Genomic DNA, 72,089 nt, shown 5'->3' with positions numbered 1-72,089 from the left:
GTTCACAACCCGAACTGTAAATATAAATGATATGTAATTTTGCATACAAGTAAGATGCTTCTCAAATAAGCTGATTTTTACAAATAAAATTCTTAATGCACTCTAAAATGATTTTCAAATGAAACTTGGTAGAGTATTATAAAACCTCTCAAAAATATTTTGCAATTAATTGAGTGAAAGAATGGAAAATAATTTTCTTTTCAAATGACCTTTGATAAATCAAGAAGTATGACAAGAAATTAATATATGAGTTAAAATATGCTCAAGGCTTTTTGTAATACTCAACAAGAATTTTCTCCAAAAATTATATTTCAAAGAAAGAGTAGAAGAGTGAATTTCTTCAAGATTGACCTTTGAAAAGCATCAAATGGCAAGAAGGTTTTCAAGCAATATATATTGGTATAAATATATGCTCAAGCTCAAACCTTGCTTGTAAACCCGAAAAATAATTCCCCCAAAAAGATTTTCAAGAAGAAGAGTAGGAGAAATAAGCTTTGATCTTCAAAAATGGTGTATAAAATATGTTTTGGAAAGAGAGAATATGCAAGAATGCTCCCAAATGGTTTTTCTAACATTTTTCAAGTGGTTTAGGCTTGTATTTATAGGGGAAACCCATTACTAGCCGTTATGGCCGTTGGGGCTATTAAAATATAATTTAGTTTGAAAACTAGCTGTTTTTCGGCCGTTGGGGTGCTTTCTACGCGGACACCCTTCTAGTTTTCAGACATAACTTTTTTCTATAGAATTCCAAATTGGATGTGCTTGGTATCAACAGAAATCTAAGATAAAATCCCACAACTTTCATGGTGAACACCACTTAAGATAAGGAGTTGTTGATAGATAAAATTTCTCATCAATGAGACGAAAGAAACATGAAGGGAATTTTTCTATTGTAGACACCCTTCAGTAAGTTGAACATAACTTTTTATATATAACTCCAAATTGAACGTGCTTGGTATCAACAGAAAGCTAAGAGAAAATACCACAACTTTATTGTTGAAGACTCTTTAATATAAGGAGTTATTGATAAAGAAAGTTCTCATGAATGAGATGGAAGAAACATGAAAGGGGTTTTTTTAAACAAAAAAAAACTTGTTTTGGAAAAATATTTTCATGAGAAGTTTATGCCCCTAAGGTCAATCTAAGATCTTGGTCATTTTGTGAAAGCTTCAATTCAAATCATATGATTATGCATGTACAAATTGAAACCTAATTACTATTACAACTTAAAGAATAAATAAAATCTTTATGCTTCTGCTCCTTAAGACTCTATGGAATACGCCATAATTTGTGCTCGATTAGATACTCCTTGGCTTCCATTTTGCATCCCTCACATGCGCCTTCTACCTCATAAATTTGTTCAAAGAATAAATGCACAAATGAGATGTTGTTTGTCATAATCAAAATAGGGATCAGACTCAAAAAGTCAACATAATGTAAGACTCACAAGCCCTAGAGAGTTTTCCCAAAGAAGACTTATGAATAAAATCACAAAGGAAAACTCAAAGCTTACTCTCATTAAAAATCAATCTCAATCAAATAATATGATAGTGTAAGCTTATATGAATAATCTCTAGAAACACACACAAAGGATATCTTGCAATAAGAATAAGTAAGAGTAGGTTTTTGAAGCTTGTATAAGAGAAATAGGTTTTGGAAATTTTAAAGAATGTTTTGCTAATAATGTTTGCTAATCAGTACTAATCAAACCAAATGAGGGAGTATATACAAACACTCCAAAAATATAACCGTTCAGGACTCATTCGGTGTTATTTCTCTTTACTTGCTTTTTTGTGCATGCATAATTAGTTTACTTGTGTAATTTAATTTCAGTTGAATATATTGTTTTTTTTATATCTGCACTAGATTGACCCTAGGGTTGTGTAATACTGCTGCTGGAAAATTGACCTAGGGGAGAAATTTTTAAAATACCAGTTCACTCCTCCCCCTTTTGGGATTACAGTAAAGTTAACATTTGGTATTTTTTGAAAAAGTTTAAGTATGGTTAATAAAAAATAACCCCGGTTTTACCTTGGTAAAAATTAGGCAACCTGAGAGTTTTGATTGACCGTACTGAGGCTTCGGTTGACCACTTTAGGAGCTTTGGTTGACCGTGGAGTTTTTCAACTAAGAATATGGTCAATTGTATTCGGGCGATTTTGAACCGTTCGAAATCGGTCAACCAACAAATAGGATGGTCGGCTACTCATACAGTTCAGTCTATCGTGGCCGAAGAAAACTAAAAATTTGGTTGACTGAGTGTACAGGGTGTCAAGCAATTGGCTCATTCACTTGAAAAAATGAGTAGCTCGGAAGCTATCCCAAGTATAGGAGTTATGTTGTGTAATACTCAGCCCAAGGGCTAGATCATCTTCTTAGGGAATGCGTTTAATTTCAAATTTCACGTTTTTCCAATCGAAAATAAAAAGGGTACTGAACTCAGTTCAGATTCGGGATTTTCAAGGTTGTTCAATTTTACTTTTGACAAATTAAATAACACGCAAATTAAACCCTAAAAACTAACACGCATTGAATTAAAAAGAACTAATGGAAACCTTAACCTACTCAAGGAAATATTGAAACACGCGTTAACTAAAGACGGTAATTTTGAATGCGGAATGAAAATACGCAACACTGAAAATTCAATCAGACACATATGCGGACAAAAAGAAACCAATATTTAACAAAACTACGAAATTAAAGCAAGCATCATAATTTAAACATGAACTCAATGAGAATTTAAAACACACAAACAATAACGGAACATGATAAAAACATAAGCTTTAATCAAACCGAGAATTTAAATTAAGAGAAAGATAAAAAAAAAAATTTTAAATTTTTAGATCTACTAACAGCAAGATAAGAAAAATTAAACTTTAGTAAAAAATTAAAATAAAAAAACCGTCTTCTAAACGTAGCAATAAGCTTAAATAAATAAATCAAAACAAGTATTATTTTGCAACTAAAAGAAAAGGAAAAGAAAGAAAGAAAATAGAGAGCAAATGAGAAACAGAGGGGCTAGTCGGAGCAGAAGATGCTGCAGAGGGTGGCTTCGGTTGCAGAGAGTGGTCGTGCTGTCGAGGCTGCTGTGGAGGCTTGGGTTGGAAGCTGTGGCAGCGCTAGAGCTAGTGCTCGGGCATTGTGGAATTGCAGAGCTACTGGAGTAGAGGAGGGTGGTCTGGGGTTGTGCTGGTGTGGTGAGGATGTGGAGCAGATGGCTGGCTACTGCAGAGGGTTGGTGGTTAAACGGAGTTGAAAACAGAGAGGGGGAGTAGAGGGAAGATGCAGGGAGGGAGTAAAAGGGAAAGAAGAGGAACTAGGGAAGAAGGAGGAGCTGGGGAAGATAGGGAACAACGTAGGCTCGAGAGAGTGAGAGATAGAAGAAAAGTAAAACAAAGGAAGGGAGAGAAGGGAAAGTAGGGAGGAGAGCCCGCGGGGGCTGCCTGCGCAGGGGGAAGAGAACAGGGGAATAAAAAGGGGGAGGTCTGGAGCCTTACGACCCGAAACCATTTGTTTATTTATTTATTTATTTATTTCATTTTTTTTCACTATGAATATAGCCTGTTTTAACCCTTTTAGAACCCATTTCTCACAAAACTTAGAACACAGAAGTTGTAGATAATCCTTTCCTCTTTCTCTAAAAATTTTAATCGTCTCTATTAGAGTTCAGACGGAAAAGTTATGTGTGAATTACAAGCAAGTGCCAATTTTGGTCCCCGGGAATTTTCCTGCGATAAAAAAAATGTCAAAAATTCATAAATTGTTCAATAAAATTTAGAAATAATAAATTTGGCACTTTATTAAAATATTGAACGTAATTGGACATTTAATTAAAAATACAAACCGTAAAACCCAAGTTAAGATGCCCAATTACGCAGTTTTGACGCATAATCACACCCCCCAACTAACGTTTTGCTAGTCTTTAGCAAATGACGTGAATGAATTTCAGGGTAGTACCCATAACTACGAACTCTAGTGAACATGAAATTAATGCACATGCGATACAACCATACCATTTCACATACAAGAATATAACTGAATTTCACATAGGCTCGTTCATATTCAATGCACACAACTCCGAAGCACATCACTCATGCAAGTTTCATCGTTTATATGTCAATTAAGAACAGTATACTCACACGAAGTTAATCAACGGCACAATTCAGAGTTAATGCAGTTATATAAGTTTGAGTATAAACAGGTAAACTTTCAAGGTGTGTGTGATGTGTGTGACTCAACACACCTAGGATACCAGTAGACACCTACAGAACGGTCGCTTTGACTCGGCCTAACTAGTATACCCTCAAGAACATTCAAAAGGAATGGGTTCACTCATCATATGTGAGGAGTGTCGCAATCAAACATCCCACATATTGAAAGGAACAAACGCTAAGTATATGGAGTGGACTAGTCTGGAAAGGATCTAACCTATTTGTGAGGTGTCGGGTCCTTCACCCTAGCATCTTCTCACCTACTCGCCATATCCAATCGAGACCACCCTAGATCATCTTATTCACAAACTTGTCGTAAATACATTTGAGGCATTAACCGGTTGAAGAATATTCATACGTGGAGAACATGTGTCATGTCCTTGACTTTTTTTGTGGTATTTCCATGGATCAGGCATTAAATTTCATTTCATGCGCATGTTTATTTCTTATTCTTTCTTCTGCTCATTTTTCATTTTCTGTCTTTTCTTGATTAATTAGAACAATTTTTACACTTCTTTTGTAATCTTCAAACAATCAACAGGAATTGGGCTCGAATAGTGGTCCATGAATTAAGTCTATCTCTAGAGGTGGCTTAGCCTTCACATCTTGAGTAGTCTACAATACCTAGGTTTTTATCTCCCCACTAGGTGTCACCTCTAGGCTAGCAAATCAAAACATAGACTAGTGTACAAAGGATATCCAGAAAAAAAAAAAAAAGGAAAGTTGAGTTTCATGAACTCTGAGCTAACGTCAAAAACCCAAAGGAACGATAATTGGCTCAACAATACCTCACAAGGTATCATAGTTGTCACGGGTGTTCTCTCAGTGCTTATAGGAAACCCTAAGTGCAATGAATCGCATGAATGTTTTTATTCAGCCTCGTGAGGTGCCATGTAAATACATGAAATTATATAGCCAGATTAACACGAATGTACGACCAATCAATTCTTCATGGAGTCATAAAGTCATATAAAGAGAAACTACACATGGTTGACTCAAATGTGTAATTCAGAAGTTGTACGCAAGTATGTGAAGGGTATAAGTCAGTGCTAAGCATGGCATAATGCAGTGTGATTCCTCAGTGCTCTTTCTTTCTTTCTTTCTTTCTTTTTGATTTTTTTTATTTCAAATTTTTTTTTTGTAATAAAATAAAACCTGGTATGTATATGTGCACGGTGTCAAATGCGAATGCTCACCCCCCCCCCCCCCCTTAACTAAAGTGGAACATTGTTCTCAATGTGAAAGCATAGGGGAAATAGAAAAGACTGTGCACGGGAAAAGTAGGGCATACCTGAGTGGCATATAATGGAAAACAAAAATCGAACTACGAGAAAATGGACCTGAAAACTAACTAAAAATAAAATAAGATAAAATAAAAGGAAAAGAAGGGAAAGAAAAAACATCACAATTGTCTGGAAGAGGCTCAAGGGGAATTTCTTCTGGTGGCCGTAGGTCTATAAATTGCACCGACAGTTCTCCAAATTTGAGCCGCCACAGTGGATCAGTCTTCATACCTGCACAAAAATCAACCTCAAATGAATTAATACTCATTAAAATACCAAACAATATGTGTGCAAATCGACCCTCTTGTGTTAACAAGAAAGGGTCTTTATTCAACATTGTGTCTAGGAAATTTGCTTATTTACGAACTAACGTGTGATGGGAAGTTATTGGAGCAATTACCTGTAGTTCTTCAAAAGCATTAACATTAAAGGGTTTACCTAGTTCCTTAAAAATTAGATTCTCACAAGACTGGTCACCCTCTTTATCAAGTGTACATATCATCTTACCACTGCACGGGTCTGCTTCCACATTAGGTTCCTTAACCTCTGATTCAAGCGGGAGTGACGGTTGCACGGATTTTGAGCTCTAAGTATGAGGTACTGCAGGTTGGTACGTTGTATTGGTATCAGTCTCCTCATTAACTAATTGCTCCACTTCTAGGCCCGTTTCCTTTGATGTTTCTTTGAATTCATCTGTTTCAGCCGTAACTTCTGGTGCTAGGAGTACTGGTTGACTGGCGATGAGCGTTTCAAGTTGGGAAACTTCTTTCTCACTTCTCGAAGTAGTGGCGGTCTCTGCTGCCTCAAGAGAAAAATCATGTATTTGTTGGTGTGGCTGCTGGTACTCTTGAGGACTAGGTTGAGGTTCCACGGGCAATTCCTCTCCTTCTAAGATGTCCAATTGCGTGCTCATTGCATTGATGGTGTCTCGCAATTCATTTTGATGATCAACTTGAGTTTGCATGAACTTCTGGAGCATGTTCGCCATCTGTTTCATGCTTTCCTCAAGAAATTCTAACGACGTACAACTCTGAGGGATCTATTGTGGCTGATATTGAGGTGGAGGATCATCTGGATAATATGTTAGCTCATATGCTTCTCTACCATTAATTGTGCTGATAGGGTGTGCAGTCATAGGTGCTTGAGTGTATTGTGTGTTCCACTGTGGGACATTTTCAGCTAGGTAATCGAAGAATGATAATACCTAATCTGGATCCTTGTTGAAGAGTTCTCCATTGCACATGGTCTGGAAAAAATACTTGCAATCAGGGGTAAGAGTTGTATAAAAACAATCAGCTAACCTGCATGAGTCAAACCCGTGATGTGGACAAGTACTTAGCAACTCCTTGAATCGCTCCCAGCAAGCTCGAAATGTCTCATCATCCTGTTGTACAAAATTATGAATCTGTTCCAGAAAAAATTGAGTTTTCTTTGAGGGACAAAATGCATGCAGAAATTCACACTCCATATCAGACCAATTAGTGATAGAGTGAGGTCTCAAGGACTGAAACCACATCTGTGCCCTATCCTGCAAAGAAGCACTAAATAAGTGCAATCTAAGAGATTCATCAGTTCTAGCATGAGAGAAAAACATGTTGCAGGTTAACTCAAACTTTGTTAGGTGCTGATAGGGGCACTCAGATTCCGTCCCGTAGAACTCGGGTAGAAATGACGTCCTCCCGCACTGCATCATGAAGTTAAGCTCGTCATTAGGCAAAACAGTGGAAGAGGATGCAGTGGCATATTCAAGCTACAAAAAGTCGATTATCCTGCGCAGTGCAGGTGCAGCCATATTTTTGTGTTTTATTTTTTCTCAAAACTCAATTTTATCTGTTTTTGTTTTTTTTTTTTTCATAAAACTAATAAAAATGACGAGAAAAACGCTAATTTCAGACTAAGACAGACATTCCCTCGCAACGGAGCCAAAAACTTGACTCACTCGAAAAAATGAGTAGCTCGGAAGTTATCCCAGGTATAGGAGTTATGTCGTGTAATACTTAGCCCAAGGGCTAGATCGTATCCTCAGGAAATGCGTTTAATTTCAAATTTCACATTTTTCCAATCGAAAATAAAAAGGGTACTGAACTTAGTTCAGATTCAGGATTTTCAAGGTTGTTCAATTTTACTTTTGACAAATTAAATAACACACAAATTAAACCGTAAAAACTAACACGTATGGAATTAAAAAGCACTAATGGAAACCTTAACCTACTTAAGGAAATATTAAAACACACGTTAACTAAAGACGGTAATTTTGAATACGGAATGAAAATATGCAACACTGAAAATTCAATCAGACGCATACGCGGACAAAAAGAAATGAATGTTTAACAAAACTATGAAATTAAAGCAAGCATCATAGTGTAAACACAAACACGAACTCAACGAGAATTTAAAACACGCAAACAATAACAGAACATGATAAAAACATAAGCTTTAATCAAACCGAGAATTTAAATTAAGAGAAAGATAAAAACAAACAATTTAAAATTTTTAAATCTACTAACAGCAAGTTAAGAAAAATTAAACTTCAATAAAAAAATTAAAAAAAAAAAAAACAATCTTCTAATCATATCAATAAACTTAAATAAATAAATAAAAACAAGTATTATTTTGCAACTAAAAGAAAAGGAGAAGAAAGAAAGAAAAGAGAGAGCAAAAGAGAAACAGAGGGACTAGTTGGAGCAGAAGATGCTAAATAGGGTGGCTTCAATTGTAGAGAGTGGTGGTGCTATCGAGGTTGCTATGGAGGCTAGGGTTGGAAGCTGTGGCAGTGCTGGAGCTGGTGCCCGGGCATTATGGAATTGCAGAGCTGCTGGAGTAGAGGAGGGTGATCTGGGGCTGTGCTGTTGTGGTGAGCTCGTGGAGCAGATGGCTGGTTGCTACGGAGGTTTTGGTGGCTGAACAAAGTTGAAAACAGAGAGGGGGAGTAGAGGGAAGAAGCAAGGAGAGAGTAAAAGAGAAAGAGGAGGAACTAGGGAAGAAGGAGGAGTAGGGGAAGATAGGGAAAGAAGCAGGCTCGAGAGAATGAGAGATAGAATAAAAGTAAAACAAAGGAAGGGAGAGAAGGGAAAGCAGGGAGGAGAGCCCGCGGGGGCTACCTGCGCCAGGGGAAGAGAACAGGGGAATAAAAAGGGGGAGGTCTGGAGCCTTACGACTCGGAACCATTTGTTTATTTATTTATTTATTTTTTCATTTTTATTCACTGCAAACATGGCCTGTTTTGATCCTCTTGGAGCCCGTTTCTCGCAAAATGTAGAACATAGAAGTTGTAGATAATCCTTTCCTCTTTCTCCATAAATTTGAATCGTGTTGGTCAGAGCTTGTATAGAAAAATTATGTGCAAATTACGAACAAGTGCCGGTTTTGGTTCCTGAGAATTTTCCTGCAATAAAAAAATTTCAAAAATTCGTAAATTGTTCAATAAAAATCAGAAATCATAAATTCAGCACTTTATTAAAATATTGGATGTAATTGGATATTTAATTAAAAATATAAGGAGTAAAGCCCGGGTTAAGATGCCCAATTACATAGTTTTGTCGCGTAATCAGTGGCGGTTTGATTGACCGAGGACACTATGTTCAAAAACTGGACGGTCGACTGTATGAAGTCAAAATGTTGACTTTCGTACGGTTTGGTCGACTGTGCATTCATACTGCACAGCTTCGATCGACTGAGACTTAATCTCCTCAGCCAACAATGGTTCGGTCAACCCAGCATAGTATAACTAGATTGGTTCGGTCGACCGAGGCCCTTTTAATGGTCATTTTAGGTGCTGATTTTTATTGGAAGTCACCCTTGTTCACATAAGTATAACTTCTGAGTTATGGGGGACTTTTCATGTGATGTTTAGGGACCTAAAGTCAATATATGGTCATTGATCTTATCTGTCCTATCATGCATGCAATGCATTAATTATTACAGATCATGATTAATATTACAGACCCAAAATAAAATGAGCGATAAATATAATTGAAATTATTTGGTCTTCATTTCATTTGCTTCTTCAAATGGCACCATATGATGTGAATGTTGTGGTCTTTATGGCTTCCTTGCATCCTTACCATCCATGCATGCTAAGGGTTAATTCCTGTTAATAAGCTCAGTGCACAAGAAAAAACTATTGGATTTGTCATAATCAAAACGGGAAGGACTCATAGAGTCAATAGTTTTGGCACGCATATTTCTCTGAGTCTTGGCGGGTTAGAACCTAGCATTTCTTTGACTTTCCACACTTGTTTAGATTTCTCACCTTTTTAAAAAAAATAAATGGGCAATCAAACTTGGTATGACCATCATTTTTGCACAAGAAATGTGCGGAGTGAGCATATGGTCCTGAGGAGGTACTAACATAATGTTTGGACGCTCTTACAAAATACCCCCCCATGTATAGGTTTTTTCTTTTTCTATTTTCAATTCCATTATAACATATTCCCTCCTTATCTAAGGTCATTTGCTGTGAGCCTATGAGCTTATCGAAATTTTCTTTGCCCCTAGTAAATGTATAGATGATCTTAACTTGGTCTTCTACTCTCTTTTTTCTAGGCTTTGAACTTTTATATCTTTTAAGCCTTTGTAAACTAATTGTAATTTCACAAACTCTTTAGTAATCTTGTTTTTTTTTACACTCAAGTTTAGAAATATGAAGATCCTTTTCATTTTCAGTAGAAATATGGGATCTTAAGAATTTTAGCTCTTTTTCCAGCATTTCATTCTTATTTTCTAATATCATGATTTTCAAATCCTTTTCTTTTGCAACAAGAATTTTAGATTCTAAATCTTTCAATGATGCCTCATTCTTGTTTTTCAAAATAGTATATCATTTATGTGTTTTAACAAGAAACTTATGAGTCTTAGTATATTATTTTTGTAATTCCTTATAAGTTGCCATGCTTTCACTACTAGATTCATCACATAATTCATTATCGGATTTATCACAAGATATGCTACACGAATCGATACATGAATCATTGCATGAATTAATAAATGAAGTAGAATTAGAGGAGTGTACCTCTTCATTGGTTAAGCTATAAAGCACCTATATACTCCTTCCTGGTCATTTGAGGTCAAAGCATTAGGAGTGGTGGCCTTTTCTTTTTCGGTCTCTCCATACCTTTTTTCGAGTTCTTCCTAAATAGCCTTAGCATTCTGACATGCCATGATCTCTTTAAAAATGTTAGCATCTAAAGAACAATAGAGCATGTTCATAGTAGTAGAATTTATTTGCAATAAATTAAAATCATGCTTATTTATTTCATTTTCTATCTTGGGAAACTCTACATTTTGAATAATTTTCATTGGGATATAGTTCCCATCAATTACTTTCCAAGCCCTCCAATCAATAGTTTGAATGAAGATAATCATTTTTTGTTTCCAAACATTGTAATTTTTACCACAAAACAATGGAGGCCTTGAAAAGGAACGACTCTCACAAAATTAAGATACACCATTGTGAGCCATTGCAATCTTTATGCAAATGCGGTTAAACTTATTACAACCAAGCTCTGATACCAATTGAGGGGAGTGGTGTAATCCCAAGAAGAGGGGTGACTTGGATTTTTAAAAACTTTTGCGGAAATAATCTAACCAATTCACCAAACAATATCCCAATCAAAATTAATGCGTGAATGTAAAAATGATCACAACAATATAAGCAATCATACTCGTGCAAAAATTTAAATAAGATAAGAGAGAGAGAGAGAGAGAGAGAGAGAGAGAGAGAGAGAGAGAGAGAGAGAGAGATTTTAACGAGGTTAAGCTATACCCACCTACGTCCTCACCTTGGGAAAATCCCCTAAAGATTCCACTAACTTGCTCCCTTAACATGGCAGAGTAAAACCATTACACACTCTTTCAAATAGGATGAAGTTTTCCTCTTTAAGCAATACCCCACGTTTTGTATGATTCACAATCCGAACCGTATACCACTTCTTCAATAGGGTAGAGCCCCCATCTTTGAGTGATGTACCCTCACTTAGTACAAATCACACCGTATACCACTCCTTCTAGGTGGAGCCACCTCTCTAAGTGATGTACCCTCACTTAGCATGATTCACAACCCAAACTGCCAAGGGCTTGTTTTCAAAAACAATTTTTTGTACAACAAAATACTCCTTCAAGAGTTAATTTTTAGAATTTGAAACTATATGCATTTTCAAATGATTTATAAAATGAAGCTTAGTAGAGTATATGATTTTCTTCTCAAAAATATTTTTCAAGTAAAGATGAGAGTATGGAAAATGATTTTCATTAAGATTGACCTTTTATAAAATCAAGTACGAGAAGCTTTTCAAGCAAGTATATATGAATTGAATATATGCTCAAAGCTCCCTTAATTTATTCAAAGATTTTCTCTAAAAACAATTTTCTAAATGAAGTGTATATGAGAGTTTGATCTTTGAGAATAACACAAGAAAGAAAAAGGCTCTCAAGCAATATATATGAACTTGGATATGCGCTCAAGCCTTTTTCAAGAAATTCTTAAAAAATTCTTGACTCACTCTAAAAATGAGCAACTTGAAAGTCATCCAAAGTATAAGAGTTTAGTTGTGTAATAATTAGCCCAAGGGTCAGATCGTCTCCTCAGAGAATGTGGTTTAGTTGCAAAATTTGTGTAATTTCAAAAGACATTAAGAAAAGAAAAGTTTTACTGAACACATTTCAGATTCGGTTTCCTGGGATTTTTTAGATTTTGGTGACGAAATTAAACACCAACTAAAAACATAACACACATAAAATAACTGAATAAAAGGTAGACTCAATACTAGAATAACGAAAGAAATAAACCCCGCAATTATTCAACTTAATAAAAACCAACTACGCAAAATAATAAAATTTAACTAAGTAAAAATACCAGATTTAATGTTGAGATCGAGCAAAATTAAACTCTTGCAAACAATACTAAATTAAAATGCTAACTTTATTAATAGAATGTCCAAAGAAGTTGTTTGAATCCTAAAACAAGGTATTTAAATCAGATGAAGAGAAGCTAAATTAAACAGTCCCAAACAATCTTAAAGCAACAATAATTAATTAAGGAAAAAAAAACAAATTAAAACTTGTTGCTACTAAAAAAAATTAAACTTTAACAATATTTCAAGAGAAAAATAAAAATAAAGCAAAGTAATGAGAGAGAGAGAGAGAGAGAGAGAGAGAGAAATTGCAAGTCATGGAGAGCTTCTATGGTGCAACACTGCCTCCTCCCAGAAAGAAAAGAAGACATCCCGCCCCTTCCAAAAGCTCCCAATTCCAATCCCCCTCAAAATTAAAACTCTAAAAGCTACTTTATAAAAGTGAAAACAACCTTCTCCCCAAAATGCCCCCATATCCCTCCTTTTTACTTTACATTAAATACCCTTTTCAATTCATCCTCCCCCGAGGCCGGCTGCCACTTCCCAATGCATTGGCTTTGTGCATGCCCCCCTTGTAGTCACTTCATGGGTGACACATGGGCTTTTACTTTTAATTCAAAAGCACACGACCTAGCTGCACTTTTAAGCTCAATTTTGACCTAATAAACGTATGGATTAGCAAAAATCTATTTCACAATGAATTGTAGATATTTTTGAAAGCTTTCCAATGCCACTTGAATCACACTAATCCAATATCAGATGAGAGAGTTACAAGTAAAATACCAAAATACATTTAGGTTGTCTCCTAGCGAATTTGGGACTTGGATTGTGACTCACTTTTCATTGCATGACACGAATTCATGTGTATGAAGCCCACATAGTCTTCTCACACACAAGCTTACACGACTTCTAATTTGCATTAGCTCCACAAGAAGTGCATGGCCTATTCACGGGCTCAAGCTCATGCATGCATGGCTCGATTTCTCTCACGCACGACCCACGCACATTTTAATTTCGAATTTAATTTCTAAAAATTATCCTACAATAAAAAAAAATGCTCATAAATTTTTAACAAAAATAAGATATTTATCTAAAAATTATTAAATTAGCTCATTGATTAAAATAATGGACTTAATCAAGCATTTAATTAAAAATATAATCTTAAATGCATGAATTTAAATGCTTAGCTAAGCGTATTTGATGCATAATCACACCCCCCCAACTAACATTTTGTTAGTCTCTAGCAAATAACGTGAATGCAATTTAGGACGATACTCACAAATACCAATTCCAACAAACATTAAATGAATGCATATGTCACACCACCATACCATTTTATATATAGGAATATAACCAGATTACACACAAGTTCATTTATACACAATTCACGTAACTCCGAAACAAGTCATTCATGCAAGTTTCATCATTATATAGCCATTAAGAACAGTACACTTACCTATATTCAACAAGCAATTACAATTTAGAGTTAATGTAGCCATATAAGTTCGAATATAAATAGGTGAAATCTCGAAGCATATACAATGTGTATGATTTGTTACCCCCATAATATCCATGGACACCTACAGAACCGTCGTTTTGACTCGGCCTCACTGGTATACCCTTAAAAACACTTAAAAAGGAGGGGTTCACTCATTATATGTGAGGAGGAGTGTCTTGATCAAACATCCCTCATATTGTAAGGAACAAACGCTAAATGTATGGATTTGATTAGTCTAGAAAGGATCTAACCTATTTGTGAGGTGTCGGGTCCTTTCCCTAGCATCTTTTCACCCACTCGCCATATCCAACCAAGACTACCCTAAATTAACTTATTTACAAACTAGACATGAATACATCTGAGCCATTAGACAGTTGAAGAGTCTTCATATGTGGAGAACGCGCGTCGTGTCCCTGACTTTTTATTATAGTTGTGTGGAGCAGGTATTAATTTTTCACCTCATGCTTGTGCATTTTTATTTCTCTTTTTTTTTTGCTTATTCCTCAATTTCTTTATTTTCATAGTCAATTAGGAAAATCATTACACTTCTTTTGTTATCTTCATATCCTATGGAAATTAAGCTCGAACAGGAGTCCATAAAATAAGTCTATCCCTAGTGGTGGCTCAGCCTTTACATCTTGAGTACGCTACAAGACTTAAGTTTTTATCTCCCCACTGGATGTCACCTTTAGGCTAGCAAGTCAAAAACCGAGACTAGTGTACAAAGAGTATCTTGAAAAATTGAGTTTCATGAACTCTGAGCCGACGTCAAAAACTCAAAAGAACGATAAATGGCTCAAAAGTAACCTCATAAGGCGTCAAAGTTGCCTTGGGTGCTCTCTTAGTGCTCATAAGGAACCCTAAGTGCTACAAGTCACGTGAACATGTATTTTCAGCCTCATGAGATACCATGTAAGTACAAAAGTTTATATAGCAAGGTTAACACAAATGAACTACTAGTCAACCTACATAGAGTTACGATTCGTAGATTAGCCATATAAAGAGAAACTACGCATAAATATTCAAGTGTGTAACTCCCAGGTTATATGCAAGTATGTAAAGGGTATAATTCAGTGTTAATCATGGCCTAATCATCCATATTTAAATTTTTTATATTTTTTTATCAATGTATTTTCTCATCCCCCCCCCCCCTCCGAAAAAAAATAAAATTAAAGTGAAACATTGTACTCAATGTGAAAGCATAAGGGAGATAGGAGAGATGATAAAAAAGGAAGTGGAGACATACTTGGGTGGAGAAGCAAGGGAAAAGAAAAACTGAAACTAAGGAAAAATGTACATGAAAATTAACTAAAAATAAAACAAGGTAAAACAAAATGAAAATAAAGGAAAGAAAAACATCACAGTTTGTTTGGTGGAGGCTCTAGAGGAATTTCATTTTGTGGGTGCAGTTTTATAAATTGAACTGGTGGGTCTCCAAATTTGAGCCACCACAATGAATCAGTCTTATAACCTGCATGAAAGTTAGCCTCAAATAAATTAATGCTCTTCAAAATACCAGACGATACATGTGCAGATTGACTATCTTGTTTTAACAAGAAAGGAACTTATTCAATATTTTCTCCAGGAAATTTACTTCTTTAAAAATTGGTTTTTGAGGAAAAGTTGTTGGAACAATTACCTTTAGTTCTTCAAAAGCATCAACATTAAAATTTTTACCTAGTTCCTTGAAAGTTGAACTCTCACCATTCTACTCAACTTCTTCATCTGGTGTACTAATTACCTTACCATTATACAGATTTGCTTCAGCATTGCAATCCCTGACATTCACTACTGTCGGTAATGACGGTTCCATTGTTGTCACTTGCACTTGAATATCTAGCTAGGATGACAACTCCTTCAATTCCAGGCTCGCTTCCCCCAACGTTTCTTTAGCTTCATCTATCTCAGTTGCAACATTAGGTGTCAGGGCAACTGTTTGTCTGTCGATGGGTATCTCAGGTCAGGGAACTTCTTCTTCACTTCTCAGAGTACTAACGACCTTCTCTATCTCAAGAGAATCCCCTAAGACATCATGTACTTGTTGATGTTGTTGTTGGTATACTTGAAGATCAAACTTAGGTTGTGCCAGAAATTCCTCTTTTTTCAGGGTATTCAATGTTGTGTTCATCTTAGTCAAATCGGTGTTTAACTCGTTGATGGTGCTCCGCAATTTATCTATGGTCTGAGTGTCAAACTGCGTAAATTCCAGAAGTGTATTAGCCATCTGTGCGATGTTATCCTCAAAAGATGTCGTCAATGAAACAGAAGCTTCATTGGATTGAAATCCTAGAAGTGCGTAACTTTGATAGATATGGTGTGGCTAATACCGATGCGAAGGAGCTTCTGGATAATATATTGGCCCATATTTACCTCCACCTCTGATTGCATTGAGAGGTTGTACTACCATTGGTGCTTGATCGTATTGTGTATTCCATTATTGGACACCTTCAGCTAAGTAATCAAAGAATGATAGTGCCAGATCTGGTTCCTTGCTGAAGAGTTCTCCAGTACACATAGTCTGTACAAATTGTTTGCAATCAAGAGTGACTCACTCGAAAAATGAGCAGCTTGGAAGTTATCCCAAGTATAGGAGTTTAGTCGTGTAATAATTAGCCCAATGACCAGATCGTCTCTTTAGGGAATGCAGTTTAATTCCAAACTTAGTGTAATTCCAAAAGAAAATAAGAAAAGAAAAGTTCACTGAACACAGTTTAGATTCAGTTCCCTGGATTTTTGGGATTTTTTCAACGAAACTTAAAACAACGTAAATCCTAATAGGAAATTTATCATGCATAAAAATAAGTAAATAAATGCCAGATTCAATTCCAAAATAATGAAAGAAACAAACCCTGCAATCATTATATTAAATAAAAATACTAACTTTAAACATAAACCCAAACAAAAATAATCTCTAACTAAATAAAAATACTAACTTTAATAGTAAAAATACCCAAAGAAAATATTTAAATTCTAACAAAGACTCCAAATAAGAAGACAAATTGAAATTAACAATAATAATGCTCGAATAAGAATTTAAATGCGAGAGAGAGAGAGAGAGAGAGAGAGAGAGAGAGAGAGATTTAAACAAAAATTTATCTAGTAAAAAGAAAGTTCTTAAATTAAATAAACTATTTTTAAACAAAAATTAATCCAAACTTTGAATGAAATAAAAGCTCAACAAAAAAATTAATTTTAACAAAATTTAATTCAAAGAAAAAGAGAGATGAGAGAGTAAGGGAGAAGAGAGAAGAGAGAGAGAGAGAGAGAGAGAGAGAGAGAGAGAGAGAGAGAGAGAAGCTGGCCATGAGAGAGCTTCTGTGCACGCCTCCTCCAGCCCCAGCCTTCTTGTGCGGCCCCAGTTGCTGCTTCCTCCTCAAAAGCCAAAAGAAAGAAAACTACTTCAAACCCTACCTAAGCTACCCCCTTTAACTTTTCAAAATCAACACAAATAAAAAGGAACTCCCTAACCCTTTAACTCCAATTTGGTGCCCCAACAAACACCAGCGTATGGGCCATGCAGCCCTCTCACGTGGTCACATCATTTAATTTAATGGGCCTTTATTCATTTTTTTTTTCTTTTGTTAATGCATGGTCGGTTTTGCACTTTCAAGCCCGATTTTAACTATACTAGAGTCCATATCTCTCAAATATTAAAACATGAAAGTTGTAGATATTTTACTTAGCTTTCCACAGTATTTTGAATCATCTTGATCGGAACTTGGGCGCGAAAGTTACGCATAGATTACGAAGTAGTATCGGTTTTAGCTTCTAATAATTACCCTACAATAAAAAATACCAAAAATTCATAAATTACTCAATAAAACCTAAATATTATAAATAAAACACAATGTTAAAATATTGAGAATAATTAGATATTTAATTAAAAATATAAGCCTCAATGCATGACTTAAAACATCTAATTATGCAATTTAGGCGCGTGATCACACCCCCCAACTAACATTTTGCTAGTCTCTAGAAAATAACATGAATGATTTCTAGGGCGGTACCCACAAATACTAATTCCAAAAAATATAAAATGAATGCACATGCGACCCAGCCATACCATATCACATGCAAGAATATAACCAAATTTCACACAAGCTCATCATATACAATGCACGCAACTCCGAAGTAAGTGATTCATGTGAGTCTCATCGTTATATAGTCGTTAAGAACAGTATACTCAAATGAAGTTAACTAGAAATACAATTTAGAGTTAATGTAGTCATATAAATCCGAGAATAAACAAGTGAAAGATCGAGGTATATGTAATATGTATGACTTGTTATACCCAGGATACCAGTGGACACCATTTTGACTCAGCCTAACTGGTATACCCTAAAAAACACTCAAAAAGAATGGGTTCACTCATCATATTTGAAGAAAAGTGTCACGATCAAACATCTCACATATTACAAGGAACAAACGCTAAATGTATGGAGTGGACTAGTTTGAAAATGATCTAGCCTATTTGTGAGGTGTCGGGTCCTTCAACCTAGCATTTTCTCACCATTTCGCCATATCCAACTAAGACCACCCTAGATCAACTTATTCACAAACCTGATGTGAATACATATGAAGCATTAAACGGTTGCAGAGTCTTCATATGTGGAGAATATATGTTGTGTCCTTAACTTTTTGTGGTAGTTGTGTGGAGTAGGTATTAATGTTTCGCTTCGTGTGCTTTTCTATTTCTTTTGTTTTTTTTTTTTTTCTTTCTTTTGCTCATTCTTCAATTTCTGTCTTTTCTTGGTCAATTAGAACAATCATTACACTTCTTTTGTTGTCTTCATACCACCTATGGGAATTAAGCTCGAATAGTAGTCCATGAACTAAGTCTATTTCTAGGGGTGACTCATCCTTCACATCTTGAGTAGGCTACAAGACCTAAGTTTCTATCTCCCTACTAGATGCCACCTCTAGGCTAACAAGTAAAAAATAAAGACTAGTGTACAAAGAATCATCCAGAAGAAAAGAGAACTGAGTTTCATGAACTCTGATATGATGTTAAGGCTCAAAAGGAAGATAAATAGCTAAAGGATACCTCACAAGGTGTCATAGTCGCCACGGGTGTTCTCTGAGTGCTCACAAGGAACCCTAAGTGCAATGAAACACATGAATGTGTCTATTCAGTCTCATGAGATGTCATGTAAATGCAAGAGTTTATATAGTCAAATTAACACGAATGAACTACTAATCAACCTTCATGGAGTTACAATTCTTAGATTAATCATATAAAGAGAAACTACACATAAATAACTCACTATACAGCTTAAGTGTGTAACTCCTAGATTATATGCAAGTATGTAAAGGGTACAAGTCAGTGTTAATCATGGCTTATTCATTAAATTTTTTTTTCATGTGTTTTCTCATCCCCCCCCCCCCAACTAAAGTAGAACATTGTCCTCAATATAAAAGCATAGGGGAAATAGAAAAGATGTGCACAAGGGAAGTAGAGCGTACCTGGGTGGAGAAGTAAGGGAAAATAAAAATTGTGACTACAGAAAAATGTGCTTGAAAAAAAACTAAAAATAAAGTAAGGCAAAACAAAATGAAAAGAAGGGAAAGAAAAATATCACAGTCTGTCTGGCGGAGCCTCTGGAGGAATTTCATTTGGTGGGTGTAAGTCTATAAATTGAACCAGCAAGTCTCTAAATTTGAGTCACCATAATCAATTAGTCTAGTTACCTGCACAAAAGTTAGCCTCAAATAAATCAATATGTTCTAAGGTACCAAACAAAACATGTGCAGACTGCTTTCCTTGTTTTAACAAGAAAGGATCTTGATTCAGCATATTTTCCAGGAAATTCACTTCTTTAAGAACCGGTATTTAAGGCAGAGTTGTCAGAGTAGTTACCTTTGGTTCTTCAGAAGCATCAACATTAAACTTTTTACTTGGTTCTTTGAAAATTAAACTCTTACCAGTCTACTCACCCTCTTTATCGGGTGTACCCATCACCTTACCACTGCGGGGATTTGCTTCAACATTACACTCCTTGACATTTAATCCAGTAGGGAATGATGGTTCCACGACTATCAATATCTAAGGGTAAGGTTCCACAAGTTGGTACTCCTTACTAGTCTCGGTATCCACGTTAACTGACTTCTTTAATTATGAGCTTGCTTTCTCTGATTTTTATTTGAATTCATCTATCTCAGTTATAACTTTAGGTGTTGGGACAATTGTTGGTCTGTCAGTAAGTATCTCAGGCTGGGGAACTTTTTTTCCACTTCTCGAAGTTATAATGGCCTCCGCTATCTCAAGAGAAACATTATATATTTGTTGTTGTTGGTACTGGTATTCTTGAGGATTAAGGTGAGGTTCTACCAGAAATTCCCCTTTTTCTAAGATATTGAATTGCATGCTCATCTTATTAATGGTGTCCTGCAATTTATGTATGGCATGAGTTTATTGATTGTTAGTTGTGACTTGAATTTGCATGAACTGCTGAAGAGCATCCTCAAGAGTTTTCTCCAGTGGAGCAGGTGCTGCATTAGATTGAAATCCTAAAGGTGCATAGCTCTAAAAGATCTGTTGTGGTTGATCTTGATGCTGAAGGGCAGCCAAACGATATGACGACTGATCTAGGGGTGCATAGGACTAGGAAGGTTGATTTTAAAGTTGCTCTATACTATTGTCCTTTTCCATGTTCATAGCCTCCACTCTTCTGGGGAGTTTAGCCAGATGTGCTTCAACACAAAAATCATCTTTCAGTTCATTCCACTCTCCACCATGTACAGCTCTCATTGGTTTAGCTGCAATTGGTCTTCTGTCAATCCTAGTGTTCCATTGCTGAGCATAGTCAGTTAAATGATCTAGAAAATCCAATGCCTCATTAGGGTCCTTGTTGAAGAAAAATCCTAAATACATAGTATGAACAAACTGTTTTGATTCAGGAGTCAACGCAGTGTTGAAATAGTTGACCAGGCACAATGATTCAAATCCATGGTGGGGACGCATGTTAATTAGATCTCTAAATCTCTCCCAACTTTCATGAAATGTCTTATCAACTCCTTGCATGAATCGACTGATCTATTCCTACAAAAATTGAGCTCTCTTTAAGGGAAAAAATTTATGCAAAAATAAGTTTTGCATATCAGCCAAACCAGAGATAGAATTAGGCCTAAGAGAATTAAACCACGTCTTAACCTTGTCTTTCAATGAAAAAGGAAATAGACGCAATCTAATTGCCTGATTAGTAGCAGTCCCATCTATGAATGTAACACATGCAAGCTCAAAATTAGTTAAATGTTGATACGGATTTTCACACTTCATCCCATAAAATTGAGGTATCACAGATATTATTTCAGGCTTAATGTTAAAGTTCAGTGCATTCTCAGGAAATACGATGCAAGATGATTGTGCGGTTCGTGTGGGCTACAAAAAATACATAAGCGTGCGCAGTGAAAGTGCATCCATATTTTCTTCAAAATTCAATTTTTTTTTTTTTTGTTTCCTTTTCATGAGAAAAATTAAAATAACGGGAAAAACACTAGTTTGAAACTAAAACTGACATTTCTCGGAAACGATGCCAAAAACTTAACTCACTCGAAAAATGAGCAGTTTGGAAGTTATCCCAAGTATAGGAGTTTAATCATGTAATAAATAGCCCAAGGGTCAGATCGTCTTCTCAAGAAATGCAATTTAATTCCAAACTTAGTGTAATTCTAAAAGAAAATAAGAAAAGAAAAGTTTACTGAACACAGTTTAGATTCAGTTCTTAGGATTTTTGGGATTTTTACAACGAAACTTAAAACAATGTAAATCTAATTGGAAATATATCATGCATAAAAATAAGTAAATAAATGTCATATTCAATGCCAGAATAATGAAAGAAACAAACCCTGCAATCATTCTATTAAATAAAAATACTAACTTTAAACATAAAGCCAAACAAAAATAATCTCTAACTAAATAAAAACACTAACTTTAATAGTAAAAATGGCCAAAGAAAATATTTAAATGCTAACAAAGACTCCAAATAAGAAGATAAATTGAAATTAACAATAATAATGCTCAAACAAGAATTTAAATGCAAGAGAGAGAGAGAGAGAGAGAGAGAGAGAGAGAGAGAGAGAGAGAGAGAGATTTAAATAGAAATTTATCTAGTAAAAAGAAAGTTCTTAAATTTATCAAACCTTTTTTAAGAAAAAATTAATCCAAACTTTAAATGAATTAAAAACTTAACAATAAAATGAATTTTAACAAAATTGAGTTCAAAGAAAGAGAGAGATGAGAGAGTAAGGGAGAAGAGAGAGAGAGAGAGAGAGAGAGAGAGAGAGAGAGAGAGAGAGAGAGAGAAGTTGGCCATGAGAGAGCTGTTGTGCACGCCTCCTCCAGTCCCAGCCTTCTTGTGCGGCCCCAGCTGCTGCTTCCTCCCCAAAAGCCAAAAGAAAGAAAACTACTTTAAACCCTACCTAAGCTACCCCCCTTTGACTTTTCAAAATCAACACAAATAAAAAGGAACTCCCTAGCCCTTTAACTCCAATTTAGAGCCCCACCAAACACCAGCGCATGGGCTATGCAACCCTCTCACGTGGTCACATCATTTAATGGGCCTTTATTCATTTTTTTTTTCTTTTGTTAACACATGGTTGGTTTTGCACTTTCAAGCCCGATTTTGAATATCCTAGAGCCCGTATCTCTCAAAGATTAAAACACAAAAGTTGTAGATAATTTCCTTAGATTTCCATAACATTTTGAATTGTCTCCATTGGAGCTTGGACAAGAAAGTTACGCAAAGATTACGTAGTAGTGTTGATTTTAACTTCCAATAATTGTCCTGCAATAAAAAATATCAAAAATTCGTAAATTACTCAATAAAATCCAAATATTATAAATAGAACACAATATTAAAATATTTAAAATAGGTAGGTATTTAATTAAAAATAAAAGTCTCAATGCATGAATTAAAACACCTAATTACGCAATTTAAGCGCGTGGTCAAGGAGTAAGAGTTGTATAGAAATTTTGACTAACCTCCATGATTCAAACTCGTGATGTGGACAAATATTTATCAGATCCTTGAACCTCCCCCAAAAATCTTGAATAAGAGACAAAATTTATGCAGAAATTCACGTTCCATATGAGCCCAATTAGAGACAGAATGAGGCATTAAAGAATTAAACCACATTTCGCTCTATCCTTCAAAGAAGAAGTAAATAAACGAAGTCTAGTAGATTCATCAGTTCTAGAACTAGGAAAAAAAATATTGCAAGTCAACTCAAGCTCCGTCAGATGCTGATAAGGACACTCGGATTCTGTCCCGTAGAACTGAGGTATCAATGACGTCTTCCCATGCTGAATCATGAAATTAAGTGCGTTGTTAGGTAAAATAGTGTAAGATAGTGCAGTGGTGCATGTAGGCTACAAAAAATCCATAAGATTGTGTGGTGCAGGTACAGCCATATTTTATTTTATTTTATTTTATTATTATTTTTTCAAAACCCACTTTTTTTCATGAAGAAAAGCAAAATAAAAGGGAAAAACACTAATTTGAAACTAAATCTGGCATTCCCCAGGGAATGCGAACTTTATTAATAGAATGTCTAAAGAAGTTGTTTGAATCCTAAAACAAGGTATTTAAATAAGATGAAGAGAAGGTAAATTAAATAGTCTTAAACAAACTTAAAGCAACAATAATTAATTAAAGTAGAAAAAAAAATTAAACTTGCTGTTGCTAAAAAAAAAATTAAACTTTAACAATACTTCAAGAAAAAAAAAAAAGCAAAGTAATAAGAGAGAGAGAGAGAGAGAGAGAGAGAGAGAGAGAGAGTAATTGAAAGTCATGGAGAGCTTCTGTGGTGCGGCACTACCTCCTCCCAGAAGGAAAAGAAGGCCTCCTACCTCTTCCAAAAGCTTCCAATTCCAATCCCCCTCAAAATTAAAACCCTAAAAGCTACTTTATAGAAGTGAAAACAACCTTCTCCCCAAATTGCCCCCATATCCCTTCTTTTTACTTTACATTAAACACCCTTTTCAATATATCCTCCCCCCCAGGCCGGCTACTACTACCCAGCGCATGGGCTCTGCGCATGCCCCCCTCGTAGTCACTTCATGGGTCACACATGGGCTTTTACTTTTAATTCAAAAGCACACGGCGCAGCTGCACTTTCAAGCCCGATTTTGACCTAGTAAACGTCTGGATTAGCAAAAGGATAGTTCACAATGAATTGTAGATATTGTTGTAAGATTTCCAATGCCACTTGATGAATCACACCAATTTGACATCATATGAGAGAGTTATGATTAAAATATTGAAATACGTTCAGGTTGTCTCCTAGCGAATTTCGGACTTGGATTGTGGCCCACTTTTCATTGCATGACACAGATTCATATGCGTGAAGCTCACATAATCTTCTCACACACAAGCGCACATGGGTTCCAATTTGCATAAGCTCCATAAGAAGTGCATGGCCTCTTCACTGGCTAATGCTCATGCATGCATGGCTCGGTTTCTCTCACGCATGATCGACGCACATTTTAATTTCGGATTTAATTTTCAAAAATTATCCTACAATAATAAAACACAAATGCTCGCAAATTTTTGACAAAATAAGACAATTATCTAAAAATTATCAAATGAGCTCACTGATTAAAATAATGGACATAATAAGACATTTAATTAAAATTATAATCTTTAATAAATGAATTTAAATGCCTAACTACGTATCTTTGACACATAATCATTTCTCCAAAAAGATTTTTCACAACAAAAGTGGGAGAAATTTGAATTTGATCTTTGAAAAAGAGTATAAAAGATAAAAAGAAATCAAAGCACAATCAATAAAGATTTTAGTGTAATTGTCTACCCTTTTCAAAGTGATTGGTCCAAGTACTTATAGGAAAATTAGAAATATGGTCGTTGCATGACTTTTGGACAGTAAAATAATATTTTAATTCAATTTTTTTAGATCGTTGGAGCTTAAAATTGCTTCAGCTTAAGAGGTCTGGTCAACGGGCCTGAGGTCCAATCAACCTCAGGCCCGTCGACCGATCAAAGGGCAAAATCCTTTTTCTGAGCTTCGGTCTACCGGGCACTTTGATCCAGTCTGCCAGATCAACCTTCGTATGAAGGTCAGTTGACCAGGCCAAGAAAGCTTTCAAATGTCCGGTCGTCTAGGCCCTTTATACATTGCCCATGTAGTCAGTTCGATCTACTAGGATGAAACATCCAATCGACTAGGCCCTTTATAAATTAGCCATTAACACTATCCGGTCGACTGAGATTCACCATTCAGTCGATCGAGCATTAACAAAAATGAGTTTAAGGCCTCAATTTGTTTTCAAAAACATTTTACACATTTGGAAAAAAATATTATCTTTGAGTATAAAAGGTTTTTATGAAAATGTTGGATTCCTAAGGTCAATCTATGGTCACGATAGAACTTCAATTTAAATCAAATGAAATGCATGCACAATTGAAACCTAATTACTATTACAATTGAAAAATAAATAAAGTCTTCGGGCTTTGGTCTTCCGATGTTCATAGAATACACCTTAAAATATGATCGATGAAGTGCTTCCAAGTTTTCCATATTGCATCATCATCTGTGCTTTCTAAGATTTAACCTGTTCCACACTTAGTACACAAATGAGATGTTGTGCTTTGTCATAATCAAAATAGGGATTAGACTCAAAAAGTCAATACTCCCTTTGTGTATCATATATTCTAAGGTGTTATGCCTAACTCACTACAAATATGTTCATTTCTTAGTTCATTTTTAATTTCATTCCACTTATCTACCTTGGCAATCTCATTTCAACAACTTCTAGCTTTTTTTGGATACATCTTGATCTAAATGAATAGATAAATAAAAAAATTTGTGGTTTTTAAAAGTTTTAAACATATTTTTGGTATGTTTACTAATTTGAAACTAATTAAAATAAGATTAGGTTAAACAAAAAAGAAAATAAAAAATAATCAACTTGGGTTAAATAAACTTGTTGATCGACTTCACTCAATTGGATAACTTGCAAAACTGCACTCATTTTCATTTTAGTAGGGTCTTGAAAACCGTACTTGCTACCCTTTTCCCAAACTTGGCTTGCCTTAATTAAGCTACTACATGTCTACCTCAAGTCTCTCCTCGACCACCTTCATCAGTAGATGTTGTTGCCAATTGCCTAGGACTGTTAGAGAAATGGCAACCTAAGTTGCTCTTCTCTCAATTGTCCTCCCTCCCTTCCCCTTCCATTCCTCTCTGTTTTGTGAGCACTAAGAATTTTATCTTTAATTTGAGGGCATATAGTGCTTCTATCATTAATCTGAGATGATCTTGTTAAGATACTATAGCCTACCTTAGCAGTGACTATGTCAACTAAAATCTTAGTTAGGTTTGATACCCAAGGTGTCTCTTGAGCATATATGCTCGAGAAGGGAAGTGAAAAGAAGTTGCACTAAAAAATATAAAATAAGAGGAAAAGAGAAGATTGGAAAAGGTTGATGGAATTAGGTATGTATAAGCCCTGCCCCCTGACAATCCAAATCAAAGCTAAACGAATTGCATAGGTTTTCCCTTATGGCATTCCCATTGAATAGCATGCTTCACTTTCTTGGCTATTGGAAGATTTTCATTAAATAACAAGGGGACACCTTGAGAAGAAGCGAAGTGCAAGTTCTTTTAATAATACTAATTTGAATTTAAAAAATTAGCTCCCAAGGAACCTCACTAGATAGTTGGCCTTAAATTTGGCTTGCACATAACCACAAAAATTCAAGTTTGTATCAAGGGAGTAAGGGTTAATTGCTGGGAAATGACTAACCTAGATTCACTGATAACATGTGGTGGCCCAATGGGGTGTAGCATTAGGTGTCATAACTGAGCTTGTTTAGTGTCTTATGTTTGCCTATGACCATTTGTCTTGTGCACATCGTATGAGCAACCATAATTTAAATACTGGTGTAAAATTTATTGTTTAGGTAGAGTAATGCTTTGGTGAAAAACAAGAGTATGACTTCTCGGTTATGTTAATGTTTTTAGAGTGAGACTCAGACTAGCATAGAAAGGTTTTTAAAGGCAGTAAGTATTTATCAATATTGTATAATTCACTAGCAATTGTAAATGTGTTAGCTTTATTTTCCTCCCTCGCTAAATAAGCATTGCCTATGGAGGTCTATAAAATGAATTGCATTGCTTTATGATTTCTAGCTTGACTTATGTTTACTTCCATGCTTGCTCGCTGCTTCTGCATAAATTTTTATCCAATGCTTGTGAGCTTGTTCATGTGGTGGTTTTATGATTTATTGTGCTATATACAAGTAGTGTCACATGACCTTTCATACAATCTAAAGTGTTTGACTCATGACACTAGGTGTGCACTTACCTATGCAACCCAAGTCACCTACGTTAGCTTCGTAAAGATTGGCACATGCCTTATATCCTGATCCTTGTCAAATTGACATAGAGGGAGCTCGTTAATAGGCCCGCCGGGGGGGGGGGGGTGGTGAATTGGGTATGTATTTAAAAGTTTTTCCTAGGTTAGCTAAGCCAGCAATAGTAATACATAACCTAGGGTCTGTCTAAGTATATCATAATATCACAAATGTTCTACTGAGCAGATATTTAATCAATTTAAAGCAATCTCAGTGTATCAAAAATTCAGAGCAATAAGTATTAACATACAAGTGTAGAAATTAAATTACGGGAAATAAGACTGACACTGGATATGTTATCGGGGTTCGGCCAATACTGCCTACATCCCCACCTCAGCTCACAAACCCGAGGGTTTCACTAGTGCTTACTTAACGGGTGGAGCGGCACCAGTTATAAGCAGGTCAAATTACCAAGGCTGATCTCAACCTTTACATACAATCCTTTTAGACTAGATTGTCACCCTTTTCGATCACGTCTGGAATACAACAAACAAACAATACAAATTTCGTGTACAAAATATGTGCTTCTCCAATAAGCACATTTGTACTAGTATAATCAATGCACAACAAACAGATAAGAACTATAAGCTCGGTACAAATATGTGAAATAACACTTAAGGTAATGTCAATAATCAATCAAGTGTAAAAGTGTATTATCAATCTATCTTTGAAACAATACATAAATATATATCAACCACAAATAGGGTTTCAAAGATTTCCAAGGATATAATTAAAATATCTCAAAATGATTTTCACAAGTCTAAGCACAAGAGATATTTTCAAAGCAAGCTTGTCAAAAAGTTTTGTACAAAACACATGACAAGCCTAAGAGCCTTGCAATAAAAAATGCAAAGACTCACAAGCTAGTAAAAAGTTTCCGCACAAAATGAATATTGATTAACTCAAGGAGGAAAGCTTTTGAGCTTAACTCTTAATAGAAAAAATCAACAAGAAATTTGCAAGTATAAGAGTTTAAGCAATAGTAGGACGTGTAGGATCACTTAGAATACTCTCACTCAAAAATATTTTGCAATAGAACGAGCGAGGGAAGAGTATATGACTTATATGTGAAGAAAGTGCTCTCAAAATTTTAGAGGAAATTTTTCTTCATCAATTTTCTAATTGGTTATTAATCTTTGCAAATGAACACACATATATAGTTTCACCCAAAAAAATAATCGTTGGGTTATAGAAAGGATTATTAATTTTGTTTTAAGCCAATTTAACCTTAATAACCTAGTGTTACCGCAATTAAAAATATAGCAGCCCAAGTGTTTCGGTCGACAATATTTTAAGTTTGGTCGACTATATTTATAAGTTCGGTCGACCGAGCCACTTTTGAATTATAGAATATAGTTGGCTAAATTTGGGCGATTTACGAACCCTTTGCGGTTCGGTCGGCTATATTTGAGTTCGGTCTGCTATTCATCCGGTTTAGTCGACTCAATCATAAATGAACAGGAAGTTCGGTCGGTTGAACCGTTGGGTGTTAGACACGTGTGAGTTTGGTCAACTGAGGAAGACGCAGTCAAAAAGATATAGTTGACCGAAAGAAGTCAGCAAGTTGATTTTTGGTCAGTTCGGTCAACCGAGGCGTTTATAACGCGATGAATTCGGTCGACTGAAACTCGTTTACACTTATGATTTTGGTCCTGATTTTGAGTATTGTTATGTGCAGGGACCTAGGGTCTATTTAAGGTCTATGGTCATTGAACTTTTAGTCCTATCATGTATGTGATGCAGATATTACAGACCATATTAAAAATTGCAGACACAAAAGAATAAATGCAAATACAATAAAAAGAGAGGTCTTTAATCTTTTGCTACTTCAGATGCCATATATGAATATGCCGAGAGTATGTGCTCTTTAAGGTCTTTCTGGTATCCACTCCACTTTCATGTATGTGTTATGAAAGATTAACTTGTTCAAGTACTTAGGCACACACATTAGTAATTTGCGGGTTGTCATTATCAAAACCAGGGATCAAACTCAAAAAGTCAACAAAGTTATTCAGTTAGAAGCTACTAACTTGCCCTAATCAATATCCCCACCTTGACCCTAAGAGGCTTTAAGCAGCTCGATAACACAACCATATTCGCCCTTGGTCTTCAAATCAAGGCCAATCTTGTTAGGAACCAAAACTTATACACAATTTGAATCTTAAAAAAGTCATGTGACATCACAATGGAATCTATATATAATAGACTCCACAATCAATTGATTAGGTAGCATTAGATATGGAATATGGCAATCCCAATGCTAGTTTGAACGAACTCCAATAGTAAACGTGTGAGGATTGCCATATTAAATATCTAATGCTACCTAAACGAGCTGCCATATGTAAATGTGTGAGGATAGGTAAAAGGACTTATATCCATATTAATTGAACACCTACCTACATTCTCACTTCAATTCCTTTTCTAAATTAAGCATTAGAGATAAGGTCCCCAAAGGAGATTTGAGGCCCTTTAGGGTATTTTCCTTTGGTTGTTGTGCGTAGGTATAAAATTTGAAGTGCACCTAAATAAAAAAATAATGAAAATTTTTGGGGCTTATAAGTAGTCTAATATAATTTGAAGTTGCAGCTAGAGCATGAAATGTGATGCAAATAAAGGTAAGAATGGATAGCATTTGCTAATTGAGAACCAACTCTAGGAATCAGAATCTGAAAGATTGATTTCAGTTATTAGCATTTAGTGTGTGGTCATCTCATTTTGGTTTCTATTCCATGAACGAATGAGATTTTCCTTTTAACCTACTTTTTGATTCCTACGTCTTAGTTCAGAATCAAAATTCGATTCTTGAAACACAATGTAAATTATCTTATTAACTATAACACACACATATGTGTATGCATACATACATACATATATATATATATATATACATATATATTTGGTGTAATATTGTATATTATATAATATAATATATTATTACATAAATTAGGAAAATATATTTATATTATGATATCAAATATAAATATATAATAATATATTTTAATTTAAAATATCATAACCTTTATTATTAATATTTATATGATATAATTGTGGAATGATTATTGATGTATTTTATAATTATATATAATATTAAAATAAAATAACATATTAATTATTAATATTATTAGTTGAAAATATATAATAAAATTTAATAATGATATAATTTACAAAAGGATATACTACTATTTTATTATAAAATATAATGCTATGTATATTGCTATATTAATATATTATTATTTTATATTAAATAATAAATAATATTACACTAATATAATATCTGATATTTTTATTTAAATTAAAAAAATTACATACTAAAAATATAATAATAATAGTAATGGAATATTAATAATATAGTTAAAAAATATTAATAATAAAAATATGATAGAATATAATGCCCAAATATAATCAAGTACATGATTATAATGGTATTATTATAAAAAATTAATCATTATACTATTTAATATAATTATATTATATACTAATTATGTATTTATAATATTTTATTATTTCTCATTAAACTAATTACTTAATTTTTTTATACTTTATATTGTCATGTAATTGATCAATTAGACTCTCGATTTGATTTTGATTCCAATCGGGAACTAATAACAATCATTATCATTAGTGTCTAACACTTCGTCAAATTAGTCCCCTTATTTCATGAATTAACTATCAAAGAGTCTCAAGGTTTGTATCAACACTAAAGATACATGGTAGTCTTCTTGTGGACTTAATAAGTTAATATATATGAATAAGTACGTAATAGATACGATTTTAAGTCATTAGGTCTTGAACCATTCATACATACACACACACGCGCGCGCGACAATCATACTCCACTCAATTTTCTCATAAATGAATTTTCTAGCATTGCTTGCTAATCTTATAACAATTCATTATCCCTAGTTTCGTGTAGGGAAAACGAAAAAATAAAAAAGAAAAATTAATTTTGTAAACTCTTTTAGTTAATGTAAATATTAGATAATAAATTTGTTGCTTTGCCTTCTTTTTTTTTCATTAGAAGTTTATTGAGCTTGAACTAAGGGCAGTTTTAAAGTTAAAACTCGAAATTTCGAACCAAACAATGATATTGAGTCAATACATTCTCATCATTCTCTTTTGATCCGTTAAACTTGAGCAATTGAACATAAGATAATCCATCTTACATTCTATATATTCCCATTCATCTTTTCTAATATTTTAACTCAAATAATTTAATATAAAAATCTCAATAATACCCATTGAAATGTTTCCACGATAAATTCTCATGCACCATTTGCAATATATACTATTAATTAAGCAGATGTTTCTCTCCAATTATTTAGAATTGGTGAAATAATTAAATGAGGACGTTGAATTACTAATTAAGATCAATATATAATGAGGGGATGGGTAGTTGGGAATTTAATAGTAAGCGCATTGCACGTGCACATAAATAATTTTATAGGTTGGGCCAATACATTCCTTCATTTCAATGTCTACTCCTTAAATATATTAAGGAGTGTCTATGCGTCTCTCATAACCACCATTATATATTTGACATCACCAATATTTGTCCTCCTTAAAATCTCCTAAAGATTATATGCCGCAAAACATGATGTCACGTAATTAACATTGTTTCTCTCTTTTATACTTTTGTATACATTTATATATATTGTACAAGAAATTAATTCTTATATATAGATATAAAATTGGTAAGAGGTTGAACTTTGGATGGCCCCTTAATTTGATCGGTTCCCCATTAGAAAATTTTAGTGGGGGCCAAGAATGTATGATAAAGCACGTGCTTATATTATTGTAATACAATGTAATGACATGTGGCTTGCTGGAACTTGTCATTAAAGGAGAAACTTTAGGATAGGCAAGTTAGATCACTATGTCAGTATGATCAGTAACTCGAAGCACTATAGTTTTGACTCAAGAGATTTTTAAACGAACTTGAATCCATACAACGATACAAAATAGTTTTTTTGAACCACTCTTCTTTTGATATATGTACATGCAAATGGGTGTGAAATTTTAGAACCATTTGTTGTGTTGCTTGCGTGGACTATTTAAAGTTTTCTAGAAGGGGATGAGTTGAAAGAAAGCTTACCCTAATTTTATATTAAGTATTTATTTCACTTTCTAAGCACTGATTAGATGTGGTAATAGTTTGATTAGCAGCTGTACAAAGAATAGAATTTTTAAGAGATATGGAGTAATGTCAACTGCATGGATGGTCAACTAATTAACCGACAAAAGCCAAGGCCTTTAATTGATGAGCACCACAGGGGGAGTGGGTTCCTCTTCTTGCAATTCATTCTCCCTTTGATGAGCGCTGGCTAAGGGAACGATAAGACTATGCATAATAATTAATGTTAGAATAGGAGAAAAAAAATATAGATGGAATTGAAGATAAGGGTATTAAGCTTTGAGACAGCTTTCAAGAATGGTTTTTTTAGGTTCATAATTGCCCCTTTCTTTGAAAAGCTCTTGCAATAATACACTTCCAAGATATTGCCAAGTTTAGCCTGAAATCTACAAATATAATTTTTTTTTGAAGGTTTTGTTCACATATTCAATTCAAAAATCATTTCACAAGTCTATATATATTTCAAAGGGTCTTAACTCATAATTGGATTCACGATCTCTACAAGGTACATTGACAGGGTGTGATGAAAGTGATATCGAAGGATTGCTTTAGGGTAAGATAATAGGATAGTGTTTAATAATGTGAATTTCAAAATTTGGATTTAAACATGCATAGATTTTTAACAAAATATATATAATATAAAATTATATTGAATTTCTATCAAATCTGCACAAATTTGAATCCAAGGTTCTGAACTCATACTCTTAGACTTATAATAATTACGGAATTCTTGAATAGCGAACAACAGCTCACTACATAAAAAAAAAAAAAAAAAATCCATTAATGAAGGATTTAAATCCATGGGAAAGTAAAAAATGCGCATGTCTAAAAATAAAGGCATATTGAGATGCGTACATGAAGCATACTATTCTATTTCTACTTATGTATCCATTTGTTTAATTATGAAAGTTTTTTTTGCATGTATATATAATGTATATATAAGTATATCCCACCTAAGAGAATGTTAGGTATATCACATCTCCCACTTAAGGAGTTCAAATGTGTACTTCAATATCATTGATGCATCTATGAACAAATATTACTTGAGCTTATCAATTCATGCATATGTTGTGGCTAAGGTGATCCACGGGTAGCTAAGCAAGTTGGGAATATATGAACCAATGTCCCATATACATAAATGAGCAATATAGTCAAGGCAATTCTCCTAGCTAGTTAGATAGATCATGAAGTCGTAGAAAAAATAGGTTTAGAGAACGCTAATTAATTAAGATACCTCCAAATCGTTTATTAGAGAAATGACAACTTGTATCTTTAAAAATGAAGTGTAAATCACAAGTAAGATTAGGTTTAGAGAACAATTAGGGATGTGTGTATTTGCATCAGGATGAGTTTGAGATGATTTTTCCAGAGAATTTCATATAAAAAATTTAAAAGTTTGATTTTAAGAGTTCTTTCATCTGAAATAGGGCACTACGAATGTAGATTAGTATATGGTGAACTTTATTCAATTATTTAGGTTTGAGAGTCCTTAAGAAGCAGTAAAAACTACTAAAAAATTCTAAAGAAGGGTTGAGAACGTTGATTGGGATGAAACATATTGTCCTTTGAATTAAGTGTTATAAATGTAGAGGTAATGAAAAGACTTTCACTTAATAGAGAGAAAATCAGGAAAATGCAAGACTCAAAGCTTAGTTGATTGAACTTGCTAGAAGAAGAGAAACGAAAGTATTAACGAGAATAGGTTGCAGTTATAATCAAATATATATATATATATATATATATATATATATATATATATATATATATATATATATATAGCAATGAGAGATATATTTTAGTCATTTCATGACTCATTGGTAGTTGTTCAATGATCATACATACCTCATAATTTGGTGAAGGTTTGCGAGCATATCAAGGAATTCATTTGTAAAATTTCTATATATAATAGGATAAAACGTATAGACGGAGCAACATAGAATAATCATGCCTTTTAATTGATGTAGTGTTTAGGAACATGGATTTTGAGAGTTTAAATTAGGATTTGTGTAGATTTGGACAAATTATAATATTAAATTATACTATATTTCTATCAAATGCACACAATTAATTCAAATCCAAAGTCCAAAAACTCTTTGCTACCAAACGATATAAAAACAATAGGGAAAAGGATGAAAATGAAAGTAAATTAATTTAAATATTACAAGAAGAGATAGAGGAATGAAATCAAGAAAGGGAAAGAGAGAGAAGATTGCAATTGACTATTTTTTCTTTCATTTTTTATTCCTCAAGTAGACATCAATTTTGACGATTCATAAAATTTTCATTTAACTACTTAATATTTAAGTAGGAAGGGAAGACAAACGGGTTATTTAATGAATTACCTAAGAACCAATAAATGTGCTTTCTTAGAAACTGCAATATGAAAACAATGAAAGAAATATCGTACAGCATGACGTACCAAGTGGCCATTAAGAATTAAATAGGGAAGCATGCATTTAATTCAAAAATGAGTCTACGAAGCTATAAGTAGGATTTTCTTGCATCAATTATGCTGCATGATATCAGATAATATTCCATGTTATTGGGTCTAATGACTTTCATTTTAATATTATTATACATTACACAAAGTAAGATATGTAATATATCATAATTAAAATCATTTACCATTTTACTTAATTCCGTGATAGGGACGTGTGTGATGTGGGAGGTCAGGGCTAGCTAGCTCATAATGCTATTAGGTAACTTGATGGAGATTATTCTTATAAGCAGTAACACTGAAAATTTTTTAAGTATTCCTACCACCATACATCTCTTCTTCTTCAAGCAAAAGCCCATTCTCACTTCAACAAAATGTCATGCAGACGAGTTCAATTGACATTTTAATTTTAATTTTCTTAAGAAGGAAAAGCAAGAAGAAAGAGAACAGTTCTTAGCTTCCCAACTTGTGTATTGCGGGCACAAACAAGGTCGGAATATTAGACCCTGTACCATTCGAGTCTGTTAAGCTTGACGGGATGGAATGGAATCAAATATTTATCACTTGATTTCGTCTTGTTTTCTATTTAAATTCTTACGCTATTTTATTCCTATCTCATTTCATTCGGAAAGTCAAATATGATAGTTAAATAAGAAAAATAAAAATTACGGATCACTCTCACAAGTACTAAAAAAATAAGGTTATTAATGAATGATCAAAATCGTCACTAATAATCATAAAACCGTCACTAATAGTATTAGTGACGAATTTATAAGTATTAGTAACGGTTTTAAATTAGTTGTTATATCTACCGTTACTACTAATTATTGGTAACGAATTTTGAAACCGTCACTAGTAATGTAGTATTAGTAACAGATTATAACCGTCACTAAAACTCCAATACTGTCACTATAATTTCTGTATTAGTTCGGCACAAATTTGCCACTAATAGTAGGATATTAGTGACGAATTTCAAAACCGTCACTAGTAGTGTAGTATTAGTGAAGGAACAAAACCATCACTAATACTCTACTATTAGTGATGAATCCTGAAACTGTCACTAATGGTAGAGTATTAGTGAAGGATCAAAACCGTCACTACTACTTGGCCTTTAGTGAAGGATCATAATTCGTCACTAATAGTGTAGTATTAGTGACGGTTTAAAATTCTTTACTAATAGTTGGACTTTAGTGAAGGATCAAAACCGTCACTAATATTTGCCCTTTAGTGAAGGATCAAATTTCGTCATTAATAATAATATTAGTGACAATTTTGATCATTCATTAATATTTATAGACAATTATTAGTGACGGTTTTCAAATCATCACTAATAATTTAAAATTAATATTTTTTTAATCATTAATTCCTCTGAAAATCTGTAATTACATTTTCGCATAGATAACAATAAATCATAATTATTAAAAAGATTCATAAATTATTAAAAATTCTAATTCAAAATCAAATACAAATACATTATACAAATTCTGAATGTTTCATACATGAATCTCATATCTTCAGATAACAAAAAATAAATACAAAAAAAAAAAAAATCAAAAGCTACATCCGATTGTAGTGCATGACATCGTGTTGATGTTGTGACAGCCGCAAACCCTACAAACTAAGAATTATAAAAAAAATTAGTATATAATTTTTGACCATATACATACTATAAGTATCAATGATTTGATAGAAAAATAATCGGACCTTCGGACAAAGTTATAAAAATTGATACTATTTTAAATAGCCAAGTTTTATCAGTTTTGAGAAATTTTGATAGCATTTTCCCTATAAATAGGACATTTTCCATAGAGATGTGTTTGAAACCTGGGTGCTTACACTAAACAGTTCACAATAATCCAACCAATAATTAATAAATTTTATAAGTGCACAATATCTTCATATAATCAGCATTAAATAATGTAATGTGTTTATGCATCCCACAAACAATTTATATCATACTATAGTTCTATGAAAAAATAGAATATGATGTTGACAATGGTTTACATGGCTTCTTTAGGACTCAAAAACAACTATAATAATCAAATAATGCAAATAAGTTCATTATTGATAGAATTTTCACTTAACATATACAAAAGTAAATTTAGAGATGAAGTTCAAAATTCATTTGAACTTCACTTATCATTTCAAAAATGTTTTAACATTCAGCACACTATAATTATTTTCACAAATATGGTATATGGCTTAATTTGATTATTTTGGGAGAAATTTAACAAATTTTCGACAGCATGCCGTCTATAAATAGATAATTTTCTAAACCTGCAAGTCACAAAAGCATGCAATTTAGAAGATTTTTGTATCATACAGATGCTCAATGTGCTCGAGACAACCTTATGACTCAAAAATAAAGACAATGATATGCATGAAAGTCCATAAGATTATGTTTTCCAAAATTATAGAAGTTTTGAAAAATTTTAGTAACATTTTCCCTATAAATAGGATATTTTTCATAGAAATATGTTCCAAACCCGGGTGTTTACACTAAACAATTTAGAATAATCCAACCATTAATAACTGCATCTTATAAGTGGTACAAAAAAAAAAAAAAAAAAGTAAGCTTTGAAACACTATGATTTATTTAAATTTATACACATATACATATATACATACATATATACATAAAGATCTTTATTTTGACTATATTTTATGCATGCCTTTGATCTTCATTTCCCTAGTTGGGTCTTAAGTTGGGAGTTTAATATTGTTAGATCTTCAGTTAAGGAGTTGGGAGGCTTTTGTATTACTTGTAGGCTATAGTGTTTGGAAGATTTATTTGGGAGGAGGTTAAGAAAGCATTGGAATTTAACAAAATTTTCGGTAGCATGCCGTTTGTAAAGAGAACATTTTTCAAACCTACAAGTCATAAAAGGTTTGGGATTACTTACCAAGATGTGCATGTAAAGAACCATGCGCTATGCCTTAGTCATCTACGGTCAGCTGAAGGCGGTGACTGGAGCATACTATCAGCATATAATGCTGAGCTCTTGTGTCCACATTGGGCACCAATTGTCAAGCAGGGCCATGAAGCGTGGAGGAATGTCAATCCGAATTCGTTGCCTTGTCCTCTCGAGGTGCTTCTTAAGCGCCATGTTTTTCGCTACACCACAACTTAACCTCACCATGGATGTCGATACTGAAATAAGAGTTAAATTAAGAAAAATAATTTAATCATATACATAAATAACCATCAATAGTTTATATCTAAATAAATTAATCGTAATCTTACCAATGTTGCTCATCATAGTGGGCAACTCACCCTGCGTTTCATTCTCAGCTGTTGTATGCATGTTTGGCTGAGGTCCCGGTAGCTTAGACAATGATGGTGCTGCATCAAGACCGACGTGCTCCGCTGGTCTTGAGGACGGATTATCCTTATGCGATGATGTAGTCGAGAGCCTGGAATAACGTCGGCCACGATGACCTCCTGGTGCCATGTCTGCAAAATATTAGACAAGTAAATATAAAAAGTATGAATATTAGATGGATGCATAATGAATATATTTTTAGTTATTTACACATGTTAGATACATGGTGACAACATAACATGCTTACCCCCCTTTACGTCCTCAATATCGGTATCGTCCTCACTTTCTAAAGTGTCTTCCTCTTCACTATAGTACTCAACCCTTATTTCATCTTCCTCATCAGTTTTCTCATTGTCAAGGAAGTCAACATGTATAGAAGGTTCAATTATTATGTCAACAGTCCCTACATGTTCTGCTGTGGCACCAACCCTATTCAATGGCATAAGATCGGCTCCTTCTTCAACAACATTGAAAGCAGATTGCGCTGCTGCACTGACAGATGACTCATCTTCTTGGAATGCAGCCTCACTAGCACTCTTCTCCCCATCTGCAACTTCTATAATAACATACAAACTTCGGGTGGTATCCAATAGAAAATAAGATAAGGGACAGACAATAATATGATTCAGGCACTTGTAAAGCAGACCAAATAATGATCTGATGAGAAAAATAGATCCAGATGTTGTTAGAAGTTATAAGAGGAAAACAAAGAAATGAATGAGAAGAAAAGGGGTGATGGTTAACTAAGATTACATATACAATTACATATAAGATTTAAGATTACTTAAGATTACATATAAGATTTCCTATGTCACAACTTTAAGGTTGATCATTAGTTAAGATAAGCATGTTATAATTTTTTTTCATACCTTTGAATGATACAGTGCAATGATTAGAGGCTGTCGGCCAATCAAAGAATGCGCAAAATTTGTTAGCATGGGAGGATGGACGGATTCAACAGGATCGTAAATGAGTAGGAAAGCAGTTAACTTCAGATGTCTAATGGTTCTTCATTTCTTCTCTTTTCTTTTCTTTCTTCTTTCTATCTGTAATTAATGTGAGGCTGGTTTTGGGGGGTGTTTGGTGTTGAAGCAAAATCTTGGAAATGTCAATAAAGAGATTCAAATGAGCTGTCCATGCTGACTTTATTTGTGAAAATTGTAAGATCGTGTGGAAATCTCATTATATTATAAGATTTAAGATTACCTAAGATTACATATAGGATTTGAGGTGGTGGACAAGGGCTACGTTGTCTAGGCTGAGGAGAAAGAAATGGGAAAGAAGGGGTCAGGGGAAATTGGACAAATGCAGAAATGGGGATTCGTGGAAATGGGGGTTAGTCGGTTAAAAACTTTAAAATGTGTCTGTGTGCGTGTAATAGTCAGTTAAATTATGTTAACTGAATTTGAACTAGCTTAAAAAAAAGAAATTGAAACCGAAAAACTTAAATATTAAAAAATTCATATTGATTAGACATAATTAAAAAATTAACAAAACTGATCTAACAATTGTTTGGTTGGTTAACTTGGTTTCTACCAAATATTGCTCACCATATGAGGAGCTGAAGTCACTTAAAAGATAAAGGTGTTTGTTTGAATATTGGTTGTTAATAGAGTAAACACCAGCAATCAGCTATAGATGAATGCATTTGTGTGCGAGTAGTACAAAGAAAGTTCCTAGTTTTTATGCACTATTTATTTACTTAGGGTTTGTGAAGTAGTTTATTTGGAGTCCTCAACAAAGTTGGGCGTCGCGTGAAGTCAATGGAGGAGCATTTCAGCATTTCTTCTATTGGTTCTGAAAAGGGCAAGGATGCTAGAAGGTTGTAGTTGTGTGCTCTTTTGCTCTTTTATAGAAAATTTCGTTGGAATAGAATGATTGAATTTGTGGCAAGCATACTCTTAAATTTCGGCCAAACTTACAATCAAAATTTCAGATTCCGAGAGGATACAAAATGAAATCAGGTTTCTGCTTATTTTTTAGAAATTCTAGATTTGGCTGAAATATACAAAATGAAATCAGGTTTCAAGGAACAGAGATTGTGATAGAGAACTTCAAATTAATTCGACGGAGAGTGCAAATGGTGCTTCTAAGACAGAAAGAAAGATTGAAAAATCAAGAGATTTGAAGAAGAACTTCTTAACTGCAAATCTTCAAATAATTTCTTGCATTGTTGGGGATTGGCTAGAAGACATCAAGAGAACACGACAGGACCATGAACTCGCTTTGTTTCTCTGATTTAATGCTAGGTATAGGTTTCAAAGGACTCGATGCATGTTTAGAAAAGTACAAGTTGATGGTTGGACTTAGAATATCCAACGGCCGATCTCACACACTCGAACATCGTATCAAATCAAAACTGCAGACGAGCTTATGATCCTAGTTCAAAGGTCGAAGACGAAGTTGCGAAGGCTTTCGGCTGGTTCAAAGGCTCACAGACAAGCTCATCCTGCTGGTTCGAAGGATCGCGAAGGCTCCTGCTAGTTTGAATGTGCAAGACAAACTCACAAAGAGCTTCAACGAAAGGGACTAGGGCTCTCTTCATTCGAGTTGAATGAGGGCAATGGGAAGGCTGGAGAGGATGCATGAAAATCGTGCAGAAAGGCGGAAATCAAGATTTGAAGAAGAAATGAGAGAGAAGGAAAGAAGGGAGGAAGGAAAAAGGGATATTGAGAAAGTAGAAAGGCAGGAGATTGGGGAAATCGTGTGGAGAGGGTAGTATAGTGACGGTTTTGAAACCGTTACTATTAGTTACATAAATTTTTTTAAAAATAAAATACACTATTAGTGACGAATTTAAAAAATCATCACTGATACCCTATTATTAGTGACGAATATCCAAAATCGTTACTAAACTGACTATTAGTAACGAATTTTCAAAATCGTCACTAATAAGGGACTAATAGTAATGAATCATCAAATTCGTCACTAATATTGTGAAATAATTTATTTTTAAATAAAAGAAGTATTACTGACGGTTTCCAAGTCCATCTCTAATAAGTGACTAATAGTGACGAATTTGAAAATTCATTATTAATATTGTGAAATAATTTTTTCTTAACTTTTTTAAATAAAAGAAGTATTAATGACGGTTCCCAAATCCGTTATTAATAAGGGGCTAATAGTGATGAATCTTCAAATTTGTCACTAATACTGTGAAATAATTTTTTTTTTATTTAAATAAAAGAGGTATTAGTAACGGTTCCCAAATCCGTCACTAATAAAGAGCTAATAGTGACAAATCTTTAAATTCGTCACTAATATTGTGAAATAATATTATTATTATTATTATTTTTAAATAAAAGAGGTATTAGTGACTGTTTTAAAATTTGTCACTAATAAGAGGCTAATAGTGACGAATCTTCAAATTCGTCACTAATATTTTGAAATAATTTATTTTAACTTTTTTTTTAAATAATAGTAGAGTCAGTTATTTAATCATCACTTATAAGTGTCTTTTAGTGATGAACTTAATTCGTCACTAATACCGCAGAAATCGTCGCTAATATTTTCTCAGGATAATTTCAGTACGAAAAATGTTTTCCCGCGATATTTTTTAATTTTTAATGACGGTTTTAAATCCGTCACTAATAGTTCCGTATTAGTAACGGTTGCTAAAATTGTTACTAATCCCCACTTTTAGTGACGAAATTGAATTTGTCACTAATAATTTTATCATTAAAAATTAATTTTTTTGTAGTGAAGACACAAACTGATATATATATATATATATATATATATATATATATACAACACTCTAATAAATATATACCACATTTAGTAGGACTGTAAACTCTAATAAATATATACCACATTTAGTAGGACTGTAAACATCAAGATACAAGTTGGGTGTGGCTCCCTACACTGATTGCGGATTTAATATGAGCAAACTTTCAATTTTGTGTCTTCTTGCTGTGCTGTCTGTAATACAATATGGAAAAGTATAACATTTTGGAATGGGAAAAGAGAAAATACAGAAGTGAGGGGGAGGGACAAGATTGGTATACACCGTGTCCTAGTTCCACTATGGAGTAAGATGAATAGAAACACCGCCCATGCACTCTTTGATAATACCATCTTTCATTTGACCTTGAAAATATTGACTCTGCCGCTCATCCCGTCCTAAAAAAATTTCAACAGTAGAAGGGTTCACGGGTGAGAGATGGTCAGCGGTCGCCACATTCATTTTTTTCCACAAATCTCGTCTCCCACCTCCGCCTTCTGACTTTCTCCATCTTCAACCTATTTAAACCCCTCTCCTTCTCCGTCCCGTCTCGATATTCATCATCATCATCATCAATCTCCCATAGTACAAAATTTAAATGATGAGCAGCAGCAGCAACAGCAGCTGGGCATGCGCGCCAGAAGGATGCTCCTCGTCGTCTTCCTCATCCTCCGCAGCCGCCGCCGGCGCCCATCTCAAGAAATACAAAGGAGTTCGCCGCCGGAAATGGGGGAAGTGGGTGTCAGAGATCAGAGTCCCGGGGACGCAGGGCCGCCTCTGGCTGGGGTCCTACGCCACCGCGGAGGCGGCCGCCATGGCCCACGACATCGCCTTCTTCTGCCTCCGAGGACCCTCCTCGCCCGACGGCCTCAACTTCCCTCATTGTCTGCCACCCGGCCTCCGCACCGACATGTCCCCCAGGTCCATCCAGAAGGTGGCCTCTGACGCCGGCACCGCCATTGACGCTCAGCTCCTCGTCAGGCTGTCGCCGGCAGAAACCACCGAGATGCATGCAGCGGGTGGTGCAGTGACGACGACTACTGGTCAATATGGTCATCATGGAGTTGGAGTGCAGGAGGGAGAGGTTTGGGAAGAAGAGAATTATAACGATTATGGGAACAATAATAATAATAATGCTACTACTACTACTACGTGGGAGGGAAGTGGGGAGGGCTTGAGCATTTCCGTTGAAGATTATCTTTATCAGTGAGAACTCCGGAATAGTTTAGTTTGGTACTGCCCCTTTGGGACAGCTGCATGTTAGCTATCTAGCTTCTTATAATAAAATTTTACTTTATGCCTTCTAATTAACATTTTAACTAATAAAATTATAAATATATATGTATGACTCATCTCTCTCATGTAGTTAGTATTTGAACTTAAACTTCAAATCTCAATATGGCTTCATGGCAATGTTATGGTTGTTAGGAATGAATATGTATATTTTAATATTACTTCCATAGGTTTGGAAGATGGTAAAGCTTTTCCAAAAGTTGATTTGAGAGAAAAAGTCATTTTAACGAAATATTTATGAGTGGTTTTACGTTCTTAAAATTATTTTTACACTTGAGGATCAATTGATCGGGCAACCTTTCTATTAAGGTTGCTGGACCTGCTTCCTTGTGTAGATGATTTGGCCAAGTCAAACCTCAAGGACAATCGACATGTTTGAGCAGAGTAATTGAAATAGTCTCATATCTCCTGTATTTATTTGTTGTGCCTTAATATGATTTTCCTATTAGTTTTACTACACAAAACATTACAAGTAAAACATTACAAATACAAATAAATAATTAATAAAGCCTTCAAAATCTCCAACTCTAATGACTTAAAAGAATTCTATTGAGTCACAACTTAAAACCTTGAAAATAATACTTAGGTTTAGGATCACTACAAAAAATCTGGGTATTAGTGAAGGATCAAACCGTCACTAATACTTATAAATTCGTCACTAATAGTATTAGTGATGAATTTATGAGTATTAGTAATGATTTTAAAATAGTTGTTATATCTATCGTTACTACTAACTTTTAGTGACGAATTCAAAATTTTGTCACTAATAATGAAGTATTAGTGACAGATTATAACCGTTACTAAAACCCTAATACCGTCACTATAAATTCTAGACCGACTCAGCTTAAATTCGTTACTACTAGTAGGGTATTAGTGAATGATTCAAATTCGTCATTAATAGTAGAATATTAGTGACGAATTTGAATCCTTCGCTAATACCCTACTATTAGTGACGAATTTGTAATTCATCACTTATACCCTACTATTAGTGACGAATTTAAATCCTTCACTAATAATTAGAAAAATTAAAAAACCTTTAATATTAATTGTTTTTAATGAGCAACCACAATAAAAATCTATAATTATATTTTCACATACATAACCTGAAACCATAATTACTACAAAATTCGTAAATCATTCAAAATTTCGAATCCGAATACAAATTAAATTAAAATAAAGAAATAACATCTGTTCTAGATAACAAAAAAAAAAAATTCAAAATTGAGGGAAGAAAAATAGTAGAGCATGGCCTTCTACTAATGAACATAAACTGACAGTAGTTACTAAGCATTTTACATTAGTATGAAGTTGCATTATGTGTGATTCGTTGGGTTAGAATACACTGCAGGTCAATCCATGTTCAAGTGAAAGTATTAATTAATTTGCATGCATAAATATATTCAAGCTTTCGTGAAATTGAAGAGAAGACCAACTCCCAAAGGTTTTAGATTTTTTCTTCTGCATTTGGCAATCATATTTCCTTTCATGCTACTCTAATTAACTAGATCAAACTCCAATTGAAATTCTAATCAATCACAGTCGAACAAAGTCTTCAGCCAGTTTTGGATTTTATTCTATGGTCTGATGAATGGCAACATTTCAAATCTATCAAATTGTGCATCATTTTATGCATGAAGTACGATCCGTGGAAGATTATAGCCCTGTTCTTCTTCTCAACTTGGTGGACTATGCGTAATCACAGTATGAGGGAATAAGGAAACCATTCAATTGCAAATAGTTTATGAACTTTGTACCAATAGGTAATTAATCAGAATAAGAAGCCCACATGACATTCAAGATTGATTTTTGCCCTAAGAGAGGGAATGAATTCCCCAAATGGGCTTCGAAAATGCCACACATTTCCAAATGACAAGTGATTTATGTTTTCAAATTCTAATTACAGCTTTCTAAGTCCATTCCAGCAAGACAAAAATATCATAGCAACGTAAAGAAAATAATTATCGAACCAGAATGGGGCATTCTAATTCTTCCAAAAATCAAGTCCATTTCCATTTACCTATTTACATTTTCCCAAATTCCAGAACAAAGAATCCAATCGTTAACATTGTTCAAATAAATTTCTCTGAATTTAAGGCACTATAATGCAAATTAAAAGTAAACATCATTCGTAGAAAGTAAACAAGTAGAACTAACAGGTACCTACAAGAACGCGAATTGAATTCACAGGAAAAGGAGCCTGGAATGCTTGTTGAGAACCCTAGACCTGGAATTCCTCTTGAGCACGTACTGCTCGTCGTAGGAGGGAGGAGGGAGCTTTTCGAGCCACTCCTGGGCAATGTTGACCTCACACTCGGCGGAGCAGGCATCAATGTCCTCCAGGCGGTGTGAAGTAGGGTCAATGAGGCCGTGGTTGGACAGAGCTCGCAGAAGGGTGTGCCCTGCCAGCCCTAACACCTCCCGTTTTTGCCCATCGGGGTCAATCGCGAACAACTTCACGATGTAATCGGCGACCTTCTTGGAGCTGGAGGTGGAGGATGGCGATGAAGAGGAAGAGGAACTGGAGAGTATGGACTTGGAATAGAGATACAGGGGAGGAGATCAGTGGAATTGGGAGGTTGGCCTTCAGCACTATTTTTGTTACGAGTTAAAGGAGGGAACGAAGGAGAGGGCGGCTCTTATTAAAATTAAAAATTTTTAATTTTTTTTAAAAGGGGAATTATTAGTGACGGCTCCCAAATTCGTCACTAATAAATGAGCAATAGTGACGAATTTCTAAATTGGTCACTAATAGTTTCAAATATTTATTTTTTTATTTTTTTTTAAAAAGAGACGTATTAGTGACGGTTCCTAAATCTGTCACTAATAAGGGGTCAATAATGACAAACTTCTAAATTCGTCACTAATACTCTGAATTAAAAATTTTTAATTTTTTTAAAAGAGGGAATTATTAGTGATGATTCCAAATCCGTCACTAATAATGGGGTAATAGTGACGAATTTCTAAATTCGTCACTAATACTCTGAACAAAACAATTTTAACTTTTTTAAAAAAAAGGAATTATTAGCGACGGTTCCCAAATCCGTCACTAATAATTGGGCAATAGTGACGAATTTTTATATTCGTCACTAATACTTAGAACTAAACATTTTTAATTTTTTTTAAAAAAGGGAATTATTAGTGACGGTTCCCAAATTCGTCACTAATAACGGGCAATAGTGACAAATTTTTATATTCGTCACTAATACTCTGAACTAAAAATGTTTAATTTTTTAAAAAAAGAGAATTATTAGTGACGGTTCCCAAATTCGTCACTAATAATGGAGCAATAGTGACGAATTTCTAAATTCGTCACTAATACTCTGAACTAAAATTTTTGAATTTTTTTTTTAAAAAGGAATTATTAATGACGATTTCCAAATCCGTCACTAATAATTGGGCAATAGTGACGAATTTGCGTCACTAATACTCTGAACTAAAAAATTTTACATTTTTTTTAAATAATAGTAGTGACAGTTATTTAATCGTCACTAATGTTTATCTTTTAGTGACAGATTTAATTCATCACTAATAACACAAAAATCGTCATTAATATTTTCCTAGAATAATTTTTCTGGTTTTAGTAACGAAACTGAAATTAGGAATAGCTTCCTAAGAAGGGGGGGTGAATTGGTGTTTTTTTTTTTTTTAAAAAAAGAAAATTGTTCCTTTAAAATTAGTTCTTTTAAGTTGCCAATCTTATAAACAATCACAATCAATCACAACAAGATCAAACTCTCAATTTAAGTAACAATATATGTGAAAATTTGCTGCACTCAATATAAGCCCTGTATCACAAATATTCTTCTTCCCAATGTTCAATTTTTAAGTAAACTTTCAGATTAATAGGTCAAGGATAATCAACCAACGTAGTCCCTTTCGATTTTTGCAATCAATGCTGATTTATCCAAAATGAATTACCTTCCGGTCTATTTAACAACCAAAAATTTAGAATTGAAATTTAAAACAATCTAGAAGATTATATCCTTGAAAATAAAGAGTAGAGTAAAAAAAGAACACAAGGATTATTATGAGGTTCGGCTTCAACACAGCCTACGTCCTCGCCCTTGGCCAAACCACCAAAGGATTCACTATTACCATTCCTTTATTAGCAGGAACAAAAACAATTACAATCACTCCTTGGGTAAGGTTAGAGCCCGCCTTCTCCAAACAATCTCCCCTTGTTTGGTCCAACGATTCAATACTCAAATCGTCAACAAGCCCTGTTACAAAGATAGAAAAACAATACGTACAAGAACTTGCTCCTCAAAGAGCTGATTAGTACAAATTTAAAACACTTATGCACTTCAGTAAATTCAAAATATGAATTTCAGAATGAAACTCTTAGAAATTTATCACCGTGGGTATCTTTCAATGAAAGGATCAGCAACTCAATAATCAAACATAGTGATATTCAGCAAGAAGTACTCTTAATTTCGAGCAAGGATGAGAGCAATATGAAGCACTTTCAGAATTTCAAAGTGAGAGAGAGTATGACAGCAGATTATGAGTTCTTAATGATCTTGGTGATTAAATCAATGAGTTTTAGGGGTATTTATAGATGTATAAAACCTTCTTTCTTGTTCCCCAAAGGATACTCAGACTTGTTTCCATATATTAAACATATTTGAGTTTCCAAATATTTGAATTTCAAAAATTATATCCGTTCGAAAATAGAAAAATGCCGCGAGGCAGACGACTGTGAAGTCTTGACAGTCGTCTGTCCATTTAATATAATGGTAAAAATCATAGGCTAAAAGTTGACAGTTGCCTATCCCTTGAGTGGCAGTCATCTGTCATCAAAATATAAGATGACAGTCGTCTATCCATATCATGACAGTCGTCTATCCATGTGTAAATTTAAGCTTTTCCGTAACATATAGGGTGGACAGTCATCTGGTAAAACCTACACAGTCTTCTCACTTTTCGCTGATAGTCATCTGTCAGGCTTCTGTATTTCAATTTTAAGCCTTGTTAATTTAGTCAGTTGTCTGTCTATTAACATACAATCATCTGTCAACTAAATGATTTTCTTTTCTAGTCATTTTTTGATTTCTCTCTCATTGTTACTTGGAATATAATTTTTTTTTAACTTTGAAAACATGTTCCAAGTTATTATCTTAACGTCTCTAAGTCTCTTTGTCTAATGAGCTTCAAAATGAAAACTTCATACTTGAATAAACTTAAAGTACTTACAAAGACTTGTCCTAAGTTCTCAAAAATTCTTCTTTGCTTTGAACTTTCTTTGTTGCTAATCTCTGATCTCTCAGAATAATCTAAACTTTGAGCTCTCATGCTAATCTTCTGTAATCATCATGCTATTATGTTCTTCAGACTTTGATCCATACTATCAGTCATTGATTCATGCTACATGAGTACCTTCAATATGGATTCCTGAGAAAACACAACACTCAACTAAAGCATGTTAAATCCTACTTGTTTGTTAGCATCAAAATAGAGTATTAAACCTTGTAAGGCTAACAATCTCTCCCTTTTTGATGCTGACAAACAAGAAGCAAAAATTTTGAGTGAGCCTTAAAAAGACTCCCCCTTTCAATAAGCTTCATCTTAAAAAAATTTCATTAGAATCAATAATAATTTCATCAATATCATTCATAATTTTTGCTAAACACTTCTCCCCCTTTGAAATCAATCAAAAAATATAATTTGAGTATATAATGATCAAGGGAAAATATTAATTTGAGTATGTGTGATACCAGTGTTAATGTATTAACATCAATTGATTAAGAATTATGCTCAAGTGATAACTCATAATACTCCCCCGGTGAATCAGCATACTCAAATTAGAACTTGCAAAGTTTTCAAAATTATCATTAATATTAGAACTTACAACACATCAAACTGAGAACAAAACATTGCAAAAGTTCAAAGTTTCAGAGCTAGAATACATATAAAGACTCATAGTCTTTGCTTACACATTCTCCCCTTTTGTACAATAAAAACAAAATACATCCAGAATATAAGCATACAAAATAGAAAAAAACACCAACAAAAGTCTATATGTCAGAATTAGTGTCACTGTCTTTAGTAATTCCTATTCCTTTGGATTGTTGTGAACCTTCTTCATTTTCAGCTTTTTCTTCAGTTGCTGATTCATCATCTCCTGCGTCTTCTTCTCCTTCACCTTCCTCATTTTCAGCTTTTTCCTCATCAGAATTTTTACTATCCTCATTATCTAAATCAGTGTCATGTTTAGTGACATGATGCTCTATTTTAGTAATACGAGTGTCTAATGAGGTATACTTGTCATCAATGGTGGAGAGTTTATCTTGAAGAGAAGAAAAGTTTTCTCTCATTTCAGAACTAAAGCTAGTATAATTATGATAAAATGGAACAAACCAAGGTGGCATTTCAGCTTCTTCAGGAGCTAGACTCCTTGCCTCAGGTGCAGGTCTTGCCGGTCTATTGCCCTGGAACATCCAACCCTCTATATACTTTTTGTAACCCATTCGTTTCAATGTAGTAGATGAGAAAACATGATAATGGGTTCTTTTTACTATTTTTGAAGTTGGAGAGAGGACTTGAAAATGGGCAAAGATTAAGGAAGGAATACCACCGTATGGAAGCCTAATTCTAGGAGATTCAAGCTTCATCACCATCCACTTTAGTATGATACTGGATAAGTCTAGTTTCTTCCCTTTTAATAAGCACCACATAACAAAACAATCAAAATATGACACGTGGTCAAAGGATCCAGACCTCGAAATTATGTTGTATGCAATGATTTTATGGAGAATTTGTGCCTGAAGATTAAGCTGCTTGTATGGTGGAGGATGTCCAAAATACACAGGTGCATCATTCATCACAAGACACAGAAATTCTTGTGGTGTAAATCCTTGTTCCATGGTCCAATGCTTCTCAACTAGTGTACACTCCAAATTCCCATGCTTGATATGAAGAATTTTCTATAATGAGTGTAAGGTAAGTGTAATCCTTTGACCATAGATTTCAGAAGTAGTTCCATCTTCCTTATTAACCAAGTTAGAGTAAAAAATCTTAATCTGATCTGGATAATACCCTTTTACTTGATGAAGGATAAACTTGTCCCATCCTATAGCTTTGAACATGTCTAAAATTTTAGGAAAATTTTCTTCAAAGAAAGTAACATCTAAAATCTTACAGAACATCGGTTCAATAGCAGATAGGTGATTCTGATACAACGATTTTGCGTGTGAAGGGACCAGCCATTTTTCTATGTCATCGTTGCTTGTAGGCTTTGAAGAAGATGAAGAAGCTTTGTCCTTCTTTCCCACAGTTTTGGTACGAACCATCTTGATAAGTAGAAACCCTAGATTTTTATGAAGATGTATAATCATTTTGTGAAGCTTGGGAGAGAAAGAATTGAAAGGAAAGAGAAGAGAAAATGTTTTAGAGGAAGGAATACGAATGGTCAGTCATCTGTAGGGTTTAAAAATCATGTTTTTTTAAGTGAAAAGTACATCGCCTGCCGCGAGACAGTCGTCTGTCTCTAATTGGATAGTCGTTTGTCCACAGACAGTAGCCTGCTAGTTGACTGCTAACTCACTGGCAGTCGCCTGTCTAATGTCTTTTACACAGATAGTAGCCTACCAATCGTCTGTCAGCTCTCTGGCAGTCGTTTATCCTGACCAACTGAACTTCTTCTTTTTTAGTTAACTTCTCTTACATGTAACATGCCTAATTCTCGTCGAATAAATACAAATTGATTCTCAACTAATGGTTTGGTAAATATATCAGCTAATTGAGTATGAGTATTGACAAATTCAAGAACTATTTCTTTCTTGTCTACATTATCTCTTAAAAAATGATGACATATATCAATATGTTTAGTTCTTGAATGTGATACCGGATTCTTTGAAATATTTATCGCGCCTGTATTATTGCATTTTATAGGGATTGTTTGGTATTGAATTTTGAAGTCCCTTAATTGTTGTTTCATGTATAAAATTTGAGCACAACAGCTCTCAGCTGCTATGTATTCTGCTTCAGCTGTAGATAATGCTATGAAATTTTGTTTCTTGGAAAACCATGAAACTAATGAGTGTCCTAAAAAGTGGCAAGTCCCACTAGTGCCTTTTCTGTCTATTTTGCATCTTGCATAATCTGCATCTGAATAACTCATCATTTCGAAACCAGTTCCTTTTGGATACCATAACCCTAAATCTAGTGTGCCTAGAAAATATCTAAGAATCCGTTTTATAGCTATTTGATGTGATTCCTTAGGAGCCGATTGGAACCTAGCACACATACACACACTGAACATTATATCTAGTCTACTTGATGTTAAGTAAAGTAAACTTCCTATCATACCTCGATAATGTTTGATATCAACTTGTTTCCCTTTTTCATCCTTGTCTAGACTAGTTGAAGTGCTCATGGGAGTTCCTATAGGTTTACTTTTTTCCATATCAAACTTCTTTAACATTTATTTAATATACTTAGTTTGATTTATGAAAGTTCAATTTTTAGCTTGTTTGATTTGCAAACCTAGAAAGTAATTTAATTTTCCCATCATGCTCATCTCAAACTCTCTCTGCATAGTTGTAGCAAATTCATTACACAAGTCTTCCTGAGTAGCTCCAAATATAATATCATCAACATAAATTTGTACTATAAGAATATTATTACCTTTGGTCTTTATAAATAAAGTGTTGTCTATCTTTCCTCTTGAGAAATTATTTTGAAGTAGAAATTTGTTTAGCCTATTATACCAAGCTATAGGAGCTTGTTTCAATCCATATAGGGCCTTAGTTAGCTTAAATACATGATTTGGATTTTTAGAGTCTTAAAAACCTCAAGGTTGTTTAACATAGACTTCTTCATTAATATAGCCATTTAGAAATACACTTTTTACATCCATTTGGTATAATTTGAAGTCTTTATAGGCTGCATAGGCAAGAAGCATCCTTATTGCTTCCATTCTTGCTACAGGGGCAAAGATTCCTTCGTAATCAATGTCTTCTTCTTGATTGTAACCTTGTGCTACAAGCCTAACTTTATTTCTTATAACTACTCCAGTTTCATCATTTTTATTTCTAAACGCCCATTTAGTTCCTAAGATTGACTTGTCTTTGGGTTTAGGTATAAGTTTCCATACTTTACTTCTTTCAAATTGATTTAATTCCTCCTGCATAGCTATGATTCAAGAATCATCATTTAAGGCTTCTTCAATATTTTTGGGTTCATCTTGAGATAAAGGCATAATGGTTGCAAATATTTTTTAGTGAGGCTCTAGTGGTTATTCCTTTTGATGTTTTACCAAGAATTTGTTCTTTTGGGTGATTTTTATCATATCTCCATTCTTTAGGAAGCTTCAGACTTTCTATAAGGTTTTCATTTGGAGCATCATTATTATTTTCTTCTTTTATTTCAAAATCTTCTTCTTTTTGTGGAGTATCTTCTTTTTCACCATTCTCATTTTTATTGTCATGATTGTTTGATTCATCAAATGTTATGTGTATTGATTCCATAATAGTAAAGGTTTTTTTATTATAAACCCTATAAGCTTTATTATTTATAGAATACCCTAGGAAGATACCTTCATCAGATTTTGCATCAAATTTTCCTAGATCATCTTTAGTATTAAGGATAAAACATTTGCATCCGAATACATGAAAGTAGAAAATATTAGGTTTTCTTCCTTTCCAAAGTTCATATGGTGTTTTTTCCATTTTTGATCGTATTGATACCCTATTTACAATGTAGCATGCTATATTTATAACTTCTGCCCAAAAGTATTTAGGTAGATCATTTTCATTCAACATTATTCTCGCCATTTCTTATAGAGTTATATTTTTTCTTTCTATAATTCCATTTTGTTGCGGAGTTCTAGTTGCGAAAAAATTATGGTTTATTCCATATTCATTACAAAATTTTTCAACATTTTCTTTTTTTTAAATTCCCTACCTTGATCACTCCTAGAGCTTGTTATATTATAACCCTTTTCATTTTGTAATTTCTTACATAATGTAATAAGCATGTCATATGCTTCATCTTTGTTTGCTAGAGATAATACCTAAGTGAATCTTGAATAATCATCCACTATTACAAATGCATATTGTTTTCCTCCTAGACTTGAGGTTCTAGTTGGACCAAATAAGTCTAGATGCAACAATTCTGGGGGTCTTTTTGTGGATATGTATTTTTTCTTTTTGAAATTTGTTTTAACTTGCTTTCCCTTTTGACATGCATCACATATCTTGTCTTTTATGAATCTTGTATTAGGTAGTCCTTTGACAAGATTTTTCTTTGATAATTTGGATAATAGGTCCATGCTAGCATGTCCTAGTTTGCTATGTCATAGCCAACTTATTTCATTCATTGCTGCCAAACAAGTTACATTCTGATTTACTAAGTTTTCATTATTTATACAATAGACATTGTTTATCCTATGAGCTATAAACAAGGTTTCATTGTTTTTAGGATTTTGAATAATACATTTTTTTTCTTAAAGATTATTTTAAACCCTTTATCACTTAGTTGACTAATACTTAAAAGGTTATGTTTTAATCCTTCTACTAATATCACATTATTAATAGTGAGTGAAGGTTTTTTACCAATTTTACCGATGCCAATGATTTTACCTTTGGCATTATCGCCGAAAGTGACGTATCCCCCATCCTTTTGTTTTAATGTAGTGAACTTGGTATTGTCACTGGTCATGTGCCTTGAGCAGCCGCTGTCCAAGTACCATTTATTCATTGACGGTGTTGTCCTAAAGCATACCTACAATGGAGGATTTTTTTTGTTAGTCTTTGTAACCCAAATTCTTTTAATTTTCTTTGTTTTGTTGTTAGTTCCATTATTGACTTTCCATTCCCCTTGCAGTTTAACATACTTTCTTTTTAGTGGGCAGTCGAACATTACGTGACCTTTAGTCTTGCACATATAACAAGTGGTGTGTTCATGCTTGTTGTTTGATGAAGTGCTAGCATAATGCTTGGCCTCCTTGACAAAGTATCCCATGTATAGCTTTTTGTTCCTTTTATTCGCTTTACCATTATAGCCTATACCTTCTTTGTTTCCATGAAGCCTTTGATGTCTAATCATCTTTTCAAAGTATTCTTTTCCTTTGGTAAAGTTATAGATAATTTTTTCTTTATCCTCTGCTGCCTTTTTGAGTTCATTTACTTCAAGATCCTTTTTATTCAAATTATCTTTATGAGTTTTGCTTAATTCTTGAGTTACTTTATTTACTTCTTCTTCTAGCTTCTCAATACAAGTTTCTTTTTCTTTTTCAATGATTTTGAATGATTCAAGTTGCTTTAATAGTTCTTTATTTTGATCTTTCAAAGTTATATTTCTCTTAGAATTTTTTATGAATCTCTTATGTAAAGAAAATAACTCAGCTTGCAATTCCTTATAGGAAGGCATGCTGTCACATGACTCATCACACGACTCATTGTAAGATTCTGTAGAGGAATAGTAGGAGTTTATCTCTTCATCATTCGCCATGAAACATATGTTTGCCATCTCTTTTCTGCTTGATTCATTTTCTGTCTCGCTGGAACTTGAATCATCCCACATAGCTTTCATAGCTTCCTTCTTTTTCTTCTTGTCTTTCTTTAGCAACGGACAATCTGGTTTGATATGCCTTGGTTTCTTGCAATGATAACATATTGGAGGTTCATTCTTACTCTTATTTTCCTTCCTACTTGTCTCTCCTTTTTCAGATTTCTTTTTATTGAACTTCCTAGGAAATCTCTTATTTCCGCTATAGAACTTACCTAGTCTCTTAGTGATGAATGCTAATTCATCTTGATCTAAGTCACTTGTCTCACTTTCCTCTTCACTAGAGCTGTGGCTAGACGCTTTTAGTGCAATAGATCTTTTATGCTTTGGTTTAGGATTCCTTTCTTTTAAGGTCATTTCATGGGTAAGAAGTGAACCTATGAGTTCATCTAAAGAGGTAGTCTTGAGGTTTCTGCCTTCAGTGATAGCTGTAGCCTTTGGTTCCCATATTGAGGGGAAGACCTCTTAGGATTTTTTTGATCATTTCATAGGTAGTATAAGTTTTCCCTAAGGCACTTAAGGAATTTATTATGTGGGTAAATCTGGTGTACATACTTGATATTGTTTCTTCAGAATTCATCTTGAATGCTTCATATTCGTTTGTTAACATGTCTATCCTATTGTCTTTAACATCAATAGTTCCTTCATATGTCACTTCTAATTTGTCCCATATTTCTTTAGCCGTCTTGTATGCCATGACCTTATTAAATTCATTAGCATCTAAGGCACAGTATAAAACATTTATAGCGCTTGAATTGATTTGAAGCATTTTATAGTATGAATCAATCATATCCTTTTTTTCTTTTGGAATCTGTTTTCCATCAACTATTTTTGTGGGAATAAGGTCTCCATCCATAACTACTTCGCATGCTTTCCAATCCATGTGTTGGAGATAGATTTGCATTCTCTTTTTCCAAAACGTATAATTATGTCCACAAAAGATTAGGGGACGAATTGAGGATTGGCCTTCACCGAAGGGTGCTACTCCTATATTTGCCATCTGATCTTTTTATAGTTTCTTGTTAGGAATTATTATAACTAGGCTCTGATACCAATTGAAATTAGGAATAGCTTCCCAAGAGAGGGGGGGGGGGGATGAATTGGCTTTTAAAAAAAAAAATAAAAAATTGTTCCTTTAGAATTAGTTCTTTTAAGTTGCAAATCTTAGAAACAATCACAATCAATCACAACAAGATCAAACTCTCAATTTAAATAACAATATATGTGAAAATTTATTGCACTTAATATAAGCCCTGTATCACAAGTATTATTCTTCCCAATGTTCAGTTTTTAAATAAACTTTCAGATTAATAGGTCAAGGATAATCAACCAACGTATTCCCTTTCGGTTTTCGCAATCAATGCCTATTTATCCAAAACTAATTACCTTAAGGTCTATTTAACAACCAAACATTCAGAATTGAAATTTAAAACAACCACGCAGATTATATCTTTGAAAATAAAGAGTATAGTAGAGAAAGAAGAACACAAGGATTTTTATGAGGTTCGACTTCAACACAGCCTACGTCCTTGCCCTTGGCCAAATCGCCAAAGGATTCACTATTACGGTTCCTTTATCAACAGGAACAAAAAGAATTACAATCACTCCTTGGGTAAGGCTAGAGCCCACCTTCTCCAAACAATCTCCTCTTGTTTGGTCCAATGATTCGATACTCAAATCGTCAACAAGCACTGTTACAAAGATAGAAAAACTATACTTACAAGAACTTTCTCCTCAAAGAGCTGATTAATACAAGTTTAAAACACTTATGCACTTTAGTAAATTCAGAATATGAATTTCAGAATGAAGCTCTTAGAAATTTATCACCGTGGGTATCTTTCAATGAAAGAATCAGAAACTCAATGATCAAACACAGTGATATTCAACAAGAACTACTCTTAATTTCGAGCAAGGATGAGAGCAATATGAAGCACTTTCAGAATTTCAAAGTGAGAGAGAGTATGATAGCAGATTGTGAGTTCCTAATGATCTTGGTGATTAAATCAATGAGTCTTAGGGGTATTTATAGATGTATAAAACCTTCTTGCTTGTTCCCCAAAGGATACTCAAACTTGTTTAAACTTATTTTAGTTTCCAAATATTTGAATTTCAAAAATTATATCCGTTGGAAAACAGAAAAATTCCGTGAGGCAGACGACTGTGAAGTCTTGACAGTTGTCTGTCCATTTAATATAACAGTAAAAATCATAGGCAGAAAGGTGACAGTTACCTGTCCCTTGAGTGGCAGTCATCTGTCATCAAAATATAAGGTGACAGTCGTCTGTCCATATGATGATAGCCGTTTGTCCATGTGTAAATTTGCTTTTCAGTAACATATAAGGTGGACAGTCCTCTAGTAAAACCTACACAGTCTTCTCATTTTTCGCTGAAAGTCGTTTGTGGGAGCCTTGATAGTCACCTGTCAGGCTTCTGTGTTTCAATTTTAAGCCTTGTTATTTTAGTCAGTCGTCTGTCTATTAACACACAGTCGTCTGTCAACTAAATGATTTTCTTTTCTAGTCATTTTTTAATTTCTCTCTCATTGTTACTTGGAATATAAATTTGTTTTAACTTTGAAAACATGTTCCAAGTTATTATCTTAAGGTCTCTAAGTCTCTCTGTCTAATGAGTTTCAAAATGAAAACTTCATACTTAAATAAACTTAAAGTACTTACAAAGACTTGTCCTAAGTTCTCAAAAATTCTTCTTTGCTTTGAACTTTCTTTGTTGCTAATCTCTGATCTCTCATAATTATCTGAACTTTGAGCTCTCATGTTGATCTTCTTTAATCACCATGCTCTTATGTTCTTCAAACTTTGATCCATACTATCAGTCATTGATTCATGCTACATGAGTACCTTCAATATGGATTCCTGAGAAAACGCAACACTCAACTAAAGCATGTTAAATCCTACTTGTTTGTTAGCATCAAAATAGAGTATCAAACCTTGTAAGGCCAATAGAAACTATTAGTGACGGATTCAAATTCATCACTAGTAGTGTTGTATTAGTAACGGTTACTAAAACCGTCACTAATACCCTACTATTAGTGACGAATTTGAATCCTTCACTAATAATTTCGTCACTAAAAACTAGTTTTTTTGTAGTGAGGGATACTTCACACAAATATATATATATATATATATATATAAAACTAACAAATAGTAAAACTTCTTTTAAATTTTCTTAACATAGTCAAGTTCAATGTACTTGTTCTTTAGTTAAAAATTCTTATGTTGGCCATAGTGTCCTCATATAAAAGATTTAAAACTAGTTATCCCTTAAAAGAGACATAATTTAGGCTAGTTTACTGCCATTAATTAATGTCAATGCCCAATTCGCAATTCTTAGTAGTATTTTAAAATAAGTTGTTGGCCTTATAAGTCTTAAAATCTTGTTTTGATGATAACAAATCAGAGGACCTTAACATATTTGGTTAAGTGATGATATTTCAAGACTTAAGTATGTGAATACAAGGTCAAGTGCTCACAAGGATCATTGAAAGCTTATACTCCCAAGAAAGATGATCAAATGAAACTTAAAAGAATATTAAGACATGGATTCAAAGATGATCTAATAAAGATTGAAAATCATGAGAGCATGAATGAGAACTTGCTAAAGTATATTGAAGCTTGAAGACAAAATGAAGTCAAAGCAAAACTATCGTGGAGAACTTCAAAACTTAGAGTTGTAGGCTTTAAGAAATATGATGTAAGTACTTCATGTTTAAAATTTCCTATGGAAATATGTTGAAAGCTTTTTAAGGGATAATTATTGACTTAGAGACCATATTTCAAATCTCGAAAAATGTTTTATAAGAAATCAAAGCAAAAGAGCAAAAAGAATTTTTTAAAAACTAAAATGACAAAACCAGAAAATGGTCTACCTAGATGGCTGAGGTACACTACCAGAAGACTGAAGAGTTGCCTCAGAAGGCTGAAGTTTCACTTCAGTTAGCTGAATATTTTTCTGTTGGAATATAGAACAGGCAGTATACCCTCTGAAGACTGAACCCTCAATTCAGTCGTTTGACCCTATGTCAAGACTAAAATTTTTAGTATTTTAAAGTATTTTAGAAGACTGAACCCAACATTTAAGTCTACTGAATACTATTAATGGCTAATTTTTTTTAAATATTTTAAAATCCAAATAAAGGTTTCTTGTGCCCCAAAATTTATGAAAACTTGGAAAATACTCCAAGTAATCTTAGGCAATATGAAATTACTTTTGAAAACCTATAAATACATGGTTTTAGAAAATTAAACTTACCAAGAAATTGAAAAAGTTGTTCATAACTTGAAAGCCATCTTGGTCTCTAAAAGCTCTCTTTTGCTTTCACTCTTGCACAACTGATTTGCTGAGAATTCTAGAGTGCTGAAGCAACCATCTCTATACTTCTGAGTTGCTAATTCTCACCCAAAAAAGATCTCAGTGATAAATTCTCTTGAGCTTCAATCTTATTTCAATTTGATATTTGAATATTGAAGTATATAGTGTTTGAAATTGTGCTAATCTACTATTGTGAGAGTGCTATTGCACATAGAGATTATCTTTTGTTTCCTTGTAGTGATTGACGATTCCAAGTTGTGGGATCGTTGGACCAAGCATGGGGTATTGCTTGGAGAGGAGTCGCTCTAGCTTATTGAAGGAGTGACCAAGTTTGGGGTATTGCTTGGAGAGGCGTTGCTCTAACCTATTGAAGGAGTGACTGAGCATGGGGCATCACTTGTAACGGTTTGCTCCACTCGGAAAGGAGTGTTCTAGTGGAATCCTTAGATTGTATTGGCCTCAGGCAAGGACGTAGGACGGGGATAAGCCGAATCTTTTAAAAACCGTGGTGTCACTCTCTTTCCTTATTCTCTCTACTTTTCAGCATATATAAATTGTGTGGTGTATGCAAAGTGGAGGTTGCTGAAAGTTGAAAACTGAGATTAAAAAACTTTTAATATAAGAAAGTATGTTTTGATTAAACTTTTGCAGAAACCCAAAAGGGAGTACGTTGTTTAATCGTTTGCGAAAATCTTAGTTAAGAAAGTGCAAACAAATTTCATTCACTACAGGGCTTACATATATTCACAGGGCTACATACAACTAAATATCTTGAGTTCTTGCAAAAGGCTGAGAATTGCCATAGAGCTGAATATTACATTTTGATTAGGTGGTTGATTACTTTAGTTGCTTAATTTGTTGTTTGATTGTTTAAGTATTACTTGTGTTGTGTTGAAGTGTTGGTTTTTGGATTGAATAAATAACTAAACTTTTGTCGTGTGTTTGATAAATCAACAAGAGGTTAAGAATTCATAAAATGAATTAAATTAAAATTTTTAATAACTCAATTCCCCCCCCCCCTCTTGAGAGAACTTCTTAAGTTTCAATTGGTATCAGAGCAGAGTTGTAGCAAATCCTAACTAGAAGCTACATAAAGATCTATATGGCACACTTAGGAGTAGCTCCCTTCGAAGAGGGTCAATCCTCAACTAGGCCTCCCATCTTTTGTGGTATAAACTATACTTTTTGGAAACAAAGAATGGGGATATATATTCAAACCATGGATTAGAAAACATGGAAGGTTGTTACACATGGTGACTACATTCCTACTAAACCCGTAGATGGCAAAGAAGTTCCTAAAGAAGAAAAAGACTTGACCAACAATGATTACAAAATGATGCAAGTAAACTCTAGTGCCATGAGTGCACTATATTGTGCTTTAGATGTTAATGAGTTTAATAGGGTCATGGCATGTAAGTTAGCCAAAGAAATTTGGGACAAGCTAGAAGTAACTTATAAAAGCACCATTGACGTAAAAGATAATAGAATTGACATGCTTACTAGTGAATATGAAGTTTTTAGAATGAACCTAGATGAATCTATCACAAGTATCTATACTAGGTTCACTCACATCATAAACTCCCTTAATGCCTTAGGAAAGAATTACTCAACTTATGAAATGATTCGAAAAATCTTTAGAGGTCTTCCACCCATCCAGGAACCTAAAGCCACAACTATTACAGAAGGAAGAAACCTTAAGAATACATCACTAGATGAACTTATTGGATCTCTTCTCACCTATGAGATGGCTATGAATGAAAAAAATGCTGAAAATAAAAATAGAAAATCTATAGCCCTTAAGGCAATAAAAGAAAGCTCTAGTGAAGAAGAGGAAGATACAAGTGACTTAGATGATGAAGAACTAGGATTCATTACTAAGAGGTTTGGAAAATTCTTTATAAGAAACAAAAAGTTTGCTAAAGAGTTTAAAGGGTCAAAATCTGAAAAAGGAGAAACTAGTAAAAATGAAAATAAGAAAGAATCTCCTACTTGTTACAATTGTAAAAAAGTTGAAAATATTAAACCCGATTGTCCACAACTCAAAAAGGATGACAAAAAGAAGAAAAAGAAGGTGATGAAAGCTACTTGGGATGATACCAGCTCACGTGAATCAGAGAATGAATCAAGTGACCAAGAGGTCGCTTGTCATGCGATGATGAGGAAAGCTCCTCATCCAAATTAATTAATGATTCTTACAATGATTCATCTGACGAATCCAATGATAAAAGTATACCATCTTATGAAGAACTTCAAAATAAGCTATTCAAGGTGCATAAGATCTTAGCTAATGTGACTAAAGGATATACATCATTGAAAAATAAGAATGAAGGTGTAATGAAAGAGTTGGAATCTCTAACACTTGCTGAAAGAGAAAAAGATTTAAAAATCAATAGACTAGAAAAGCAAGAATGAGAAGGTGATAAAAGAACTAGAAGATAAAGTCCAAAACTTCTATGTTTAATGAAAAATACTTATATATTCTAGAAAATAAAATTACCAAGATGTCTCAAAACCAAGAAAAGCTGCAAGAAAAGGGTCAAAATACTCTAAACTCAAGAATCAGTGATCTAAGATGAAAAATGAGGATCAAGCTAAAATAATTTACAATTTCACTAAAGGAAAAGAGAACTTTGATAGAATGATTGGTGCACAAAGAATGTCTTTGAATAAAGAAGGCATAGGGTTCAATGAAGTTGAAAATACAAGGAAAAAAACCTCTATATAGGGTACTTTACAAAAGCCTCCAAAGACTATGCTAGCACCTCCTCTAATGCTTATACTCACACTATATGTTTTCTATATAAGAAGAAAAAGCACATTAAGTTCAAATGTCCAATAAAAAGGAAAGATGTGAAAATTAGACAAGTTTGGAGAATAAAAGAATCCACTTCTTCCAAACTATCCAGACACAAGAAAGTATGGGTACCAAGATGAAAGACTAGTTCATAAACCAATGACTCCATAGATATTAGGATTAATCATTCTCTTTTAGAAATTAAGAAAGTCACTTAATCCAATTTTTGACAAGGATAATGAACTAGTTGAAATAAAGAAGAGCTTATGAGAAAATTACAAAATGTCATTGGTAGCCTCAAATCAAGAGAACCTTAATTGAACATGGCTTATCTTCAAAGAACAAGGAAGCTATATGTCTCAAAAGGAAATGCTAAAAAAATGCCTGAAGCCTAATAATTTGATAAAGCATAGTAGGGAAGTAAATTAGGAAGGTTTTAGGATAAGAATAGAAAGATTTTTGAAAATTTATGGACCTCAGAAGATTGACCTTGTAATTTTAGACAACTAAACATTGTAGCATTGAAGGCTCAAACGATTGAGCCTGGACTTCAGACGACTGAGGTGCTATTGCCTATTCAATTTCATGATTCTGAAAATCTTCAGAAGACTGAACTAAATCTTCAATCTTCTGAGGTTGCGAAAACAATATATTTAATACTTTAAGAGCTTATTGACGACTATAACATTGAAACAAATAAAAAAAAAATGACATTGTTAGCCAAAATCATAGGATGATTCGTACAAGGCTTAACTTAGAAAGTATTAAGATTTGGAAAGCAATATGAATTTTGGGTATTCATATGAAATTAAAAGAAAGAAAATATGAAGCACATTGAGCTTATTGCATGAGTAATTTGATTAATAAAATATGTTTGAGCAAAATGAGAGATATTTGAGAATGAGAGATACTTGAGCAACATGAGAACAATTTGAGCAAAATTGTAGCACAATGCACAAATGATAATAATATGCTACATACTTACATGCTAAATGCCGATATTCTAATATGCATATGTGGTGAGATACTAATGATATGATAATATGAACTAAATACTGAGCTATGACTATGCAAAAATGCTGACATGTATGATATCTTGATATTACCAAAGACATCCTAATGACTTGACTTATATTGATGATTTATAGCTCACTATACATTGCAAATTTGAGCATGAAATTATTGAGTATGATTATGAAGCATGAATCTTGATATTGTTATGATATTGGTATTATTCTTGATACTGGTATCCATGAGCACTTACATGAAATTAATTGATATTTGAGCATGGCATGATAAATTTAAAAGCACAATTGGTATTGTAACGACCTAATTTTTCATGTCATTTCATTTATTTATTTTTATATACATATATATATTTTTAAAGTTTCATTGCTCTGATGCCCTGTAATATAATCCATAACATCATTATGGTCCAAGTGGGGACTGTGGAACCTGTGTATCCTTATTCTACCTATGCAGCGAAATACAAAAATGCATATAACCACATTATATACAATACCAGATGTTAGTACTTCCTCAAAATATACATACAAAATCTTACCCAAAATGCCCCACTCGATCACCTAGGGACCACTCAAAAATGTCTCTCTCAAAATACTCATCCTACAAACTGAGCGGCACAAGATCCCCTTTATCTCTATGCCTGATTTGCTCGCCTACCTGGATCACCTGAAAAGTGTTAAATTACTGGGATGAGATAACTCTTAGTAAGATGAAATATGTTATTACTAGTGTGTGGCAGATGAGTTTGCATAATGGTAATATCTGATTTAAAACTATAGTATGCTATAAACAACTGAGTCTGAGAAAACACATATAAATAAAATATAGTATAATTCACACCTATATTGCTTAACGTAAACTGTTTTCCTAAATATTCTATTGAAAATACTTTTAATATCTATTGGTATGACTGCGGTTTCTTTAAATCTAGATATATAATAATATCTGAGAAAACTTCCCTGGGTGGATAACTAAAAGTCATGAATTAGCCCCTCATGATAGGGTTGTGCGGTCCGTAGGAGGGACTTAACACTAGTTGGCTGATCAGGATAAGTCAACTGAACTCTGATAGTCAGATTGACCACCTTAACCCTAATTGACGAGGAGCCTGTGCACAATAAAGGCACGATCGACTCCTGAAAATCCACATACTATTTAAGATACGTGGTTGCACTCTGAACTGAAATAGCAACGATACCATGCTCTGAAAAACTGATTTGGTCCATCAGGGTCTGATACTATATATATTTATATAACGGATATTTCTATTTTACTATTTAATCATGATTCTATTTAAATGAAATGACCATAACACTGTAATTAACTGATCTGAATAAACTGAAGTATCTGTATGTTATGGTTCTAAATCTGTATATCATGGTTTAATGGAACTTAATTTCCTATTTTTGTATAAGCTGTAAGAATCATAAATTTGCATAAATCATAATTCTGGTTAATACCATGTCTCGTGTTTTCTGTATAAATTGTATATTCATGGTACTAAGAAAACTGAGTATTTTAACTGTATAAAACTACATAAATCCCGATAACATGAAAGCTATATAAATTCTTTACTGTACTAATAATTTCTCATGCCACACAATTAATTAAATAAAACACATATACTACAATTTGTAAAACTATATAATTTTCTTACTCTAAAAACACCCATAATCAAATGTCATATTTTACTAGTAAGTATTTCTAAATTAGTTGGAATAGCATATTTCCCTTACCTATCAAATTAAGCTCATTTGCTAATTCTAATTCACACCCACAGTGTTCATAATTCCAAAATCTTGAAATTATGCATATATATATTTCCCTATCAATCAACTGAAAACCTAAAATAATTTTCATACTTATATTTCGTGAATTATAAACTGTTCATCATCTTACCCAAGTTACTGGGAACACCCTCTAGGTTCCCTAACCTACCTGCAGGGATCAAATTATACCCGTGATGCTCACTCGAACCCTGAATTCAATAACCCTAATTCAATAAATTTAATCTCGAATAAAATACTATTTTAAAATTTCCTAGGTCCATAAACTTCAAATAAACAATTAAACTCCCAAAAATAACCAATTTGCTTAATTCCCTAAATCCAACTCTCACTTTGGAGTGGTGCCTAGGATCCCCAAATTGAAAATTTGCTTCGGCCAAAATGACGATGATCAAGACTAGAACCCCGTGGTGGTGCCCGATCGTCGATTTAGCTGAAGATCTAAGGAGAAATTGAGAAAAGAGAGCGACTATACCTTTCCCCAAGAGTGGTGCCTACGTCGTTCCTATGAAAAATCCACTTCAGTAGGAATGTCGGTGGCGGAGATAGGAACCCAATGGTATCTTCCGTTCTCCGATCGGCCGAATATTAGAGAAGAAATTGAGGAGAGAGGGAATGGAGGAGTGAGACGAGAGCAGGAGAGATGCTGAGAGACAGAAAGGCATGAATTGAATTCCAAATTCAAATTGGAATTGTGACGCTTCTTCCAGAAGCTTTAACCAATATAATATATATATATATATATTATAATAATAAATTATATTATATTAATATATTATATAATTTAATTAATAATAATTACTATTAATTAATTAATTTATTATTATTTTTTACTTTTATTTTACATTCCCAAGCATATCATTTTCTGGGGCGTTACATTCTTCCCTTATAGAAATTTCGTCCTCGAAATTTGTTGAATACAACCCCAAGTCAACTCCATCATTAACCTAATAAGTTTTGAGTTAATCTTTTAAACAAGTCCATTAGAACTGATAACTAACATAAATTGATGGATTATACATCATGTCCTAATACACCTTGCTTTAGCACTAACATTCAACAACTTCAATTCCCATCTCTAATCTTCTAAAGATCTAACATCGACATAACCTCAAGGCCCCATTATGTTTCTTAGTGAATAGCACAAGTGCAACTTATGATGATGTAATAGATCAACCAAATTCTTTGTCGAGGAAATTTTCTAGTTGCACCCTAAGTTGCTTTACTCCAGTTAATGTCATTATATATGGAGCAGTCGACATAGGCCACTGCAAAAAATAGGGTATTAGTGATGGATAAAATCCATCACTAATAGTCATAAATTCGTCACTAATAGTATTAGTGACGAATATATGAGTAGTAGTGACGGTTTTCAAATAGTTGCTATATGTGCCATTAATACTAACTTTTAGTGACGAATATAATTTTCGTCACTAATAATGGAGTATTAGTGACAGGTTAAATCCATTACTAAAACCCTAACACCATCACTATATAGTATATAACGGTTTAACTCAAATTCGTCACTACTAGTAGGATATTAGTGACAACTTAGATATTCATCACTACTAGCATGGTATTATTGACGAATTAGAAATTGGTGACTACTAGTATGGTATTAGTGATGAATTAGAAATTCGTTACTAATAGGAGTGGTATTAGTGACGAATTACTAATTTGTCACTAATAGTAGGATATTAGTGACGAATTTGAATCCTTCACTAATAATTAGAAAAATTATTTTTATACTAATTTTATTTAGTCATGAATTCTTATATAAAGATCTATAATTACATTTTCGAATATTTAAATTGAAACCATGATTACTACGAAATTTGTAAATCATTCAAAATTTCGAATTTAAATACAAATTCGATTAAAATGAAGAAATAACATATGTTCAGATAACAAAAATTATTTTAAAATATTCAACATTCAAATACAAATACTAATACAAATTCAAATTAAAATACAAAATCTCCATTTGTTCAAATAACAATAAAAATTATAAAGAAATAGTCAAAAGTTGCATCTGACGACTGTAGTGCATGCATGCATGGCATAATGCTGATGTTATGACAGTTGCGAACCCTACAAATTAAGAGTCATTAAAAAGAATTTAGTGTACCAAATCGAGGAGAGCTGACGCTAAGTATAATCAAGAAAAATAATTATATGATATAACAAATTGGCAAAGATTTCATAATCATGCATAGTACATAATTTGTACGGTAGTAATATCAATAATGAAAAATGCAACGTTATATTTGAGAGCATAGATTTCGAACACTTGAATGAATTTAGACAAATTTTAATACAATTTAATATTACATTTTATTTAAATTCAATGTAAATTCAAGTCCAAAGTGTCTCGAAACACGAGGAGCATAAAATTATATTGAAAATTATTAATGTCTATTTAAATCTAAACTTAAGATGTAAAATGCATGCTCTGGAACGTAGCATGGGATTAGTTTATCGGGGATTTGCACAATGATTCAATGAGGTATTAGCATTGTGTGGGGAAGGGGATGCAACGAACAAATCTAGTCTGGGACACGTGTCCAATTAGCATGCTTTACTGTTTCGTAGACAAGCATTATTGCTCTACTTGAAATAAAACTCTAAATAGTGATTGTGGGGTTTGCAGAGGAGGGAAATGGGAACATTCATGGAAAAAAAGGTCATGAACTGGCATGAACAAGTGTGTATCTTTTCAAGCCTTAATAAGAAAATATTAGAGTTAAGTAAAATATGTCAGTCAAATGGACATGAAATTGGTCATTTGTTTGGTAACTGAGAAAATTATGGAAAATAAAATATGCCCTAGGCACTTTCATCGGTGATCTCGTGGATGGACCATTTTTTTTCACTTTTTTTAGTTCTTTACTACAGTGACATTGCAACCCATATATCCAGATGAATCCTTAATTATGTATTTTTCAATAATTATGAAAGTGATGCTTCCTGTGAGTTATATATATATATATATATATATATATTCAACTTATGCGTTTTTCAAATTTTTAAATCCTCATCCAAGTGTATATAATATTTTCAATGATTTCGGCACATCAATGAATGCTTTAAGCTTACTGGACCAAAAACATATAAATGAATGTTCGTTCTAAATGACCTAAGTCTATGTTGCCTCATTTATTATGATTCCTAAGTTTCACTCATCCTTTCAAAAATAGTTTAACATTAAACTAAGCTATCTTTTGTTTAGGACTTTGAAAAATTTTAATGCAATTTCGGCAGCATGCCGTCTGTAAATTGGACGTTTTCCTATAAAACCTACACCTGATAGGTTCAAATAGATCATTTATAAGAAGTTGAAGGCACACAAGAACCTATATCCACTACCAGTATGCAATACACATCAACTACATCCGCCAATGCAGGAGGTATTCTAGACTAGCATGAAATCATGTAGCATATTCACCACAGTAATCTATGTAACCATATCTTAAATTCATAATTTAAATTAAAATTGTTATCTCAAGTCATCCGATAATATGCTTGTTGAAAAGCTTTTAAATGACTTAAACATATCCTAAAAAAATTGATGTGAGACCCAAATAGAGCATGACAAGAACACATCTCATGTCAATCTCACCTACATAAGACATGAATATGCTTTGCCACTATCGTATTATATACAAAATAACATGCCTCCAAATCATCTGATTCAATCCTCTCATATCATGTAAGATCTATACACATATAAGTATAAAAACATAATTTAACATGAAACTCAATTTGTCATTATAATACCTTATAATTAATCAGAGGAGCCACCAGCATCATCTGGTCTAGATTGGTGCATCCTTTCCTCTAACTGCGTTTGCCTATCCATCATGGCTTGCATCTGAGCTCAAAATCTGGAGACCTCCGATCTCAATTTCGTGTTCTCCATTTCCATCATCTGCATCTGTTGAGCCATCTCTTGCTTATCATACTCGGCCTCTCGACGCTGTCGTTCCATCTCTGCACTAGGCACCGCACCCATGGATGATGATGTTGTTAGCGCAATGTAACCACTTCCAAGACTTTTCACCCAGCCCCCTGCTCATTGCCCAAGGACCGAGGAAGTGATCTCGAAATCTGTCATGTGTTGACTCCCCTCTGAAACAGGTGCATCCCTCAGCTCGACCATTTGTGCCTAATTTCAATCATGAAAATGATAAAATGGAATAAGTAAGACTACAACTTTGATGTTTTGAATAAAGTAATAAACTAACTCTTTTGCTTCACTTACATGTCTATTATGCGCACCCTTGCACCACTCCCTCGATCGCTGTTAGTGTGTTCTCTGATACAGATCCGGTAGCGGCTCCTCTACGCCAGTCTCAGGATCACGCTACATTATCATATAAGACATCATTAGTATTATGTCATGTAATGGTCAGATAATTTTATATATAGTAATTACCTGACGATGATTTACGAGTAGCCTCGATCCACCACAATGAATTGTAGGGAGTTTGTTGCGGTTCGCAGCATTTGTTTCACATATGGCCTACAAGGAAGATGTAATGGCGACTTATTAGTGACATCATTTTGAAAAATTAGTGATTATAATACAAACACATCACCTGATAGCGCAGGTTGCGCAAATGGCGACACACCACGTCCCAATCCTCTTGGGATATATTATCATATGGCCGCGCTTCTGCTACATCTCCCATCGCTCGAAAATGGGAGAGCATTTTCGGGCGATAGCTCTTAAATTTATTACACAATTGGATGTCGGCTGCCCTCCTCACATGGTCATCCTCGAGGATGTCCATGTCAGACTCCTCCTGCATATATAGGTAATACAATTACAATGTTATACAGTTGTTAATTGGCTAGTATATTAAAAGTAAAAAAACATTTAAATTAAAATCAGCTTTATAGGGTTTGGGAACTTACCAAAATGCACATGTAAAGAACCATGCGCTGCTCCTGAGTCACCTACAGCCATCTAAATGCGGTGACTGGAGCATACTGTCATCATATAATGTCGAGCTCCCTCGTCCACGCGGTGCACCAATCGTTCAGTGGGGCGGTGTATCTTGGAGGAATGTTGATACGAATCCATTGTTTAGTCCTATCTAGGTGCTTCTTCAGCGACATGTTCTTCGCTGTACCACGGCCTGACTAGACCGTGGATGTAGATGCTGAAAGTAGAGTTAATTTAAGAACAACATTATAATCATACACGTGAATAACTATCATCAACAGTTGACATGTAAATAAATTAATCGTATTCATACCAACACTGCTCATGATGGTCGGCAACTCACCCTGCGTGTTAGTCGCATAAGTGTTATCCATGTCTGGCCGAGGTGCCGATGGCTCAGACAATGGTGCTACCACATCAGGACCGATGGGGTCCGCCGGTCTGGAGGATGTCGGATCATCCTCATGCGATGTACTCGTGTGCCTAAAAGGATTTCTCCAATGTCGGTCTCCTAGTGCCATATCTGCAAATTAATGGACAAGTAAATATAAGAAGTACGAATATTAGATGGATGCAGCATACATCTATTTTTAAGTTATTTATACATGTTAGATATATAGTGACAAAAATAGACAAGCAAATACAAGAAGTACGAATATTAGATGGATGCAGCATACATCTATTTTTAAGTTATTTACACATGTCAGATACATAGTGACAAAAATAACATGCTTACCCCCCTATACGTCCTCAATATCGGTATCATCCTCACTTTCTAAAGTGTCTTCCTCTTCACTATAGTACTCGACCCCTGTTTCATCTTCCCAATCAGTTTCCTCATAGTCGATGAAGTGAATGTCTATAGAAGGTTCAATTGTAATGTTAGCAGTCCTTACGTTTTCTGCCCTGGCACCATCTCTATGCAATGGTATAGGATCGGTGCCTTCTTCGACAACATCTGCAGCAGATTGCGCTGCTGCATGGACAGATGGCTCATCTTCTTGGAATGCAGTCTCACTGGCACTCATCTCACTATCTGCAACTTCTGCAATAGCGTACAAACTTCAGGGAGGAATGTTTTGGGCCACTAACTCACTCGAAAAATGAGCAGCTCGGAAGCTATCCCAAGTATAGGAGTTCTGTCGTGTAATATTAAGCCCAAGGGCTAGATCGTCTCCTCAAGGAATGCATTTTAATCTCAGATTTTACTTTCTTCCAATTGAAATTAAAAAGGTACTGAACTTAGTTCAGATTCGGGTTTTTCAAGATGGTTCAATTTCACTTTTGCCGAATTAGATGACATGTAATTTAAAAACCCTAAAACTAACATGTACTAAATAAAAGAAACAAGAATAGAAATCCTAGTTTACTTAAAGAAATATTGGGACACGCACTAATTAAAAATGGCAATTTCAAGCAAGGAAATAAAGTATACAATGGAAACTTAATCAAATACGCACATGCGTGCAATAAAAATTAGACCTTTAACACGAACACAGAACTCGAATTAAAATTAGACTATCAATCAACCTAAACAATAGCGTGACACAAGGAATAAAAACACGAACTTTGTATTTTATTTTAGTTTTCTATATATATTTTTTTATCGTTATCTTAGACTTCATTAATTAAACACATAAAATCAATAAACTTTAATACTAAAAAGAACTATACTTGAAAGAGCATTTAACTAAATGATAAAGAATAAAAAAGAATAAAAAAACAAGTCTTTAATAAAATCCAATGAGTAAAGACAAAATAACAATTAACATAAAGTAAATAAATAAATAAAAACAAGAAGAAGAAGAAGATGAGAGAGAGAGAGAGAGTAAGAGAAAACAGAGCATGGCCGAGAGGAGCTTGGATAGCTGTTGCAGCAGGGAGCTGGTTGGTCTTGCAGAGGCTGTCACGACTGTGCTCGGGTTGAAGAAGCTGCAGGGGTAGCTGGCCGAGGCTTCGGGTGTGTGGAGGTTGCAGCAGAAAATCATGGAGCTGAGGCTGTTGCTGCTGTGTTGCTGGTTTTGGACCAGAAGGCTGCTGCTGTGTTGCTGTTTTTGGACGAGAAGGCTGCTGCTGTGTTGCTATTTTTGGACGAGAAGGCTACTGCTGTGTTGCTGTTTTTGGATAGCAGAGAACTGCTGTGGAGGAACAGGGGGCTGAGGAGGTCTTGCAGCAGTAGGCTTGGTTGATCTTTGTTGCTGTGGCGGAGCTGGTGCACGCTGTTTGGCCGGATGTTGCAAAGACACGAAGATTAACCAAGAGGGAGAGAGTGAGAATAAGATGATGAGAGATTGGAGAGAGAAGAGGAGCAGGGATGAGTGGAACTGGGAAAGAGAGAGGCTGCAAGAAATTAAAGAAAACAGGGGAGGAAAGAAAGGGAAACAGAGAAGGGCAAAGCAGCAATTGAAAGAGAAAAAAAAAAACAAAAACCAAAGAAGAAGAAGAAGAAGAAGAAGAAGAAGAGAAGAAGAAGAACAAGAAGAGAGGAGAGTGAGAGAGAGGAGGCTGCACTGGAGGAGGGATTTAAAAAGAGAAAAAAAAAAAAAAGAAGCCCTACCCAATTAGCCTAC

The 72,089-nt window shown here is 34.0% G+C and overlaps 2 protein-coding genes across 2 annotated transcripts; one reads left to right on the top strand and one right to left on the bottom strand.

Annotated features, from left to right (window-relative positions):
• The first annotated feature begins 42,435 nt into the window (after positions 1 to 42,435).
• LOC131145876 (ethylene-responsive transcription factor ERF019-like) lies at positions 42,436 to 43,044 on the top strand. Its single transcript, XM_058095054.1, has 2 exons — positions 42,436 to 42,853; positions 42,899 to 43,044. Exons 1-2 carry the CDS (start codon positions 42,436 to 42,438, stop codon positions 43,042 to 43,044), a joined length of 564 nt encoding a protein of 187 aa, XP_057951037.1.
• Positions 43,045 to 45,308: 2,264 nt separating this feature from the next.
• LOC131145875 (uncharacterized) lies at positions 45,309 to 68,583 on the bottom strand. The gene is made up of 2 exons (XM_058095053.1): positions 68,464 to 68,583; positions 45,309 to 45,674 (listed from the first exon to the last, which is right to left on the bottom strand). The coding sequence occupies exons 1-2, from the start codon at positions 68,581 to 68,583 to the stop codon at positions 45,309 to 45,311; spliced, it is 486 nt and encodes a 161-aa protein (XP_057951036.1).
• Positions 68,584 to 72,089: the final 3,506 nt, after the last annotated feature.

The sequence above is a fragment of the Malania oleifera genome, chromosome 13 (genome assembly GCF_029873635.1).
Source record: "Malania oleifera isolate guangnan ecotype guangnan chromosome 13, ASM2987363v1, whole genome shotgun sequence".
NCBI lineage: Eukaryota > Viridiplantae > Streptophyta > Magnoliopsida > Santalales > Ximeniaceae > Malania > Malania oleifera.
Note: the sequence above shows the minus strand (reverse complement) of the source record. Positions and strands in the feature narration are given on the sequence as shown.

What these genes read in the sequence shown, in the direction of transcription:
- LOC131145876 (XM_058095054.1), top strand. Translation starts at nt 42,436, where the DNA reads ATGAGCAGCAGCAGCAACAGCAGCTGGGCATGCGCGCCAGAAGGATGC. An exon ending in CACCGAGATGCATGCAGCGG is followed by an intron (nt 42,854 to 42,898) that starts GTGGTGCAGTGA and finishes GTCATCATGGAG; the next exon opens with TTGGAGTGCAGGAGGGAGAG.
- LOC131145875 (XM_058095053.1), bottom strand. Translation starts at nt 68,583, where the DNA reads ATGGGTGCGGTGCCTAGTGCAGAGATGGAACGACAGCGTCGAGAGGCC. An exon ending in ACACGAAATTGAGATCGGAG is followed by an intron (nt 45,675 to 68,463) that starts GTCTCCAGATTT and finishes TCTCCTCCCCTG; the next exon opens with TATCTCTATTCCAAGTCCAT.